Genomic DNA, 72,089 nt, shown 5'->3' with positions numbered 1-72,089 from the left:
AAAAAAAATAGCCCAGGAACATTTGCACTTTAAAAATAATATCAAAGTATTTTGAGCTGATGGTAGATTCATATGCACTTTCAGAAACAATATAGAAGGCATCTTGCGCGCCCTTTACCCAGTTTTCCACAGTGGTAGCAATTCCCAGAACTATGGTAGTGTCCTAACCAGGATACTGGCATTGAGCAGATCCACTGGTGGTACTTAGATTTCTTTGGTTTTACTTGTATTCATGTGTGTATGTATTTAGTTTTATTCAGTTTTAACATATGTGTGGGTCCATAGCCACCACCACAGTCAGGTAGGGAACTATTTCAACACACAGGATCCCTCTTGTTGCCTTTCTGAAGTCACACCTGGGGGAGAGACGGGCTGGTCACCACTAATCATTTTTCTTTAGCTTTGTCATTTCAGGAATGTCATGTATAATGGTATTATATACTAGTACCTTTTTGGACCAGTTTTATTCACTCAGCATAATTCCCTTAAAATTCATTCAAGTCATTGTATCAATAGGTCCTTCTTTTTATTTCAGGTCCTTCTTTTTATTGTGGGTTCTTCTTTTTATCTATGCCATGGAGCTACCATAATGGTAAACAGTTTGTTTAACCATTCATGTATTGAAGGGCATCTGGGTTGTTTCCAGATTTGCACTATTATAAATGAAACTTCTGTGAACATTTGCGTCTAGGATTTTGTGTGACAGTAGCTTCATTTCTCTGGGATAAATGCCCCAGAGGACAGATTTCTGGGTCATATGATCAGCACATTTTTAGTTTTGTAATAAACTGCCGTACTCTTTTCCAGAAGGCCTGTGCCAACAGCAGTATATGAATGATTCAGCTTCTCCTCATCTTCCACAGCATTTGGTGTTGTCACTGTTTTTTACTTTGGTGATTTTGATAAATGTATTAATATTTCACTGTGGTTTTAACTTGCATTTCTTTGATGGCTAATGATACTTACTATTTTTCATAGGCTGATTTGTTATCTCCATATCCTTTTTTGGTGATGTTTGTTCACACTTTTTGCCCATTTTCTTTTCTTTTTTTTTTTAAGTCTTTATTGAATTTCTTATAGTATTACTTCTGTTTTATGTTTTGGTTTTTCAGTTGTGAGGCATGTGGGATCTTAGTTCCTCGACCAGGGATTGAACCTGCACCCCCTGCACTGGAAGGCAAACTCTTAACTGGACCACCAGGGAAGTCCCTGCCCATTTTCTAATTAGAGGTGTTTTGTTTTTTTTCTGTTAATATTTCAGAGTTTTTTTTAAAAGCATATTATTGAGGTATGATTGACATACAAAAAAAACTGTACATATTTAATGTATACAAGTTGATGATTTTGGAGATAAATATATACCTGTGAAACTCTCAACCACAATCTGTGCCATAAACACATCCATCACATCTAAAGGTTTCTTCCCACCTTCTTTATTATGATTAGTTTGTTGTAAGAACACAACATAAGATCTACCCTCTTAGCAAATTTTTAAATATATAACCGAGGCATATGCTATTAACTATCAGCCCTATGCTATACAGTAGAGCTCTAGGGCTTATTCATCTTGCATAACTAAAACTTTATATCTATTGACTAATAACCCTCCATTTCCCTTCCTCCCAGGCCCTGGTAAGCACCATTACACCCTCTACTTCTCTGAGTTTGACTCGTTTAGATTCCGCATGTAAGTTGAGTAGTCCTGTAGTACTTGTCCTTCTGTCTGGCTTTTACTAAGGATAATATCCTTTAGGTTCATCCATGTTGTCACAAGGGCCAGGATTTCCTTCTTTTTTAAGGCTGAATAATATTCCGTATGTACCATATCTTTTTATGCATTCATCCATTGATGAACACTTGGCTTGTTTCCATGTGTTGGCTATGTGAAAAATGCTGCATTGAACATAAGATTGCAGAATATTTCAGTTCCTAAAGATATACCCCAAGTGGGATTGATGAATTAGAAGGTAGTTCTACTTTTTTATTTTTTATTTTTGTAGGAACCACCATGCTATTTTCAACAGTAGGTGTATCAATTTGCATTCCCAACCACAGTGTACAATGCTTCCCTTTTATCCATATCCTGGTTAATACTTACTTTTTTTTTTTTTTTAATAACAGCCATCCTTAAAGGTGTGAGGTGATAGCTCATTGTAGCTTTGATTTTCATTTTCCTGATGGTTAATGACATTGAGCATCTTTTCATTTACCTGTTTCTTATTTTCATGCCTTATTTTCAGAATGTCTGTTCACTTCCTTTGCTCATTTTAAAAATTGGGTTATTTGGGTTTCTGTTTGTTTTTTGCTATTGAGTTATAGGAATTTCATATATGATTTAGATACTAACCCTTTATCAGATACATGTTTTGTGAGGATTTTCTCCCATTCTGTAGGTTTTCATTTTGTAGATTGTTTATAGTACAGATGCCCTTTAGTCTGATGTCCTCCCACTTGTTTATTTTTGCTTTTATTACCCAGGCTTTTGGTGTTATATCCAAGAAGTCATTGCCAAGATCAATGTCAAGAAGTTCTTCCCCTATATTTTCTTTTAGGAATTTTATGGCTTCAGGTCTTCTGTTTAACTTTTTGATTTATGGTGTAAGGATCCAGTTTCATTTTTTGTGTGTGGATATCCAGTTTTCCCTACACCATTTATTAAAGAGACTATTCTTCCACCATTGTGTATTCTTCCCACCTTTGTCAAAAATCAGGTGAACATTTACGTGTGTGCTTATTTCTGGTCTCTCTAATCTGTTCTGTTGCTCTATATATCTGCTTTAATACAAGTACCAATACTATTTTTTGTTACTGTAGCTTTGTAATGTATTTTGAAATAAGGAAGTATGATGCCTCTGAATTGCTCAAAACTGCTTTGGTATCAGTGTGGTGCTGCCCTCATGAAGTGAGTTTCCCTCATTTTCTATTTTTGGGGAAGAGTTTTTAAAAGATTGGTATTTAATTCTGCTTTAAAAGTTTGGTAGAATTGACCTGTGAAATCTGGTCTGGACTGTTCTTTGTTGGGGGGCTTCCCAGATGGCTCAGTGGTAAAGAATCCACCTACCAATTCAGGAGATGAAGAAGACGTGAGTTTGATCCCTGGGTCAGGAGGATCCCCTGCAGGAGGAAATGGCAACCCACTCAAGCATTCTTGCCTGGAAAAATCCCATGAATAAGGAGACTGGTGGCCTACAGTCCATGAAGTCACAAAGAGTCGGACGCGACAGAGCATGCACACACGCAGGCATGTGGGCGTTCTTTGTTAGGTTTTTGATTACTGATTCAATCTCTTTACTATATCTAGTCAGGCTTTCTATTTCTTCTTGATTCAGGCTTGGTAGGTTGTATGTCTCTAGGAATTTATCCATTTCTTTTAGGTTGTCCAATTTATTGGTGTTTTTCATCCTCTTCACGAGCTTTTACAAACAAAAGTTTCTCATTTTGAGAGATATAATTTATCATTCTTTCATTTTGTGGATCTTGCCTTTGTTATCAAGTCTAAGAACATTTGCCTGGCCCTAATTTTCAGTAGGTTTTTTCCTCCAACTTTTAAATAAATTTTATAGGTTTACATTTAAATTTAAGCATTTCTATGAAGTGTGAAGTTTCAGTTGAGGTGTCTCTTGTCTATGGTCCCAAGTTGTTCTAGCACCATTTGTTGGAAAAGCTATCATTTCTTCATTGACTTACTTTTGCACATTTATGAAAGGTTGGTTGGCATATATGTGTGGGTCTATTTTTGTGTTCTCTATTCAGTTCAATTGATCTATGTAGCTATAAGTTGACCAATACCACACCATACTGATTTCTGTGCTGCTGTGCTTAGTCACTCACTCATGTACGGCCCTTTGCTTTGTGACCCCATGGACTATACCCCACCGTGCTCCTCTGTCCATGGGGATTCTCCAGGCAAGAATACTGGAGTGGGTTCCCTTGCCCTCCTCCAGGGGATCTTCCTGACCCAGAGATCAAAGCCAGGTCTCTCTCATTGCAGGTAGATTCTTCACCAACTGAGCCACCAGGGAAGCCTGTTGATATGTGTAGCCATGTATTAAGCTTTAATATCAAGTAAAGTGATTCCTTTTACTTTATGATTCTTATTTATGTATTTTTGGCTGTGCTAGGTCTTTATTGCTGCATGGGTGCTTTCTCTAGTTGTGGCAAGTGGGGGCTACTCTTTGTCGTGGTGTGTGAACTTCTCATTTGTGGTGGCTTCTCTTTTACAGAGCGCAGGCTCTAGCGCGTGCTGGTCTCGGTAGTTGTGGTGGACAGGCTTAGTTGCCCCGAGGCATGTGGAATCTTTCTGCACCGGGGGTAGAATGGGTTTTCTATATCTATTAAAAAAGAAAAAAAAACAAACACCCTTGATGTGACTTTGATAGTGATTCTTTTAAGTCTGTAGATCCTTTTGGGGAGAATATTGACATCTTTCCTATGTTGAATCTTCTAATCCATGAACATGGTGTATCTATTCCTTTATTTAGGTCTTCACTGATCTCTTTCATCAACATTTTGCAATTTCCAGTATATAAATCCTGTTCATGTTTTATTAGATTTATACCTAAAGGTTTCGTTTTTGGATCAATTGTAAGTGATATTGTACTTTTAATTTTGGTTTTCACATGAGCATTGTTAATATAGAAATGCAAGTAATAATTTCTTTAATGGTTCTAGGACATTTCAGATGATCCATCTCATCTTTGCTGAGTTTTGGTGGTTTAGGATTCTAAACAGTGGAAACACTGTCAGACTTTATTTTTGGGGGCTCCAAAATCACTGCAGATGGTGATTGCAGCCATGAAATTAAAAGACGCTTACTCCTTGGAAGAAAAGTTATGACCAACCTAGATAGCATATTCAAAAGCAGAGACATTACTTTGCCAACAAAGGTCCATCTAGTCAAGGCTATGGTTTTTCCACTGGTCATGTATGGATGTGAGAGTTGGACTGTGAAGAAGGCTGAGCACCGAAGAATTGATGCTTTTGAACTGTGGTATTGGAGAAGATTCTTACGAGTCCCTTGGACTACAAGGAGATCCAACCAGTCCATTCAGAAGGAGATCAGCCCTGGGATTTCTTTGGAGGGAATGATGCTGAAGCTGAAACTCCAGTACTTTGGCCACCTCATGCGAAAAGCTGACTCATTGGAAAAGACTCTGATGCTGGGAGGGATTGAGGGCAGGAGGAGAAGGGGACGCCAGAGGATGAGATAGCTGGATGGCATCACTGACTTGGACTTGAGTCTGGGTGAACTCTGGGAGTTTGTGATGGACAGGGAAGCCTGGCATGCTGCGATTCATGGGGTTGCAAAGAGCCGGACACGACTGAGCAACAACTGAACTGAACTGAACTGAGGGTTTTCAAGAATTTGATTCATTTCTTCTAAGTTTTTGCATTTCTTCTAATAAGTTAAGCATGAAGTTGTTCATGGTATTTCCTATTTTCCTTTTAATGATTACAATATAGTGATATCCTTAGTCTCATTCCTGATAAAGGTGATTTGTTTCTTTTCTCTTTTTATTTTTGTAAATCTTGCTGGGTGTTATCAATTTTATTGATTTTGTTGAAGAACCAGCTTTTTGTTTCATTGATCATTCCCTATTGTGTACTAATTTTCAATTTCATTTATTTTTGTTCTTCTCTTTATTTCCCCTTCCTTGTTTTTGCTTTGGGTTTATTTTTCTTTCCTTTTCTAGCTTTTTGAGACAGGAAGTTATGTTACTCATTTGAGATCTTCCCTGTTTTCTAGTGTAAGCATTTAGTGCTATTAATTTCTCTCTTGGAACTGCTTCAGTTGTGTCTCACAAAGTTTGACATATATTTTCATTCTTACTCAGTTTTTTAATAAATATTTAAAATTTATTTTGGAGATTCCTCTTTGATCCATGAGGGTTTATTTTAGAAATGTGTTATTTAAATTCCAAGTGTATAAAGCTTTTTCTGTTATCTTTCTGTTATTGATTTCTGGTTTGATTTGATTAATGGTCAAAGAATACACTCATATGCTTCAATGTTTTTAAGTTTGTTGAGATTTGCATTATGAGGAAAGATATGGCCTATGTATCATGGGCTCTTCTTGAAAAACTTGTATTCTGCTGTTGTTTGTTGGAGTTTTTCATTAATGTCAATTAGATTCTCTACTATTCTATTCTATTCTATGTCACTTTACTTTGATTAGATGCAGTTGAGTTCTACTATGTCCTTAATAATTCTCTGGCTAGTAGCTTTTAGCATTTACTGAGAACACAATATTAAAAGTCCCCAACTTTAACTGTGGATTTGTCTATTTCTCCTGTAAACTCTATCATTTTTTGCTTCATATATTTTAAGGCTCTATGGTTTGCTGCATATACATTTAAGATTGTTATGTCTTCCTGGTAGATTGATCCTTTTCATTACATAATTTTCTTCTTTGTCTCTAATAATTTTCTTTTAAAAAAAAGCCACACTTGCTTTTTTTTTTAAAGTAATATTTAAATGATATATATTTTTTTCATTCTTTTAAATTTCAACCTTCCTCTATCATATAATTTGAACATTCATGCACTTTTTCAAAGTTCTTTTTTTGGATGGCAGTTGGTGAAATTCTAAAAGTCATTTTGTCCAATAAAAAGCTTATGGTTTCATGACATTGGATTTGGCAATGATTTTTTGGTTATAATACCAAAAGCATTTGGAATAAAAGAGAAAATAGATCAATTTATCAAAATTTAAATTTTTATGCATCATGAGATACTATCAAGAAGGTGGAAAGACAACCCACAGAATGGGAGAATATATTTACAAATCACATATGTGATAAGGGATTATATAAAGAACTCCTTCAACTGAACAACAAGAAAACAAAGAACCCAATTCAAAAATTTGCAAAGGATTTGACTAGATATTTCTTTGAAGAAGACAAACAAATGCCAATAAGCACATGAAAAGACGCTCAACATCCCTAGTTATTCAGTTCAGTTCAGTTCAGTCTCTCAGTCGTGTCCGACTCTTTGCAACCCCATGAATCGCAGCATGCCAGGCCTCCCTGTCCATCACCAGCTCCTGGAGTTTACTCAAACTCATGTCCATCGAGTTGGTGATGCCATCCAGCCATCTCATCCTCTGTTGTCCCCTTCTCCTTCTGCCCCCAATCCCTCCCAGCATCAGGGTCTTTTCCAATGAGTCAGCCCTTTGCATGAGGTGGCCAAAGTATTGGAGTTTTAGCTTTAGCATCAGTCCTTCCAATAAACACCCAGGACTGATATCCTTTAGAATGGACTGGTTGGACCTCCTTGCAGTCCAAGGGACTCTCAAGAGTCTTCTCCAATACCACAGTTCAAAAGCATCAATTCTTCGGTGCTCAGCTTTCTTCACAGTCCAACTCTCACATCCATACATGACCACAGGAAAAACCATAGCCTTGACTAGATGGACCTTTCTTGGCAAAGTAATGTCTCTGCTTTTCAATATACTATCTAGGTTGGTCATAACTTTCCTTCCAAGGAGTAAGCGTCTTTTAATTTCATGGCTGCAATCACCATCTGCAGTGATTTTGGAGCCCAAAAAGATAAAGTCTGACACTGTTTCCACTGTTTCCCCATCTATTTCCCATGAAGTGATGGGACCCTAGTTATTAGGAAAATGCAAATCAAAATCATAATGGGCTATCATTTCATACCCATTAAGACAGGGATTATAAAAAACAAAACAAAACAGAAAATAATAAGTGCTTCTAAGGATATGAAGAAATTGGACCCTGTACATTGCTGGTGGGAATGCAAAATGGTACAGCTGCTATGGAACACAATTTGGTGGTTCCTAAAATGTTAAACTTAGAATTACCATATGATGTAGCAATTCTATTTCTAGGTACATAACCAAAAGAATTGAAAGCAGGGGCTCAAACAGATATTGCACATTGGTATGCAGAGAAGTATTATTCACAATAGTAAAAATATAGAAACAACTCAAATGTCTATCAACAGATTGATAAACAAAATGTGATATATTCATAAGTGGAACATTATTCAGCCTTAAAAAGGAACGCAATTCTGACACATGCTACAACTGAACTTTGAAAATATTATGCTAAGTCAGAGAAGCCAGATACACAAAGACAAGTATTATGTAATTCCACTTAAATGAGATACTGAGAACAGGCAAATTTATGGAGACAGAAAGTAGAATAGAGATTATCATGGGCTGGGGCAAGAAGGGTGTAGGGAGTTATTGTTTCATAGGTAAGGAGTTTCTGTTTGAGGTGATGAAAATGTTCTGGAGATGGATAGTGGTGACGTGTGCACAACACTGTGAATGTACTTAACGCCCCTGAATGGGACACCTAACAATAGCTAAAATGGTAAGACTTATATTGTGTATATTTTACGGCAATATAAATGATCCAAAAAAGCTAATGGTTTGATTTGTCAGAAATATTTACCTGCACTACAGAGGTGTTTCTATGCAACTTGCAAAGGCTCACTGTCAAGAGGTTCCCTCCACGCCCCACCCCCCTCCAGTTTTGTTATTGTTTACTTTAGAGACCTGCATCTGTTTCACCCAGGTTTCCTGCTGCATCAATTAGAGAGTCTTTTTTTTTTTCAATCCTACAATGACAGGAATGAAAATAGCCAAGACATATCGATGCTGCTGGCTCAGGAAGTATCTTCTCCTCTGTCTCCCCACTTATGTGGTCACTGAAAACAACACTGACCTTGACCAACAGCCACCTTGCCAGTCCCATCGACTTGCCTCTTCAAAGACAAATATGAGGACTAAGTGAAACCTGCCTGAACTCTTAATTTTCCTTCATTTTTTTTTTCTTTCTGAGTCTATTTAACTTTCATTATTATTATGGCTATAGCATCACAAATATAAAATGCCTGTCTCACTCCTATCAAAAGGCTTAATGTTTTAGAGATAAAAAAAAAAAAACAGGGATTGTTCTTTGCCCCCTAGAATTTGCTATATATTTGTAGGGTCCAGTGAAAAATGAAAATGCAGGCTCCTTGATCAAAAATTAAGAATCTCCATCAGGAGAAACCAGTTACTTAAACCAAGTTCAGAGCCCTTTTGCGCATAGGTCACAGGCTGTCTGTCCATACATCAAAAGTCAACCCACCACCACTGGACTGCTGATAAAATGTTTAAGTCAACTGAGCACCCTTAGCACATTGAGACCACATGTGTGGTTGCATTTTTATATACAAATAACACAAACAGGACACAAATCTTCCAATTGGCCATGTTGTTAGTCCCTCAAAATTAGAGTGTGCTAATGAGTGGTCCCTGCTGAGCTGAGAGGCAACACAATAAAGTGAAAAGTCTATAAAAGTGGCCATATAAAAAAAAAAAGGTCTTCATTTTAATAAATATTTATCAAGCACTGACTAATGAACTTGGCCCTGAGCTAAGTGTTCTATAAGGGCAGATAGATCTGTCACCCTGGGCATTTCAGTCCATCTTTGATACCTTGGTTCCCTGGGTTGTTCAATGGGTACAAAAGTATTGTTCACCCAAGAATCTTTAGAAAGTAAGATGACTCCAGAGGTTTAAGTTGAAATAACAGTTGTAGTTCTGTTTTGAAAATTTTTAATAATGATATTTGTTAAAAGGGACATTATAAAAAATACCAGAATGAAGCTAGATTATAGGGTCTCAGAGTAGACTATGATTTTTCTTTCTTAGCTTTCTTTCATCTGAACAACTCCGTAGGAGATTCTATTCCCAGAAACCACACCCAGGTCCTCTAATATCTTCTATGAATTTATAGAATTTCATCCTTAAACTTCAAAGACCCAAAAACCAATAACAAGGAACTTTCTGACATACCTGGCTTTCAACAATTGATGCAGTCCTTTAAAAAAAAAAAAAAAAAAGAGTCAACTGAATTGTTAGAAACTGAATTATATTTGAAATATACTAGAGAACTTGGATATTAAAAGAAAACCTGCATTGGATCCTTTTGTACAACACAGAATAATTTTTATAAAGTAAAAAATTACCCCAAATTTGCTTGATGTGAACACTCAGGCTTAAGCACAGACAGTTTTGTGACTGTAGAAATAGGAGCCCATTTAGATTACACAATGGTTCCCTGTCTTCCTTTTCAGCTCCATCCAAGGATGTGCAGGTGTAAGGAAGAGGAGGAAAGGGTGGGAGGATGTCACCATACTTTGTCAATGTTCATAAGCCATTTCCCACCTGAGAGAAAAGTGTTTTCCTAAGCTCTAGAAGACAATAGGACCCAGAGGCTTCGACGAGATCAGCAGTGAAGTGACAATGGGAGCACTTTTCAAGAAATACCCTGTGAAGGATAGCAACAAACATCAATTAAACCCAGAATTTTAGTTAGGGTGAGGTGGTGGGGTGTTCGGGTTCACAGGTCATCAGGCCCTTGGTTTTCAAACTGGAGCAGCCAAGTAGCTATCAAGAGATACACAGATTCTGAGATTCTACCCCATTCCAGAAGGAACAGGGACTAAAGCCATATTTCTCTGTGGTCAAAGGGATGCTCACTGGAGGTAATAAAGCCAAGCGGCCTTTGGCCTAGAAGCTTTGGAAGGGTTGGAAGGAAAAGAAACCATGTTGAAGGCATAAAGAGAGAGAGTAGGCAAAGAAAATATGATTTCCCTCCCTTGGTGGGTACACACACTATATAGCCCTCTCCTCTTGACTGTGAACACAATTTATGAACATGATGGAATATCAGTCCCATGATTAGCTTCTGCAATATAGCAAGGATGTAATTTAGGTCCCTAAGCAGTTGATTTTGAGTTATCCAAAAAGGAGAGTCTCTTGGGTAGACTGATCTAGTCATGTAACTCCTTTAAATCTAGGGCTAGAATCTGAGAGAGAAGTCAGAAAGATTAAAGCTAACAAGCACTGGGCTTTCTGCTGGCCTCAAAGAATATGGAAGCCATCATGAATTCTATCACTGTATGAAACGGAATCCTGCCGACAAGCTAAGTGAGCCAGGAAAATGACATCAAGCTCCAGATGGGACTATAAGCCTGGCCAACTCCTTGATTCCACACCTGGAACACAGGATTCAGTAGAATGGTATCTGGGCTCTGACCCCCAGGAAATGTTGAGTTTATATTGTTTAAGCCACAAGTTTGTTGTAATTCATTAAACAAGGGAAAACTAATACACTAAGACTCTTCTGTTTGGAATGAGGGAATTTTAGAACAAAAGAGGGGTATACAGGGTGTATACCTCCCATGGGGTGTATACAAGTATATACCAAGACTGCTGAGGCTGACAGTGTTTGTGAGCACTGGTGTTTAGCTAGTCTACTACCCAAAACACATCAACCAATATCCTCTTTCAAAAGAGAATTAAGGCATGCCTGGGGCTGCCTCTGAAACAAATTACTTCCCTTGGAGCACATGGGTGCTACAATCTGGTGAGTCAGAATTAAGGACACGTGACGTCCAAAAAGAACACTGCTCCTCCATCTTCAGGAATTTCAGGAATAATTATATATATTTCACCATCATTATTCAGTTAAGTCATAGAAGCATGCTTAGAACAAGAAAATGATTTGATTACTTGTTCTGATAACCTTCTATTCACCGTGATGGTGAAGGAGATTTCCTGCTCTAAGGAGTACAAGGCCACTGAACGCCAGTGTCTAACACCGGAGAAGGCGATGGTACCCACTCCAGTACTCTTGCCTGGAAAATCCCATGGACGGAGGAGCCTGGTAGGCTTCAGTCCATGGGGTTGCTGAGTCGGACACGACTGAGCGACTTCACTTTCACTTTTCACTTTCATGCATTGGAGAAGGAAATGGCAACTCACTCCAGTGTTCTTGCCTGGAGAATCCCAGGGACGGGGAGCCTGGTGGGCTGCCGTCTATGGGGTCGCACAGAGTCGGACACGACTGAAGCGACTTAGCAGCAGCAGCAGCAGTGCCTAACACCGATACATGAGACTGGCAGCAGTTTATTAGTCACGGAAACTCAGCACAGGGAGAAGGACAACACACACCATGTAGGGCCACACAAAGGCACCATAGGAGAGCAACTGAGCCAGCAGTGGAGGTGGGAGGCAGGCTCTCCAGTCACGGGAGGTTGCGGGTGCTGCCAGGTTCTTGCTGAAGGATGTGATTGGTTTGTTTGAATAATTCCACAAACTGACAGGGAAGTGAACCCCATGAGACTGAGGATTCCACAGGGTGCAGCTGGTCTGGCTGATAGAGGAACTAACCCAGAGGGAAGCCTCTCCTGCTGGGTGAGGGTGCGTATCCAGAGGGAACAGGGGAACTCACAGAACCCTCCGAAGCTCTGAGATGTCAGGCAGTATTTGAACTCTGAGGTCTTACAAAACATTACTAAAGCTTTCTAAACCTAAATTTAATTTAAAATGAGATCTGGAAAAATTAACCTAACAGATATGGGTAAGTGTGCGTATCTTTCTACTTTAATCTAGTGAATACTGATGTCAGTTCCAAGGAAGTGAAATAAAATTGTTCATTATTTTTCTATTTTTGCCACAAACAACTAAAATTATATATGAATATCAGAAGTTAGTTTTCCATTTATTTTACTTACAATGTCTATTTCAAAATTTATTCAATTTAATAAGAGGGTACAGCATTTTTTTTTCTTTTCTTTTTTTTTTTTTAACTAATTGTGGTGCTGGAAAAGACTCTTGAGAGTCCCTTGGACTGTAAGGAGATTAAACCAGTCAGTTCTAAAGGAAATCAACCCTGAATATTCTTTGGAAGGGCTGATGCTGAAGCTCTAATACTTTGGCCACATGATGGGAACAGCCAGCTTATTGGAAAAGACGCTGATGCTGGGAAAGATGGAGGGCAAGAGGAGAAAAGGGTGGCAGAGGATGAGATGATTGGATGGCATCACCAACTCAATGGACGTGAGTTTGAGTAAACTCCAGAAGATAGTGGACAACGGGGAAGCCTGGCATGCTGCAGTCCATGGGGTCACAGAGTCGGACATGACTTAGCAACTGAACAACAAGAGTCGCACATGACTTAAAAAGTGACAGCAAAATTTCCCAGATAGAATAGGAGCAAAAATTATCAATAGCTTTCCTTCAAACCAGCAATAACAAATTAAACAATGAAACAGGAAAAAACCACAGTTACAATAGCAATATATAAAATAAAATGTTTTAGTTTGGGACAAAATATTCACAAATGATGTGACTGACAAGGGATTAGTCTCCAAATTTTACAAACAGCTCATGAGACTTAATATCACCAAAACAAACAGTCCAATCAAAAATGAGCAGAAGATCTAAATAGACACTTCTCCGAAGAAGACATACATATGGCTAAGAGGCACATGAAAAGATGTTCAATATCATTAATTATTAGAGAAATGCAAATCAAAACTACAATGAGACAGTTTCACCTTACACTAGTGAAAATAACCATCATCAAAAAATCCACAAACAATAAATGCTGGAGAGGGTGTGGAGAGAAGGGAATCCTTCTACTCTGTTGGTGGGAATGTAAATTGGTAACACCACTATGGAGAACAGTATGGAGGTTCCTTAAAAAACTAAAACAAGAGCTGCCATATGACCCTGCAATCCCACTCCTGGGCAGATATCAGGAGAAAAACATGGTCCAAAAGGGTATTTGCACCCCGATGTTCATTGCAGCACTGTTTACAAAAGCCAAGACATGGAAGCAACCAAAATGTCCATCGACAGAGGAGTGGATAAAGATGTGGTACATATATACAATGGAATATTACTCAGTCACAAAAAGAATGAAATAATGCCATTTGCAGCAATACGGATGAACCTAGAGATTGTTAAGCTGAGTGAAGTAAAACAGATAAAGGTAAGTATCATATGACATTGCCTATATGCAGAATCTAAAAAGAAATGATACAAATGAACTTATTTAAAAAAACAGAAACAAACTCACAGACTTAGAGAATGAACTTGTTACCAGGGGAAATGGTGGGGTGAAAGGATAGTTAGGGAGTTTGAGATCCACAGGTACCCACTGCTTTATTTCAAATGGATAACCAACAAGGACTTACTGTTTAGCACAAGGAACTCTGCTCAATGCTATGTGGCAGCCTGGATGGGAGAGGAGTTGGGGAAGAATGGGTATATGTATATGTATAGCTGAGTCACTCTGCTGCACACCTGAAACTATCACAACATTGTTAATTGGCTATACTCTAATATAAAATAAAAAGTTTAAAATGTAAAAATAAATAAAATGCTTTGAAATTAATCTAAGAGATGTATAAAATCAGTATGTAGATGATCATAAAACTTCATTGCTATATTTAAAGGATGTGAATTAATGAAGAAACATACTGTGTTCTTGAATAGGATACCTAAGTATAATGCAGATATTTCTTTCAATGAATTAGTCTGTAAGTTTTATATAGGCTCAAACAAAAGCCTAACAGGATTTGTCCTGAAATTTAACAAGCTGATTCTAAAATTAATCTGCAATGGAAAATGAATAAAATAGTCAGACATATCTTTTAAAAAGAAAAATAATGAAGGATCCCAAATACAAAAGATACTGTAAAGCTATAGTAACTAAAATTGTGACACTGGCCTTGAAATAAACTAACTAATGAAACAGAGGTGTTCAGATACAAATTCATACATGTAATTTTGTACAAAAGAAATCAAGGATGTTTAACTCAGTGAGGAAAGTATGGATTACTAATGGTTAAGAAAATTTTCTAGTCATTTGGAGAGAAATAAACTCAGGTTTTATCTCTTGTCATAATGAAAATATTTCAGGTAAATTACAGAGTAATTCTTAGATAAATATGGAGCCATGAATTAGAAAGTTTACAGCTTTGGGAGTAAATTTAGCACTGTTAAACAAGATACAAAATATAAAATACTGAAAAATTGTCCATATTTTTAAAAATCGCATGCTATTTTCCTGAAAAAATTTGCAATATATATTTATAAATGAATTGATGTCTAAGTACATAAAAGTTATGAATTAAAGAAGAAAGTCAACACAGTCCAATTAAAAATGTGAATAAACAATTCACAGAAAAAGGAAAAACAAGTGGCCAGTAAATATGTGACAATGCTCAATCTCATTTGATTGTAATATTGGAATTACAATAATTTGGAAAATAAAAATTAAAACAATGAATTATCAGTTCTAACCCATCCAATTATTTATATGTTAATAAATATCCTGACTTGAAGAAGATAAGGGAGAAACATATACTCTTTACATTGCTTACTCCTTGGAAGGAAAGTTATGACCAACATAGACAGCATATTAAAAAGCAGAGACATTACTTTGAGAACAAAGGTCCATCTAGTCAAGGCTATGGTTTTTCCAGTAGTCATGTATGGATACGAGAGTTGGACTATAAACAAAGCTGAGCACCGAAGAATTGATGCTTTTGAACTGTGGTGTTGGAGAAGACTCTTGAGAGTCCCTTGGACTACATGGAGATCCAACCAGTCCATCCTAAAGGAAATCAGTCCTGGATATTCATTGGAAGGACTGATGCTGAAGCTGAAACTCCAATACTTTGGCCACTTGATGCAAAGAACTGACTCATTTGAAAAGACCCTGATACTGGGAAAGATTGAAGGCAGGAGGAGAAGGGGATGACAGAGGATAAGATGGTTGGATGGCATCACTGACTCAATGGACATGAGTTTAGGTAAACTCCGGGAGTTGGTGATGGACCGGGAGGCTTGGCTTGCTGCAGTCCATGGGGTCGCAAAGAGTTGGACACAACTGAGTGACTAAATTGAACTGAACTCTACTTTGCTGTTGGGAGTGAATATTGATAGTTTTCTTCTTTTTGGAAGTCCATATGGTATTATGTTTTAAAATTTAGAAGAAATTAATGAAATAGAAACTGGCAAAGAATAGAATAACTTAACATAGCTAATGACTTCCCTGGTGGCTCAGATGGTAAAGCATCTGTCTACAATCCGGGATACCCAGGTTCTATCCCAGGGTCGGAAAGATCCTCTGGAGAAGGAAATGGCAACCTACTCCAGTCCTCTTGCCTCGAAAACCCCATGGATGGAGGAGTCTGGTGGGCTACAGTCCATGGGGCCGCAGAGAGTTGGACAACTGAGCAACTTCACTTCCACCTTCCAACAGAGCTAAAAGTTGGTTATCTTAAGAGATTAAAAAAAAAAATTGCAGCTAGACAGTTCAAGGAAAAAAAAACATGCAAGTTATCAGTATCATGAGTGAGAGAAAGGATATTGGTATAAGACCTAGAGGCATTAAAAGGATAATTTACAAATAAAAACAATTTTATGCCAATATAGTTAATAAATTAGTAAAATGAATAAATTCCTTGAGAAATACAAGTTACCAAAACAGAGACAAGGTGATAGAAAATATCTGAATAGTCACATAACTAAAAATAAATTGAATTAATCATTAAAAATAAACCTTTCCAGCACACAAAATTCTAGGCCTTGATGGTTTTACTGGGGCCCAGATGGTTTCATTGATGAGTTATATCAAATATGCAAGAAATAACACCATTTTATACAAACTCTTTCAAAAAATAGAGGAGATAATTCTTTTCAATTGACTTGATGAGTCTAATAGAATCCTAACACCAAAATCTCACATAGTTATTACTGAAAAAATTACAGGCCAATATCCTTTATGAATATAGATACAGATATTCTTAATAAAAAGTAAGCAAATTAGACCCAATGTCACATTAAAAGAATAACATGATCAAATAAAGCTTAAGGAATCCAAGATTTGTTTAAAGAAAATCAATCAAGGTAATTCATGGTATTAATAAAGGAGAAAGCTCATATGATCATCTGAATAGATAAAGATAAAGCATTTTACAATAGTCAATATCCATCCATAATAACTACAGCAAACATAACAACCCACAGCAAACTAGAATAGGAAGGTATCCCTTGACCTGATAAAATCAATCTATTGAAAACATGTAGCTAACATCATGTTTTATAGTAAAATTTTGAACATTTTTCTTCAAGACTAGGACTGAAACAAGGATGCCTACCTTCACCACCTCTATTCAACATTGTACTGGTGATGCTAGCCATTGCAATAAGTAAAGAAAAAGAAATAGAAGACACAAAGATTGGAAAGAAAAAAGTAAAACTATCCATATTCTCAGATAACATGATTTTTTGGTAGATAATTCTATGAATTTCATAAAATAATGATCAAACTCAGAAGTTAATTTAGTAAGGTCACAGGATACAAGGTTAACATATTAAAGTAAGTCGTATTTTTATGTATCAACAGCAAACAATTGAAAATAAAAAATTAATTCCATTGTTTTAAAAAAGTTATAATAAAATATTTAGGATAAAATGTAGCAAAAGCTATACAAGAAATTTAGACTAAAAACTGTAAAACATTTGGAGCTAAATTAAATAAAACCTAAATAAATGGAAAAATATATCATGTTAATTAATTGGAAAATCCACTGGTTTAAAATATTAACTATTTCTAAATTAACCTAAAGATTTATGTCCATCTCAATCTTAATCCTATCAGACTTTATAAAAAAGAAATTGACAAGTAGATTTTAAAATTTATGTAGTAATAAAATGATATTGAATATCCAAAGCAGTCCTAAAAAGGAACAACAAAGTCAGACAGTCTAGACTATCTGACTGTAAGACTTCCTTTCTTGCAGAATGGTGCTGGGATAAACATAAGCAAATAGATCAAAAGCACACAAGAGTGAACCCAGAAATACATCCTAGTTAATGCAAGCATTTAACTTTTAACAGAGGTGATAAAATAGTCCACCGCAGAAAGGAAATGTTTTTCAACAAATGGAGCAGGAATAAATGAATACTCATCTGGAGAAAATTAAATAATATTTCTACCTCACCCTATTGTGGGTTGTGTTGTGTATTAGTCGCTCAGTCATGTCGAACTCTTTGCAACCCCATGGACTGTAGCCTGCCAGGGTCCTTTGTCCATGGAATTCTCCAGGCAAGAATACTGGAATGGGTTGCCATCCCCTTCTCCAGGGGATCTTCCCAACCAAGGGATCGAATCTGGGTCTCCCACATTGCAGGCAGATTCTTTACTGTCTGAGCCACCAGGGAAGCCCACCTCACTCTGTGTTCCAAATTAATTTAAGATGGCTCTTAGAACTAAAAATAAAAGCTAAAACTATCAGTTGTTTACAAGAAAACTTGGAAGAATATCTTTGTGAATCAGGGTAAAAAAAAAGTTACTTAGGAAGGTCACAGAAAGCAATAATTATTTTAAAATTGATAAATTAGATTTAATCAAAATTGAAAACATCTGTTCATCAAAAAGCATCACCAAGGAAATAAATTGGCAAGCCACAGATGGAGAAAATATTCGCAAAACATAAAACTGACCAAAGCCCGGTATTCAGCACATACAAAGGATTTTGACAACAATTAAGAAATAAATACTTGAGAAAAATTGGCAAAAGTTTTGAACAAACACCTTCCAAAAGAAAATACTATGATTCCCCAGTAAGAACTTGCAAATGCTTGATTACAGGAGTTATCAGAGGCTTACAATTTAAAACCACAATAAGATACTACCACAGTACATGAACCATGAACTTCCAGATGTTCAAGCTGGATTTAGAAAAGGCAGAGGAGCCAGAGGTCAAATTGCCAACATCCGCTGGATCACTGAAAAAGCAAGAGAGTTCCAGAAAAACATCTGCTCTATTGAGTATGCCAAAGCCTTTGACTGTGTGGATCACAACAAACTGTGGAAAATTCTCAAAGAGATGGGAATACCAGACCACCTGACCTGCCTCCTGAGAAATCTGTATGCAGGTTAAGAAGCAACAGTTAGAACTGGACATGGACCAACAGACTGGTTCCAAATAGGAAAAGGAGTATGTCAAGGCTGTATATTGTCACCCTGCTTGTTTAACTTATATGCAGAGTACATCATGAGGAATGCTGGGCTGGATGAAGCACAAGCTGGAATCCCAGCTGATATTGCTGGGAGAAATATCAGTTACCTCAGATACGCAGATCACACCACCCTTGTGGCAGAAAATGAAGAAGGACTAAACATACACTTGATGAAAGTGAATGAGCCGAGTGAAAAAGTTGGCTTAAAACTCAACATTCAGAAAATTAAGATCATAGCATCTAGTCCCATCACTTCATGGCAAATAGATGGGCAAACAATGGAAACAGTGAGAGACTTTACCTTTTTGGGCTCCAAAACCATTGCAGATGGTGACTGCAGGCTTGAAATTAAAAGACGCTTGCTTCTTGGAAGAAAAGCTATGACCAACCTAGACGGCATATTAAAAAGCAGAGACGATACCTTGACAACAAAGGTCCATCTAGTCAAAGCTACGGTTTTTCCAGTAGTCACGTATAGATATGAGAGTTGGACTATAAAGAAAGCTGAGCACCGAAGAATTGATGCTTTTGAACTGTGGTGTTGGAGAACACTCTTGAGAGTCCCTTGGACTGCAAGGAGATCCAACCAGTCCATTCTGAAGGAGATCAGCCCTGGGATTTCTTTGGAAGGACTAATGCTGAAGCTGAAACTCCAGTACTTTGGCCACTTGATGTGAAGAACTGACTTATTGGAAAAGACCCTGATGCTGGGAAAGATTGAAGGCAGGAGGAGAAGGGGATGACAGAGGATGAGATAGTTAGATGGCATCACCAACGTGATGGACATGAGTTTGAGTAACCTCCGGGAGTTGGTGATGGACAGGGAGGCCTGGCATGCTGCAGTCCATGGGGTCACAAAGAGTTGGACACGACTGAGTGACTGAACTGAACTGAACTGAACTGACACACCTCTGGAATGGGCTCAAATGCGAAAGGAACAATACTAAATGTTGGTGAGGCTATGGAACAATGAAAATCCTTACAAAAAGAATATATACAATATGATTTCATTTGAAGTTCTAGAACAGGCAAAAGGATGGAAAAATGTCAGAAAAGTAGTTGATTCAGTGTGTATACAGGTAATAAAGGGCATGAGGAAAATTCCCTGGGTGATGTTTATGTTCTAATTTTGAAGGAATCCAGTGAGACATGGGCGTGCGTACAATCTGTCAAAACTCCATGAATGTTCATGTAAGGTCTGAACACTTTCTTGCACATAAATTCTACATCAAAAGAAATAAAAACTCTAAAAATAATTAACACTAGTCAACTATATGCAAGTTGAAATATTTAGGGGAAAGTGTACTGTATTTACTTGTAAAGACTTCAGAATATGAGATAGGTTAATGGATGGATAGAAGAATTGATAGATAAATGATAAAACAAGTATACAAAAATATTAATGGTAAAATGGTAGATAGTGACACACTGGTGTTCACTTAAATTTATTTAATCTTTGCTGTTTGTTTGAAAGTTTCATAATAAAGTGGAGGAAAATAGGCATACCCTTTGACTCAATCCATTTATGTCTAGGTACTTATCCTAGAGAAATACACTTCAGATATGTACCAAGAGGCATATAGGAGGGTAGTCATTGTGATATTGTTTTTAACAGCAGGAAATACAAAAAACAAAAAAAGGTGGGTTGGGTGGTGGGGCATGGTAAATCCATAAAATAGAAAACTGCAAAAGTTTTTTTAAAAAAAGAATGAGGTAGACCTATATGTACCGATATAGAAAGATCTCCAAGGTATATTTTAAAGCAGAAAAATAAATTATTGAATAATATATATGATATGTTCCCTTTCATGTAAAATTTTAAAAATCAACAGTTAACATGTCATATTGGTAAATATATATGTATATAAATGATTAGAAAATGGTCTAGAACAAGAGCTGGTATATTTCTATAAAGGACCAGAGAGTAAATAGTTTAGGCGCTACCACTTCTACTGCAACTTCTTACTTCTGCCACTGTAGTGTGAAGGTAGCCATAGACAGTACATAAAGGAACGAGCTTGGCTGTGTCCCAATAAAACTTGATTTACAAAATCAGGTAGGTTGGATTCAACCTATGGTCCATAGCTTGCCACCTAGTAGTGGGACTGATTGCCAGGTTGCTCCCGCTTCTTCACCCCATCCTGTGTCTATACGCATTGCTCTTTGTCTTTGTTTCACCCTCTCCTCCCAACTCTGAACTCAGCCGTGTGATTTGCTTTGGATCAATGGGATGCTATAAGTGGGACACAAATGTAAGCTTGAGAGACACTGGTACCTGGGACTACCTTGCTCTTGTGCCTTCTCCATCACTTAGAGAAGATGCCTGCGCTGGCCTGCTAGAAGACAAGAGACACATGGAGGAGAGTCCAGTCTCCATGGTTGTCCCAGCCGAGGCCACCCTAGATTGCTTGATAGTTGACCCTCAGACTTGTGGGCAGACCCAGCCCAAATGAACAGAGCTGCCGAAAAGACCATACCAGACACGCAATCAATAAATGCCTATTATTGTAAAGTAATTAGCCTCCAACTAAAATAAATTTTTTAAAAAAAGCCTATTGTTGTGTGTTGCACAATGTATTCTGTGTGGTTACGAAACTTTATCTAACTACTACAGAAACAAAACACACCCAACTCATAACACTTGATTCTCTATGAGAAAGGGAGAGGAATAGGGATGGCTTTTGCAACTGAAAAAAAATTTAACAAAGAGAAATTGGGTAGTGATATTCTAGAATTTAGAAAATCTAAGTTTCGGTGAAAGTTCTTTGGAAGGTCAGGCAGAGGGACAGACACAAGTAAAGGACCAAGGTCTATTGGCCATTTCTTTTCTTCTATCTTTAAAATCTTTTTTTTTTATCCTCTGCCTATAAATATGTTCAAGAGCTTTCTATGCTAAAAAGCCCTCTCCTGCCATTGTAACCTTGGTTAACTTTAATCTAGCTTTCTTCTTTCCTTTTCAAATTTAATTTTATAAATAACACACATACCAATAAAAATTCAGACAGTACAGAAAACCCAATATAAAAATAAAAGCCTTCTTTCCGGCCCAACACCTTTCCACTTGTACTGCTCCTTGAGACCAACAGTTTTCAAATGATACTGCTTCTACTTTTTTCCTGGTAGTTATCCACATTTAAAAAAAAGTACTGCTTATACCTCTATTTTTTGACATGTATATTTTGGTTTCTCTGTATGAAAGATACAGCTTTTAGCTGATGTATTCTACCTCTCTGCCCTCACCCTGCATTCACACAAATTGTGTTTCTTGAAATTTTTAGTTCTTCTGTTTTTATATGTGTTATAGCTTTAAATGATATGCTAAAACATCTAGCTTCCTTATTCATAATGACTTTTACATTTTTATAAAAGTAATAGGATCACCTAGTTAAAAGCAATAGCCTAGTCCTTCCCACCTTCTAGTCTCCACCTTAACTCCTCCAAGAGGCAACCACTTCTAAATGCCTAATGTGTACACAAAGAACCTAGGGATCTACTGAAATGCAGACCCGAATTGGAGGTCTATAGGTGGGACCAAGTCTGCATTTCTGACAAACTCACAGGTGATGCTGATGCTGCTAGACCATGGACCGCACTTTGAGTAAGGATGTGCAGATGCTGGCAAAGAATCCTCTTAGTCATATGTACTTGGGTTCTGAGGCAGAATTTTAATTCCTTTGGGGACTGAGTTTTCAGATGAGAAATTTGAGGCCCCCATCCTGTTTCTGGGAGGCGGCCAGCCTAACAGGGAAGCAGTGGGGCAGCCTATGTCCTACCCAAGCCTGGCTCTTTATCTGGCCCAACAGTCCCAAAATCTTCATTTAACTCAACTCCTGTATCATTACACAAATACCTTCCTGGTGACCTGGTTAACCAACTAGAATTTCCTAGGTAGAGAGTAAGTTCCAAGGCAACCCTTGCAATCTAAGGAAAACATAGAAATGCTATTTAGAGGGCAGTTCTTCTAGTGTACCAGAAATCTCTTTCCTCTCCATTAATCTAATCCCCAGCTTCTACCATTAGTTGGTACATAATTGTAGCATATCAAAAATTCAAATACTTGGCACTCTCCCTTATGGCCATCTTCCATAAAAGAAAGTAAATAAGGGCCCTGAACAGGCCATACTAGAAGTCATACGTTTGTCTCAGTTCAGTTTCCCCAAAAACAGACTCTAAGATAGGGACTCAAGTGACATGGAAATGACAGTGTCAGTTGCTCAGTCATGTCAGACTCTTTGCCACCCCATGGACTGTAGCCCGCCAGCCTCCTCTATCCATGGGATTTTCTAGGCAAGAATACTGGACTGGTTTGACATTCCCTTCTCCAGGGGACCTTCCTGATCGAAACCCAGTCTCCTGCATTGCAGGCAGCCTCTTTACCATCTAAGCCACCATGGAAGCCCAAGGACTCAAGTACTGATAGTCTATTTGAGAGTTGGTCCCAAGAAACTCCCGGAGGGGAGTGGTGAAGGGAGACAGGAAAGGGAAGTCAGTCAGTAAAGGATGTGGAATCAGCAGGTTATCACCATGGACACCTGGAACATAGTCTCTTTGAGAAACTCTAGAAATAAATGTAAAACGCGCACCTTGGATCTGTCCCACCTGACGGCAAAGGAGCTGTGTTTATGCAACAACCCCTCCGGGTAAGCCTTGCTCCTGGGAGAAGGGGAGTCCCTGGCACTCAGGGTCTGCTGTGTAGAGAGAGAACTCCCAGGAAAAGTCATGTGGGATAGGTGCAGGCAGCTGGAAGTCAGTCCACAACCTTCTACTATTTCAAACAGCTCCCTCCAGAGTGGGGGACCCCCCTCAGACCAGTATCTGAAGCCTGTCAACTCCTCCTTGACCCTATCTACAGAGAAGATGCTGCATAGTAACAACTCCAGGGCTGGACTTCTGTTAAGTCTGCCCCTGATGGTTGATCAGCTGTCTTTCACTAGGACAAGGGCAGATGTGATCCAGGTGACCTGCAACCAGAGGCTGGAGAGCAACCCCAAATGAATTGCAGGGACCCCTGGCCCTGGCCCAGCATCTCTGGGGTTTTACACAGTGGAACACTCATATCTGTTCCTCCCCCTGTACAATCTTCCCTGCACCCGATCATCGGCTTTGTTTCCCCAGGAATATATGTCAAGGAGATAGATCTGTGGAGAAAAGCCATCTGGAGGGGCTATTTTCAAAGGAACTATTTTAAGGCTGTCCTTCCCGTCCACCACATCCTGACATTTGGTATATTTAGCATTATCCATAGACAGGGCTAATGGATTTTTCGTTGCAAATCATTATGATTCAAACCACTGCAGTCTTTATTCTTTTTTAATTGCAACTAAGTCATGCACACATACACACATATACAACACACACATTTATAGCTACCTTATATTTATACACGAAAAATACTTCCAATCAAAGCAACTCTAGTTTAACTTACAAGCCTTTGCTACTGAACCCTTTTATAAGGGAGGGGGAGGGACGAACGCTGCAGGTTAGCGGGTATTGCCTTCACACTGCGCCTGAAATGCACATATATTTGATCAAAGAAAAGAATGCACAAAAGGTGTTTAAAATTGACAGCCCAAGACAGGAGTAATTTAACATGCCATTCTTTGCCTCCTGCTCCTGTAGGTGCAGAGCACTGCTGATTTGCCTCATTGAATACAAATTTATATCATCTCTGCCATTAATATGGTTTCCTTTCATCCCATGAATTAATCTCCTTCTGCCAGCAGAATAATGGCTGTGAAGAAATAAGTTCCAATGTCAGGAATCAAAACTGCAGTAGACTCGTGCTTTCTCAGGCAGCTCCCACGGGCTGTGTTCATTATCTGCAGATAAAACAGGAATTACACAAGCAAGAGCAGTGTCCACAGTTCACCTCTGCCCTGGGGCCACCAGGCCAAGGCTTGACTTCTACTTCCTCTGATGACGGATCTGGTGATTTTCTGAGATACTAACCCAGACATCAAACTTGTTACTGTTTTTATTTTGATTTAAAAACAAGTTTTTTGGTTTTTTTTTTTTTTTTTTTTTTTCTGGCTGCACTGCACAGCCAGTGGGATATTAGTTCCCCAACCAGGGATCGAAACTGCACCCCCCTGCATTGGGAGAACAGTCTTAAGCAGTGGACCGCCAGGTAAGTCCCTCTACTGTGTTTAAAATCAGCTGCCTGGTATCATGGTTTGGGGCTGGTCTCAAATGTTCTACCCTAGGCTGGACCCATATTTTCCAAAAGCAGATGTTTGGTCTTATAGGTCTCCGTATGCCTACAGCCTCTTGTACAATACCTGACACATGGATACTCAGAAAAGGCTGGAGTGGATAGACCCTATATGTGCATCCACTACGCACCATAGCAGGCAGATATGTGAGTAGACTACAGAGCAGAGTAGCCACACTGGGACTCAGCTCCCTGGGGCAGGCAACTTGCCCTGGGACAGGCCCTACCATCTTGATAAGATGGATCCATTCGACAAACATCTTCAACAGGATCATGACAGGGGCTCCGATTACTGAGCACTGACAAAACATTACAGGTGTGGTTCCCATAGGCGGTGCATGGACCAACCACAATGTTACAGGATACTGGTTAGCGATGCCAATTTCAGGGCCTGGTCCAGACCCTGGAAGCTCTGAGAGGTGGAGCCCAGCGATCTGGGTTTAATCATCCTCTGGGTGATTCCCAGGCAAGATTCAGATAGAGAATTGCTGTACTCAGATAAAGAATTCAGGCTCTGGAGGGACTTCCTTGGTGGTCCAGTGGTTAAGAACCCACCTTGGAATGCAGGGGATGTGGGATCAATCCCTGGTCAGAGAACTAAGATCCACACGCCTCCTAGCAACTAGGCCCTTGAGCTGCAGCTACCGAGCCTGCGTGCCGCAGCGAAAGATCCCGGATGCGGGAGCACAACTCGGACCTGACCTGGCTGAATAAATACAGACTAAAATAAAAAAGGACTCAAGCTCTGAGCCAGAATGCCTGGGCTCCAATCACAGCCATTTCACCTCGAATACACCCTTCAAGGCCTCCGTGCCTCAGTTTCCTCATCTGGAAAATGGAGGAGTGCTAGTTTGTGTTTTTCCCAAAGCAGACCTGCAGTCAACTATTTGGACAAAAGCAGTCTGTTTGCGAGGCTTCCCAGGTGGCGCTAATGGTAAGAACCTGCCTGCCGATGCAGCAGACATAAGAGATGGGGGTTCGATCCCTGGATAGACGAGATCCCTTGGAGGAGAGCATGGCAACCCACTCCAGTATTTTTGCCTGGGAAATCCCATGGGCAGGGGGAGCGTGGTGGGCTACAGTCTATAGGGTCGCAAAGAGTCAGACACGACTGAAGCAACATAGCATGCATGCATGCAGTCTGTTTGCAAGGTAATCCTAGGAAGAGGGACCAGGATGAGTGAAATAGGAAAAGAGTACAAAACAGTTCCTGGGGGACAACTGGAGTAAATTTCACTGGGCTCTTCACAAAAGAGTGGGGGACAAAAGATCATAGCCCAGCATTGATCACTATCACTAGCCCATCAGACTCTGATTGGTGTTCTACCAACTCCCCTCCTGCACTGATGAAGGGTCACTCCTGGGGTGTTAACATCCTGGCACCTCTAGGGTGTAATAGAGTGAAACTGACAAACGTAAATGCCTCCTTTCAAACCTTACACAGAAGTGATGAGGCCTGGGTGAGCCGAGGAGCACATGGTCTAAGAGCTGGGTGATCTGCTTCTACTTAGCCGACTTTGGCAAGCACATCCACTTCGTGCAATGATCCACTTTGGTAGCAAAATGGCAAATGCATTGGCATTATTCTGAATTCGATTCCCCTAGAGGCAGACCTTGAGACAAAAATTCACGTGCAAGTGGTTAATTTGGGACAAAAGCTCAGGAAGCTCCTGGAGGGCAGTGGGGAAGGGAGGGAGGTCCAAGCAGGACACTTTTTAGAGCAGGTCTCCACCACGGGCAGCTGGGGCCAGTCCTACTGGGGTCTGGCACTCACCCCACAGCTGTCCCACTGTAGCCAACAAGGAAGCGGGCACAGTTATCCACCAACTCCCCTTATCTTCAGCCCAGGACTGCTTCCAGTACTACCGGCTCTCTTCCTAGCCTTTCCTGTGTGTGCACGGCAAGCTCTCATGACCATAAAATACACCCGGGCAGAGTTGTGTTTATCCAGCAACTTGCCTGTGGGGTGAGTGCCCTGCCACAGCGGTGGGTGCCAGTCAGGTTCCCTGCTGGGACATCTGGTGCTGCATGCAAATAGGAAAAGCTGCAGGTGTTGCCAGGATCCTGGTGCAGTCGTGGGTGATTCTGTGAGAATGAACTTAGAGGGAGAGAAGCAGCACTGAAGCTGGAGTGGGGGCGCCTTGGCTGGTGGGGCGGTTCCCTTTCCTCAGCTCAGAATGGAGAAGCTGCAGGGGGCAGGGCAGGATATACTCTCTTCTGTCTCTTATCTCGTTCTCTTAGCAGTGGAGACACTGGGGAGACTCTGTACCCCACCCACCACCAGCCCCTCAAGGAACCAGAAGCTTTTAGTTGCAAAGGACGAAGGAGTGGGCCACCTGCATGATATGGATATGACCATTTCATAGGTGGAGAGGCCGAGGCCATGGATCACTGCTACCACTAAAGTTCCTCTTAGGGCACCATGGGGCTTAGGCATATACAGCCAGGTTATTGTTGTTCAGTCGCTAAGTCGTATCTGACTCTTTGTGTCCCCATGGACTGTCGCACAGCAGGATTCCCTGTTCCCCACCATCTCCCGGAGTCTGCTCAAACTCATGTCCATTGAGTCGGTGATGCCATCCAACCATCTCGTCCTCTGTTATCCCCTTCTCCTTTTGCCGTCGATCTTTCCCAGCATCAGGGTCTTTTCCGATGAGATGCTCCTTGCATCAGGACTGGCTCCTTAAAGGGATGGAGGGAAGAAAGATGCAGAGAAAATATGGAGTCCCTTATTCAAAAATTATGAAGAATTTCAAGATGGTGGCAGCAGGATATTACATCACGTGCAAAAGCACGTGGGGTCTGGCACCTGTGAGGCGGGTCCTGAGTGCGATCCTTATAGAAGTAGCTGCAGGGAGCAGGTGAGGCCCCCCAGGGCAGACAGAAGCACCAGAGCACCCCCAGGTCGCCATGCTCATCACACAAGGAGGGATTTGCTTTTGCTCTGAGGGCAGAGGAAGGTGCCTCCATGCTTGTATCTTGAGGAGGGTCTATTAAAACACTCAGCAACAGACAGAGATGGAGCCACTCAGAGGCAAACCCAGTGGCATGGAGGAAGTGGGACTCAGGCATCTATACAAATACAACGGGGGAGGGCTTGGGCCTTCCAAAGGACTGGGGGGGAAGCATGTGCTCAGCTCTCTTGCACGAAGTGGGAGGTTCTGGGGTGCCTGTCAGAGTGGCAGTGGGTGGACCCGCTGGGGTGTCCATCTCCTCTCCTCCTACTTTAACCCAAGCAGCTGTCTGATACGGGGTTCCACTTGGAACTCACAGGCTACAGGTCATGCCACTCAAACTCCAGGCAGCGGGTGGCTGTGGGTGGAGGACTGTCCCCTGCGCCCCCTCCACAGGCATGAAGCAATTGCCTGGGTGAGGGAGTGGGCAGAGTCCTGGCTCAGCTGAAGCTGGCTTCCTGAATCATCCTGGCCTCATGGAGAAACAGAGCCTCCGTGGCCAGTCTTGCTTCCTTTAGTTTGTATCCAGTGGCAGGTAGAACAAAAAGGGCCCCCGCCCCTCTCTGGAGTGATGTGGACCACTCCTTCCAAGATCTGCAAAGTTCACTGAACCTCGGGACTTCCTGTGTGAAGCTTTTAACTCACTTACGGGAATTGTCTTAAAGGCTTTGGGCAAACCAGCTCATAACTGATGTGCTCTAAACAGTTTGGCCTAAACAGTTTTTTTTTAAAATTTAGACACAGTATTTAAAAATCAGTGATTTCATATAAAATTTTGAATTTCTGGCTCCTCTTGAACAAAAGTGTCTTTTGGCAGCTCTGGCCATGATTCTACATGCGGCTGCACTTACACAAACCAGTGAATCCTAAAGGAAATCAGTCCTGAATATTCACTGGAAGGACTGATGCTGAAGCTCCAATACTTTGGCCACCTGATGTGAAGAGCCAACTCTTTGGAAAAGACCCTGATGCTGGGAAAGTTTGAAGGCAGGAGGAGAAGGGGACGACAGAAGATGAGATGGTTGGATGGCACCACTGACTTCTGATGGCAAGCTTCCTGATGGCAAGCTCCGGGAGTTGGTGATGGACAGGGAAGCCTGGCATGCTGCAGTCCATGAGGTCACAAAGAGTCCGACATGACTGAGTGACTGAAATGAACTGAACACTTACCTGGGGTAATCGGCAGGTGCCTTCTTAACTGGCCCAGGTTCCTCACTCAGCACGGTCCCCACTCAGCCCACGGCACTCACTTTATCACGTGCCTGGATCCTGTGAATATTTGCACTTGCGCTGTGGCGTCATGCTGTGAACACACCTGGAGTCCCCAAATGTCTCCCATGGAGTTATTGGGCCTCAGATGTCATTTAGCACACGCCTCATCTCAGAGCATGAGTCTCTGGCCAGGGCTTAGAGGTCTCTGAGTTTAATTTTAGAGTCCAATATTTAATCTGTTTTTGTTTTTTTTTTTGGCCTGGGAGAGATTTTGGTGACACAAGTGTGTGCTGGGAGTGTAGGAAGTTCAGTCTGGCTTCCTGCTGGGTCAGAAGGCTTACACTTCACTCACACTTTTCACCAATCTTCCCAAGGGCTCTCTGAGCCCATTCCTGGAGTTTTGAATCTTTGGGTCCCATTCTGTCTCTCTGGCGCTCTCTGTCTCCACACTGCACCCCTCCCCTGCAAAATGAATACTGCACGAGACTTGTGTAGCCAATTGCCTCATTAGCAGAGCCCTCGCAGGAGAAGAGTGGATGGATGCTAAGCATGTCGGTAATTACGTCCTTGGTTTGAGGCCAGAGCCCCCTCAGCCTCCTCGGCCGTTTGCCAGCTCTAGGAAGAGACCACAGGCTTCCGCAGCCCCACCCGGAGAGCTTGGAGCCTGCCACTCTGGAGACGTGAAGCTATTTCTGTGTGTGTATGTGGGAAGGGTGGGAAGACGGAAAGAAAAGTGAGAAAATGTATGTAAGCAAATATTTCAAAGAAAAGAGGGGGAAGCTCATTTTTAAACAGCATCATAAAAGAATCGACAGGCTCCTGCCAGACCCCCAAATGAACAGCAGGCCCCGTGTCCCTTTGTCCCCCTGGGGAGGCGCTCATGATTGCCAGTTGCAGGCTGAGTGCAGCCCAGAAGTCCTCGGGAAAATGAAACCAAGGTGGCCTTCCCGCCTGCCTGCAAATGATCAGCGGGCCCTGAAGCTGCACTTGGAACCAAGTCACAGAAGATGACTCTGCTCCATTCCACTGCAGCTTCCGGGACGATGCCTAGAGTTGAACACGCGGCCAATGCCCACATGACTTCATTAGGATTTACTTATGGGAACAAAGGATGAAGAGAAGAGAGGCAGGCAGGGTGGACATGAAGCTGAGTGAGTTTTGTTCCTTAATACGTGGGGAAAACAAGTAGGAAAGTTTGCTGCAGTTTGCAGCCGCTTCTTCCCAGGGACGCTTCCTGTCTACACCTTCGGCAGATTCTAAAATAGCTTCCTCCCCGCCCTTCCTCCTCCACCTCCAAGGGGAATATTGTGAAAGGTAAAGGAGGAGATGGTGAGTGAATAGGACTGACGTGGGTCCCTCATGACAGAACCAGACCAACTGCTCACTTGGGGAACAAATGTCCACGAGTGACTCAGACCCAATACAACTGCACCACAAATAACTTTCAGTTTTGAGGCAGTTTTGACATCCAGGCTTTTCTTTGTTTCAGTTATTTCAGAAAGTATAGCTTCTGATTTCTCTTTCTGATTCATGTTCCAGTTCAAAGATTTGTATTTGATTCTATTTGGATTTAGAAAAGTAGTGGTTTTTTTTGTTTGTTTTGTTTTTTTCTGGGTCTGGTTCTCAGTGGGTTAAGTTTAAGGCCCAGGCGCACAGAAGCACTGACTGAGAAACATACATTTCAACATGGAGAGCGCAATGGAGTCAAATAGTCTAGTTATTGATTAGAATAATTAAAATATCAAAATCAGATGGATGGGAAGTACCTAGAAGAGTGTATATGTACCCACAGGGAACTGAGATCAGGCAGCAGAGAACCCATCTTTTATGACAAGCTGGGAACCGGTAGTGTTACTGCCAAGGACCGCACAATAAATCCTACGACTTTAGATATGCTTTTTGGTGTCAGCTATTCATGGGGATACAGACAGGCTAAAGTTTGGTACTTCCTCCCATGGTGGATGCTTCTGGCACCCCATGCAGATCCCATCACAGCACAAACACACCTGACCTCTGGCTGCAGTAAGCAGTAGATGCGAATCGCTCGCAGCTGCCTCCTCCCCATGCTGGCCTCAGCCTGAGGGATATGAGCCACTCCCCCCAAGGTTACAAGTCACTCTGGCCCCCACAAACCTGAGCAATGACTAAAAGACATGGCATGACAAAGGTACCCCCCTGCCTCATGCTGCGGCAGCTCTCATACGATTCATGCTCCAGAGCTCCCGGAGGGATCAGGCTAAGAGGGTACCCAGAAGAAATCACATCCTCATTGGCTCCTCCCTCGCCCCCGCTCCATCCTGCTTCTCTGAGAGCACCCCCAAAGAAGAAGCCTTCTCTCAGGCTCTCTTTCTTCCGCATACTATTTAGCTAGGATGCCTGTGTCTTCCAAAGTTCTGTGCAGTTTAGATGTGCTCCGTTGAGCCTCTGTCCAGCCTCTCAATACTAAGTTCCAGTGACCCGAGCATGTTTTTAGTTGACAAAACCAACCCTGCTCTCTGAGATTAGCCCCTCTTCACCCACTGCAGGCTGATCTTCCCTGTCTAGGGCCTGCCAGGTGAATAGCTGTTTCCAGTTACTAACAAGAATAATACAGTCAAAGCAACACTAGATTTTCTTCTAAGAGCTAAAAAGAGTTCCTTTTCAAGCAACACTTGCACCCCCCCTCTCTTGCATTCTAAAATGCAAAAGACAAACAAAACAATAGAAGATGCCTCAACCCAGCAATTCTAGTATCAGTTCTTAGACAGCTCTTTCTCCCTCCCTCCCCCATCCCAAATTGGTCTTTATCTCCCCCTTATGTATTCTCTACACAGCTGGAAAGACCACTGAATCTCGGAAGAAAATCGGCAAAACCATCCAGCTTCGTTGCAACAAAATGGCACTTCCTCCCTGGACATCCACGTGTCAGCTCTTTTGCCATTTCTAAGAGATTGCTCAGGCTGTGACTCCCTGCTGGACACTCCATCCTGTTCTTGGAATCTTGATGTGGGTGGGAAGGACCTCGTGATCGTAGGGACCAGACTTTCAATCTGCTCAGCAGAACAGAATCCTATAATTTGGGAGCATGGAGCTACACCAGGAAAATATCACTGGCTTAGACCACCTGGGTCACAGTGAGAGATGCAATGATCGCTCAGGGGGAAACGGGAGGATGACTCTATGCCCACCCACTCTAAGCATGCAGTGGGCAAAGCACATCGCTTCTGATAGCAAATAAGAGAATAACTGTTGACCATCTCAATGAAAGCAATGTGCCTGGGTCGGAATGAGCTTGGTAAGATCTTTTCTCTCCAAAGCCCAAGATTACTGATGACTCCGTCTTCCGATGAGTTTACATTTGTAGCAGATGTTGCTGAGGACCTGCCTAAGGGCTTTTTCCCACACCACAGGAAATCATTCAGCTGCAAGCAGGGGAAACCGGAAATGCAGGGGCGTAGTACAGTCACACCAACTGATGGGGCTGGGAAGAGATAAACAAAGGCCTGGCTCTCTAGTCTGCTGTGAGAACCCCTGAACCATGCTCAAGAAGTTCCTGCTCAGGGAGTCCCCATTGGGTGGGATAAAGCTCCCAGGCTCCCAACAAGGCAACCTGCTCATCTGTGCACCCTTTATTGATTCATTTACTTTCCCAGATTATTACTGCTTCCTGAGATCACCTATAGAGAAACTGCTTGCATCCAAATCTTCACATTGGGTCTGAGTTGCAGGAACCCAAATGAATGATCTATCCATTTTATCCACCCAGCCCCTATCCATCCACCCATGCTATTCAATTCCCTTTTAGGTCCCAGTTACTGTACTTGCATGGGTTGCAGAGGGGGCAATCAGGCAAGTACAAAGCTAAATAAGATACTCTTCCTCCCCCCAGGGATCTCTCAGTCTACCTGAAATAGACAATCACACGATGGGGCACTGCTAGAACAGACAGAGACAAATTGCTATATGAACACAGGGAAGAGAAGAGCTAACTAAGCTAGGGCATCAAGGGAAGCCTCAGTGGGGAGACAGAGTGTCTACCAGCTGTGTAGGATCAGTAGTACCCTGGAAAGATGCCTTACTGGAAGAGGGAGGGTCCAGGGTTGGCTTAAAAGGTAAACACTTACATACGTGATACCAGAATCTCTCAGCATCATTGGCAGTGTCTAAAATTTTCTCCCTTTCAGGAAGACAACTTTTATCAACTAAATTCTTACATGATATGAGCTCCCTGATATTATCCAGTCAACAAAGAAGAGGCAAGGATTTCCAGGTGGAGAGAAGAGAAGGTGAAAGGCATGGAGACACAGACTCGTACGGCAGTTAGTTAGATTTCTGGGTGTAGAGTAAGTGGTGCTGATTTAAGCAGGTGAAGGCCAGATTGTTAGCCCCACTAAAAGCCATTCTCAGGAGCTTTCACTTTTTCCTACGGGCTTATGGCAGTCACAGAGCTTGCTGAACACAGGAGTGATGGCTCTAGAATGATCTTTCAAAACACTTAAATTGGGCTTCTTGCACACAACATATATAATTGGATCTTCTTTTTATTTTAACCCCCTGCCAGTGGAGAAAACTCTCGTTTTAATTGGTGTATTTAGATGAGTCACATTTAAAGTGATTATTGACATTAGTTGGAATAATGACCCTCATTTTTATAACTTTTTCCTATCTGTTGTTCTTAATTCTTGGTGCTTAAAAAAAAAAAAAACTTCCCTTCTTTTTCTGTCTTCTCGGATTTTAATTCAGCATTTTGTATGACTCCATTTTATCTCATCTCTTAGCATATTAATTACATTTCTTTTTGGTTTGTTTTTAATTTCATTTCTTTTTTTTAAAATATTTTTTATTTTATTTTATTTTTAAACCTGAAACACTGTATTAGTTTTGCCAAACATCAAAACGAATCTGCCACAGGTATACATGTGCTCCCCATTTAATTTCATTTCTTTAAAAAATTTTTTTGTGTGTGATTGCTCTAGAGTTTACAATCTGCATTTACAACTAACTCAACGAAGACCCTTTTTCCTAAAAGGCAACTCTTTTAAACAACACTATAATACTTCACAGATAGGATGGGTACCTTATAACAGAGTGTTCCCAATGCCTCACTCCCAGCCCATGGAACACTGTTGTAATTCACTTAATCTTTCAAACTGTGAGGCTGAACCAGTGTAGATGATGAACTTCAGTCAGACAGAAATAATCTGACAGAACTTTAAAATCTTGGAGGCAAGAGCTGATAAGCAGGAGACAGTTTGCAAAAACGGCTAACATCATTCTATTCATCCCAGCACAGAGACCCTTTTACAACGTGACTTTGCCACTTCCCATCAAGAAAGGATTTACTTCTCCACTCTTGGAATATGGGCTCAGCCACATGGTGCTTTCATGGATGGGACACTGACCAACGTGCTCCAGGCAAGGACTTGCAAAATACCCCCGCACTGAGACTGGGCCTCTAATGAAAGTGTTAGTTGCTCAGTCGTGTCTGACTCTTTGCCACCCCGTGGACTGCAGCCACCTGCCAGGCTTCTCTGCCCATGGGATTCTCCAGGCAAGAATACTGGAGTGGGTTGACATTTCCTTCTCCAGGGGATCTTCCGGATCCAGGGATCAAACCTTGTTCTCCTGCACTGCAGGCAGATTCTTTACCATCTGAGCCACCAGGTGCTTAAAAGCTGAGTATCATTGTTATTTAAAGGCCAAGCTTAGTTCAGTAACAAACAAGAAACCTTCCCTTTAGTGCTGTGGGTTGTGGTCTGATCTTCCCAGACGTCCAGCTGCCAGCACATCAGCCTCATCCATCACAGAGTCTTTAGCTACTGTGTCCACTTTCTGGAGGCTGCCAGCGGACAGCCCAGCCCTCCATTCACTGGCCTTTTTAATAACATTAGGAAAACCTTGGCTCCAATCACCCTCTGGTTCTTGATATTTGGGAACACTCACCAGCCTATCTATTTTATTAAAGAACAGTCGGGACACAGTGCACCCTGCCCCCACATGCACACCTTAAATGGAAAGAGGGCAGGACCAGAAGATTTATGACTGGTGATTTGGCATGCAGTGAGCCCAAAGGAGCACAGTGATGTCCTTGTTGTTCAGGCTGGGCGGAAGTTGGCTCATCAGGTACCGCCTGCATCCTCTCACCCCCTTCGTGGGACGCACCTCCTTTCCAGCTTCCCGTAAGCCGCTAGTCCCAGCAACACTTCATCATCACATTGCCACGGATGAAAATTTAAGGAGTCTGTTGTCTCCAAGAAATGAATCTCAGATTACTTTTCAATATTTCTGCTCCCATTTTTGTTCTTTCTCCCTTCTCTGTCATCAAGCCTTATTTCTCCAAGGAGACGCTGCTGGAACATGCTCTGAAGAAAGCTTCAGGTGGGGCATAGGTAGTGCTGAGAGCTCCAGAGCTGGGACAGTTGTGGCTGCCCAGGTGCTGGGCTGGGCTTCCCTGATAGCTCAGTTGGTAAAGAATCTGCCTGCAAAGCGGGAGACCTGGGTTCAATCCCTGGGTTGGGAAGATCCCATGGAAGGGAAAGGCTACCCACTCCAGTATTCTGGCCTGGAGAATTTCATGGACTGCATAGTCCATGGGGTCACAAAGAGCCAAACTGAGCGACTTTCTCTTTCAGGTGCTGGGCCCACCTTGCCCTTTTGAGGAGCTGCAGGTTGCCTGCATGAAGGGACTCTGGCCCTTCAAAGGCACTCGTGATCCTGGGCAGGGCTTCCCAGAGGTTTGCTTAAGGTACCTGCGGAGCAGCAGGCAGGCTTCATGGGACAGTTTGAAGGGTGAGGGGAGCCTGATCCTCCCCTCACCCATCTCAGTGCCCTGTTCTCAGCCAGGCCTGCTGCTGCATTGGAACCTGTCCAGCTCAGGGTCAAGGAAGGGCAGATGTTCTGAACTGCCCCTCAGAGCAGCGAATCTCTGAGGGCACACGGGGCTCAGTTTCCCTGGTTTTCATTGGTGAGAGTCAAAGCCAACATTTGTGCTAGGGCCTTAGCACTGAAATAACTGGTGGCCACATACGGCAGACCAGGAGGCGATGTGCAGGCATGGTGCCAGAAACTTGGCCCCGGGGGCAGACATGCTGGACTGTTCGCTTTGTGGCCTTGGTCAAGTTACCTGGCCTTACTGGGGCTTAGTCTGCTCATCTGTAAAATGGAGATCATTGTCAGGACTAAAAGGAATACTAAGAGTAAAGCAGTTGTCATATATAAAACAGATAATCAACAAGGACCCACTGGATAACACAGGGGACTCTACTCAGATCAGATCAGATCAGATCAGTCGCTCAGTCATGTCTGACTTTTTGCGACCCCATGAATCGCAGGGATCATGCAATAACCTGTATGGGAAAAGAATCTGAAAAAGAATAGATATCTGTATAACTATATGTATATGTGTATAATAGATATATGAATCACTTTGCTGTATACCCAAAACTAACACAACATTGAAAACCAACAAACCAACTATAATCTTAAATTAAATTAAAAAAAAAAAGGCAAAGTAATTGTCACATTAAACACTCAGCCAAAGAAAGCAAAACCAGTTGATAGTGTTGATATAATGCTTATAATATACTACTACTACTATTATTAATGCTGGAAACACCAGATCTGATGGGACAAGCGTGTAAGCCTCAGTCCAACAGGGCAGGGCCAGGATGCCGGAGCTAGGGAGGGGCCAGTCTGGACAGGGTGGGGACAGGATCTCCATCTTGCCCCCACCTGATTGTCACCCCCTTCTGTTCCTTTCCTATGCGGGAACCCCATTCCCAGATTCTTGGCAAGTTCTCAGTCATTTGCCTCAGTTTCCTTGCTCATGTGTTTAACAGAGAATGCACCTAGCTATGGGAGGCTGGCTGTGCTACACGGTCCATGGATGACCTGAGGTGGGATAACTCTTGTTGACTCTCCACGGTGTCTTTGTGTGTCTTGGTCTTAGAGTGTCCAGCCTCTCATGTCTACCAGGGTGGAGCTCTTAACCTCTGAGTGCAGTGGGTACCACCATTGTGCACAGCATCCTAATAAAGGGGAAAAAAAAAAAAAAAAACAATAAACCAAATCAAACAGCCATTCCCAGAATTGCTGGGGCAGGACGAGGCACAGGCTCCATTCATTAGCAAAACCAGTCCTGGTGATTATCTTTAATACATGGGCTGTGTCTTTATTGCATTTTAATCTACTCCATTCACTCTTTGCTGGCCCATGATTTGATTCAGAAATCAGGTCAACAATTTCAGGATTGCAATTTGTTGAAAAAGTAACGGTTTTTAAAATGCTCCCTTGTTCTTATTCTGGCCCAGCGGAAAAAGTGTTCCGTGTCAAAGTCTACAGATCCGAGTTTGAATTCTGATGTAGCTACTAACTATCTGGGTGATCATAGGGAGGGCATTCAAAGGTGACTTCATTTGGGTTCTCCAAAAACTGACTCTGGGATGAGAACATTGGTGCAGGGAGTTGCTCAGGGTAAGTGGAAGTCATTCAGTCATGTCCGACTCTTTGCGATCCCATGGACTATACAGTCCATGGAATTCTCCAGGGGATGTTCCCAACCCAGGGATCGAACCCAGGTCTCCTGCATTGCAGGTGGATTCTTTATCAGCTGAGCCACAAGGGAAGGGTGTGAGGAAAATGAGAGGGGAGTGGAGAAAAGACAGCAGTGGGTGTGGCAAGGTGGGGCTCCATGCCACTGGGGTCTGCTGAGGAGCCACGCTGAACACCCTCAAAATTCTCCTTTGAGGGCTGGGAGCCCGGGGCACAAGACCACACTGCCTGTTGGGTGCCCTCTTCTGAAAGTTGCTCCAGCATATTAACTTCTCTGAAGTTCATTTGTGCTGCCTGTGCTGGAGGTCCTCATGGTGAAAGTCCGGAGAAAATCTCAAGTGGAGAGAAGAAGGCATGGAATCACCAGAGGTGGCCGCTGTCACGCAGGAACTGTCCCCTACAGCTGCAGGTGAACTCAGGAGGGTGGAGGGGATGGGCCCGCTGCAGGATGAGGGGACATGGGAGTGGGTTAAATAGCGGTTTATAGCCCAGAACACACATAGGATCTATTTTACATTCTCTAAGCACCTTTGGCTCAGCGTCCGCAATTGAAAGGTGATCCCCAAGTTTGCTGCAGCCCAGGTGGCCAGTTGAAAAACATCCATTTCCCTTGTTCCTCAGTAATAGGATGTCTAGCTGGTTACGTGGTCACGCAGAAACCAGACTACATTTCCCACCCGCTCCTGAAGATGGGCGTGGTCACCGGACTACATTCCCCAGCCTCTCCTGAAGATGGGTGTGGCCACGAGATTCAGATCAGCCAATAGGATTGAAGTGGAGTTGTGGCCATTTCCAGGAATCTTCAATCAAAATAGCTGGTGGTGCCCTTTGTCCTTTTCCCTTTCCTCTTTGTCCCATCCTCCATCCTGCAGCTGGGCTGGAGGTTGAGGGTCAATACCCTGGGTGGCACTGGGGGAGCTGAAAGGAGCCTGGGTCCCTGCACCCTTGGTCGGGGAGCTTGCCACATGAGCCACCAGCTGAAAAGCTCCAGCCTTTTGACAGAGGAATAACTTTTTATCTTGTCTAAGCCATGATGTTTTGAGTCTCTTGTTACTCACTAATGTCATCCTGGTGGATATAGTCCCTCACTGTTCTACTCTTTCCCCGTGAATCCTATGTTTCTTTTTATTTTTTTAAAAAGGAGTAAGAATGCTTGCTGGTCTCCCCCGCCCCTGTTTGGGGGGCTGCAGCCTATTTCCCATGCATGGCTGGACTTACATGCAGGCCCTGCCCCTCCAGCCTTCTTAAACGCCTGCACTTCTGGCCTCCACCTGGGCCTATACCTTCGCCTGTCACTGAGGGCCACCAGCCTCCAGATCTTTGCTGTTTGGAGGGATCATGATCTTTATGTTCCATATGCTGTTGAGACCACCTTCCTCCAGAGCTCTAGGTAGGTATAGGAGAAGCTTCAAGTCCCCTTCCTCCCCCACCTTCCTTGGAGTTCACTTGCTGCAGGGGGCAGTCCCCACGTGTGACAGCTGCCACTCCTCGAGCCTGTGTGCTCCACCCTGCCCAAAGCCTTCTCTGGCTGCACAAGAGTTGCTCAGCCTGGGCACAGCAGCCTGCCATGCTTCAGGGTTCACACCCTAGGGGCATCTCCCATCTCAACTAAGGAGCTCTAGGTAAAGCCACTTTCTTTCCTCCTGGTACAGTCCTAAAGTGTGTTCTACACACTTCATCATCTACATGCTTTGTCCCTGGGATCACCTCTGCAAGCAAACCATGTACACCCAAGTCCTTATCTCAAAGGGTGCTCTGGGGGAATTGGACTCCCCAAACTCCACAGCCTACACAACTCCACTTCATGGCAAATAAAAGGGGAAAAATAGGAAACCGTGACAGACCATATTTTCTTGGGCTCCAAAATCACTGTGGACAGTGACTGTCACCATGAAATTAAAAGAGACTTGCTCTTTGGAAGGAAAGCTGTGACAAACCTAGATAGTGTATTAAAAAGCAGAGACATCCCTTTGCCGACAAAGGTCCATCTAGTCAAAGCTATGGTTTTTCCAGTAGTCATGTTCAGATGTGAGAGTTGGACCATAAAGAAGGTTAAGCGTTGAAGAATTGATGCTTTCGATCTGTGGTACTGGAGAAGACTCCTGAGAGTCCCTTGGACTGCAAGGAGATCAAACCAGTCAATCCTAAAGGAAATAAATATTCATCAGAATATTTATTGAATATTGAATATTGAATATATCTACTGAATATTCATCAGAAGGACTGATGCTGAAGCTGAAGCTCCAATACTTTGGCCACCTGATACAAAGAGCTGATTTATTGGAAAAGACCCTGATGCTGGGAAAGATTGAAGGCAGGAGGAGAAGGGGGCGGGAGAGGATGAGATGGTTGGATGGCATCACCAACACAATGGACATGAGTTTGAGCAAACTCCACGAGATAGTGAAGGACAGGGAACCCAGGTGAGCTGTAGTTCAGGGGGTCGTAATGAGTAGGACACCACTTAGCGACTGAATAACAACAACAAGAACTGCACAGCCTAGACAGATCCAAAGTCCTACCCAGAATCACATTAAGCCCTAGAGCAACCAGGTGTCCTTTGCTCGTGGCTCGCCACCCAAACCTGCCATCCTTATCTGTCCTTGCATCAGCCTGGTCACAAAACGCAGGACCCTCACAGACATCCACTCATGCTGAGTTATGTGGACTTCACTGCAGACTCTGGGCTACGGGCTTCTCTCTCTTCCAGTCACCTCTGCTTCCACCCCTCCACCCCCACCCCCCAGAATCACCCCCAGGAGCACTCAACTCTCCTCCATCCACTCTGCAGAGCAGTCCAGCCTGGACACTGTGCCTCCATACCTGAGGAGCCAAACCAAGCCTTTGAGGTTGTTGGCAGAACAACTGAATAAAACTCACTTTCCTTAGAAGTGGGTTTTCCCATACTTTACATGTCAGGAGACCAGACCCAGGGTCACGTGACTAGTAAGAAGGTAAATTAGAGGCTGTTGGAGCCCACCTGTGTCCTAACACTTATTTTTCCACAAAGCACCACCCTGAACTTTCTACCTAAGCGCCACCCCCCATCCCCATCCCCACAAGGCACAGAGGACAAGTTGAAGTGCCAGAGAGTTAATACCCTCAGCTGATGATGGAATGGTGTTGGTGGACATGTCCCTTGGCTCCCTCGCCTCTGGCCAGGAACAGCTCTGCAGCTCACTTCCTGTGATGCTAACTGCTGGATAACTTACTTTGTATCTTTGCCTTCCCTTGCTACTCCTCCCCAACTGGTGTGTCTTGGGGTTATCTCCCAAATTAACTACTTGCATCCAACTCCTCATCTTTAAGGCTATTGGTGGAGGGAGGAGGGTAGGTCTCAAAAGAAGACAGTAGCAGAGCTGGAATTTGAACCCATGTCTTAATGACCACCCCCAAACGATGCTCTTTCCAACATGCCATGGGTGGGCCCTGACCCGGTCTCCCAGGCGTTTCTGCCTGTTGCTTGGTTCCCAGCATCTCCTGATATCATGACGCTACTTAGTTCCTGACTCACTGTCCCCTTCTCCCAGGGTCCTGTCTAGTTTCCAGTGGCCCCCTACCCTGACTTTCTGGCCTTGCTTGGGAACCACATGCTGAGCTGGGAGCTCCTGTTCTAAGACCGTGGGAAATCTCCCCACTCTGAGACTGTGGGGGTGTAATTACTCGTGGCTGTGGTTTGCCTGTGGCCTGGAGTTTTCCAAGCTCTTTGCAATCATTTAGATGCAACCTGCCCAGCCCTTCTGTGATGTGGCCGGAGGAAATTGCCTCTTTGTTTTCTTGGCTGCCTCGATGCCTTTGAAATGGGCCACCCTGGCCCAGTTTACAGTCTGCATGGCTCATCTGTCTGCGGCTACTCAACCTTTTCCCCCTACTCTCCTCACGAGAAAAACTAATCAAAACTAGAACTTGGCATTCCTGAGAAGGGGAGTCAGTCATATTTTTGGCAGGTCCTGCGAGGGTCACCAGTGCAGCCAAATGGAGCATGGATCAGGGACACTGTGATGTCATGCATGGGGACTGAGGTTTGTCTCTGATTCACACACTGGCTGTGTGTGGTCCCTCTTGGGGGCTCTCTCTGCCACGGGACACTCTACACCCTCTCTGTCCCTCACTTTGCGGAAATCTGCTCCTGGGCCAGAGGAGGCGATAAGGTATCAGTGACGATAATGAAGAGACCCAAAGAGCTGGACACAGAGCTGACTTTGTAGTACACAGCCTTTGTAGGCCTTGCTCTGCAAACTCACTGAAGCTTTACCAGGAAGTTCTTTGAGCTTCTTCCATTTGTGACCTCTTCCTCCTGAGAAGGGTCCCAGTGAGAGACAATGACCACATGGGCCGGCCTGGGGACTCCTGGAGGCCAGGGCATTAGCACTGGCCCTTCCACGGGTGAGGAGCAAGGGGGAAGCCTGGAGAAGAACTTGGGTGTGGGATCAAGAGCTACATGCTATTTAGGGAATGAGGTGCTTCCTAACTGGATATGAAAGTTTCACCAGGTGGCTTAGCTGGCAGGGAACAGAGTGCATCAAAAGAGGAATTTGGTTGGGATATGATCACTGGTTATACAAATACAATAAAAATACCAGGCAGTCTAGCCAGAGCACCTCTGTGCTTGGTGCTAAACACAGAGGTCTGACAAGAGAGTCTATTAGAAAGTGGATTCTGGGTGCCTATAAATTCATCCTCACTGAAAATTTAATGGATTTCCTAGTTTCTCTAAAGCTTTCTGAAACCTCAAATCCTATTTTCACTTCAAGGGCCACTTCTTGAATAATGGATATCCTGCATACAAAGGAGACTCAGCAGCTACCTTGGCTCCTGTCCCTTCTCCTGACCAGACAGACTGTCCCTTATGTTCTTATTGAGTAGGTTACACTGGAGTAAATAACCTAGGCAGTTAAAAACATCATTCAGCATTGCTGGTAGGAATGTAAAATGATGCAGCCACTGTGAGAAACAGTATGGAGGTTGCTCAAAAACTTAAAAATAGAGTTTCTGTATGACACAGTCACTTCATTCCTAGACAGATACCTAACAGAAGTGAAAGCAGGGACTTGAATGGATCCTTGTGCACTAATGTTCACAGCAGCACTGTTCACAGTAGTCAAAAGGTGGAAATTACTCAAATGTCCACTGATGGATAAACGGATAAATGGAATGTGGTTTATACATACAACTGGAGTATTATTCAGCCCTCAAAAGGAATGAGGTTCCAAAATGGTTGAAACGTGAAAGTATTATGCTGAGTAACATAAGCCAGACAAAAAAGGATTCCACTTATAATATGATTCCACTTAAATGAAGTATCTAGAATAGTCAGATCCATTGAGCCATAGTGGTTACAAGGGCTGGGAGGGAAGAAGGGATTGAGGAATTACTGTTTGACGCATACAGAATTCCAGTTTGGGAGGATGAACTTCTGGAGATGGATAGCGGTAATGGTTGCACAACAATGTGAATGTACTTCATGTCACTGAACTATGTAACTTAAAAATGATTAAAGTGGTAAATCTTATGTATATTTTACCATAACAAAAAAATGTTTTAAAAAATCATTTAGTGAGAGTGCTTGTGATGTATCCTCTCGTTATATATACACAAATCCTTTTATGTGCTCATTCTAGTTTATCTGCCCACATTGCTCCAAAGCACTAAGCCTCGGCTTTGTGTCCTGACAGGCCTCTTTGCCAGGTGGATGCATTCGTTTGCACATGGTTTCTCCATTCTGACCTGATCATCAACTTTTCTTGGGTGGTATGGTGGGGCGGGGATGAGAGTGCTGTGGGTTCCTGAAGCTTATTTCTTTATTCTGTCAATGATCTGCCTTCCCAGAAGGAAAAAAAAAAGGTTGAAAGATGCTGACAAAGACTACAAAGATTGCCTAAGCATCTTGGGTAACAAATGGCTCATAAAAAGCTAGGGGGAAAAAGTGTACTTTGATGAGTAAGGTATACATGAATCAGAAGCTCAAGAAATAAATACATCTGAAATCTAGGTAGGTTTAAAAATGAAGGGGAAATGATGCTTAGCAAAGTGATTTGTGGTTTTTCAAACTCAGATCAAGAACAATAGAAAATGGTTCCAGATGTTCGGTGCAATCTGGAACGGAGCCAGATCCTCCCAACCCAGTGGTGTCTGAGCAAGGGAGATGGAGAGAAAGGAGGGAGGAAGAAGGAGGAAAGAAGGGCGGTGGGGTTGCTTCCCGTGTCTACATTTAACTGTGAAATCAAATACAAATGATAAAAGATGACAAGTTCTCTGTGCCAGCTACACGATGCATGCCAGGTCACCTGAGTTCCTGAATTTACAATTATAGGACAGAGGTTTGAATTGGCTCCCATGTTGGACACTTGGGGATCTTTCCTCTGAGGGAATTCAGGCTTAGAAAGAATCCTGTGAGTTGTATTGAATTCTTCCCCTTTAATGGCACTTGGATTACTTTCTGCTGTTCTTTATGTTTTGGTATTGTTCTCTGAATTGAAAGTCTTGTCATGTTAATTTATTTATAATCTAACAGAAGCTGAAGATGCACAGGCTGTTACTGATGAGCCACTGTAACTCATTCGCTGCCAAGGGCTGGGGCACACGCGAAAATGCTGTGGGTGAGTTCCTGGTAGTTTTCTGTAGTTGCCAGAAGACTGGGTTAAATCAGCTCGCTATGGTTCCTTTAGAACATGTCGCCTTGAAAAATTAACATGATTGTTCACTGTAAGCCACCTGGATATGTTTAAATAAAAAAAAGAAACCCCACTACCCAAGAATACAGAAAACTCCGCCAGCTGTCCGACACCAGGGGCTTGTTTTATGTGCGGAATCAACTGGATGGTTCATTCAACCCTTGCTATGTGCCAGCCTTGTGCTAAGTGCTGCCAAAGGGAGAGTCCTGCTCTTACAGCAGAAAGCCTAGTGGGGCTACAGACCCAAATCGCTCGTATACTTTCTTAAGTGTTGTGACAGAAGCTTGTACACAGTGCTACAGGAACCCAGGAGAACTAGCGAGCAGTTTTGTTTGTGTGTGTATGTGTGAGAGATCAGAGGAGGCTCCACGGAGAGACACTTGTCCTCTGTGTTGAAGACTGACTAGAATTTTGCAAGTTAAGGGTAGAGGCAATTACAGATAGAGGGAACTGCATGAATAAAATAGACGGTGGGACTTTCCTGGTGGTCCAGTGGGTAAGAATCCACCTGGCAATGCAGGGGACACAAGTTTGATCCCTGGTCAGGGAACTAAGGCCCCACATGCCCCGCAGCAATTAAGCCTTCGAGCTGCAACTACCGAGCCAGCACCCCACAGCTAGAGTCCATGCCTTGCAATGAAAGACTTCGCATGATGCGTCTAAGACCTGACACAGCTAAATAAATAGATATTAAAAAAAATAGATTGTGATTCAAGCCACAAAATATTTTTTGTGATGGAAACAGAGTTGATTAAAAACCAAAAAATGACTTGTCCTATTCCTTTTTCTCCTTTCACTTCCCACTTTTCTTCTCCTTTCTTCCTGTTTTCCCCTTACTTTCTAAACAATTTATTCTACAGCCTTTTGCTGGGGCAGAGCGAGTAGACAGCAATACCTGAGAAAGTCATGACAGCCCAGAGGAGCATCACAGCCCTGCCATGTCTGGGGAGGGCACATGGTGGGGGATGGTGGGGGGCGATTTAGAGATTCCTATTTTTCCACATCATTACCGACACTTACGTTGTCTGTCATTTTTATTATAGCCATCCTAGTGGGTATGAAATGTTATTTCACTGTGCTTTTGATTTGGTTTGATGCTCAAAAAGATGTTGATATACATATCTTTGTATATGTGTTTTTTATTGGGTATTTGTGTATCTTCTTCGTAGAAAAGTCTATTCAAATTACTTGTTCATGTCTAAAGTGCATTATTTATCTTTTGATTATCGAGTTGTAAGAATTCTTTGTGTATTGTGGATGTGAGTCCCTTTTTGATATATAATTTGCAATAATATTGTCCCATTCTAGGGGTGCCTTTTCAATTTCTTGAGGGTGTCCTCTGAAGCACAAACATTTTACATTTTGATGAAGTCAAAGTGATATAGTTTACTTTGGTTACTTGTGCTTTAAGTGTTACATCTAAGATATCCTGACCTAATCCAAGGTGATGAAGATTTATACCTGTTTTCTTCTTAGAGTTTATAGTTTTAGGTCTTAGATTCATTTGGGGTTAATTTTTGTATGCAATATAAGATATGGGTATGCGTTCATTCTTTTGCATGTAAATATCGAGTTGTCCTAGAACCCTTTGTTGAAAAGACTATTCTTTCCCATGTTGAATTGTCTTGGCATCTTGTTTGAAAATCAACTGACTAAAACATGAAAGGTTTTTTTTTTTTTTTCGGGATGCTTCATTCTGTTCCATCGAGCTGTCTGTCCTTCAGTCAATACCATACTGTCTTGATTACTGTAGCTTTGTAGTAAGTTTTGAAATCAGAAAGTACTTTACTAGCAACATCAGCAGCACTCTTGACCCCTCTTCTTCCTGGTGAAGCAAAGCAAAAGCATACAGCTCCCTCCTGGAAGAGCCTCCCCACAAAGCCTTCCTTTCTGAAATTTAATTAAATCAATAGGCCATCCACTTTCACTGTCTCATTTAACCCTGACAACATCCCTTTTTACTGATGAGGAAATGGAATATGCCAGATATGTTCCCATTGGCCCTCTAGACCCACACTCTGTGCTCAGGGGTCCTTGTATCCATAGACCCCTCATCCTCTGACTTCTGATTGAGTTTGGCAGGGGAGCCCCTGCAGGAGGTCAGAGGGTGGAGTGTATGAGTCTTAGGGCTTTTATTCAATGAGGGTGCTTGTGGCTGACCTTGGCCCTTCCTGAAGGTCATAGCTTCTCTCAGAGCAGCTTGCTTTACATGACTCTCTCCTTCCCAGTTCTAGAGACCTTCCCTTCCCCCAGGTCCCCACATGCATAGGAGTGGCAACGCTTCTGGGAATTTTGGCTTCCCCCTAAGTGGACTGATGGTCTTAGAGCATTGGCTTGAGTGAACCCCTTCTGAGTGGCGTTGGTTCAGCAGGCTCAGGAACGTGCACTCTTGAGAAAGGCCCAAGGGAAGATCCTCCTGATGTGCCAGTTTCCAGAAGCACTTACTCTGGGGTCCTTTGCCAAGATATGTAATATTAATGGTAGTAGTAGCTGGAGCAACTCCTTGGGATAAAGCTTGGGAAAATCTAATGGAACTTTCAGATGCAAAGTGCAAGGCCATGAGCTCGATGCTAAAGGCTGCCTTCAAAGGCCAATTGGACTTTGTCAAGTTTGGAAAACCACTTAGTCTTTCAAAGTAAACTGAGAAGGAGGGAAAGTCATTAAGTCAAATGTCAAAGCAACTTCTAGTAGAGGAGCCCATTAGCAATACTTCTGGGCCATGCAGGTATTCAGAATTGTGTGGCTGATTTTGAAATGATCTGGGCAGGATCCAAGGATCTGCATGGAGCTATGCTTTCTGGAGAAGGGGAGGGAAGACCCGTGCAGAGCTTAACAAGAATGGCTACCACTTTATCCTCTTACTACTGAGTACTCCAGTATGCCTACTGCATGAAAACAGCATATTTATTCAATGTAGAGCCTTTAAATGGAGAAGGCAATGGCACCCCACTCCAGTACTCTTGCCTGGAAAATCTCATGATGGAGGAGCCTGGTAGGCTGCAGTCCATGGGGTCGCTAAGTGTCAGAAACGACTGAGTGATTTCACTTTCACTTTTTACTTTCATGCATTGGAGAAGGAAATGGCAACCCACTCCAGTGTTCTTGCCTGGAGAATCCCAGGGACAGGGGAGCCTGGTGGGCTGCCGTCTATGGGGTCGCACAGAGTCAGACACGACTGAAGTGACTTAGCAGGGTTAGCAGCAGAGCCTTTAAAAAATTAAAACTTTTATTGAAGGGGAAAAAAGCCCTCAGACCTGCTGAGAAATTGCAAGAATATTGCCCTGGACTCTCATATTTTTCGTATAGTCGCCTGTTGTTCACATTTTTCCATTTTTCACTTTATTACTCTTTTCTCTCTTTCAGTTTATATGGTTGGGTGATATGAAATATATACACTATTTATTCCTTTCTTATTTTTGCTAAATATTTGAGAGTAAATCACAGAGACTCAAACCCTAAGCCCCTTAGTACTTTATATGTACCTCCTAAGTAAAAGGACATTCTCTTACATAACCACAACTCAAAAATAAAAATTTGAGCAATTAACATTTCTCTAACTGCCAATTGCCCCAATGCCACTTTTTTCTTCTTTAGCAGTGTTGACCCCCAACCGCCCATGCCAGTCCAGGATCCAAGCCATCACCACGCCTGGCACTTAGATGACAAGTTGAGAGACTTTTGTTGGGTGCTTGAGTTGTGTGGGATTTAGCATGAATTCAGGTCTCGGCTTATTGGTTCCATAGAACAGAGGAGCAGTTATTTCCCTCGAGATAAAGAAGCTTCCAGTGCTCTTGAGATACACCCTACAGTCCAGCACTCAGAGAAATCCCAGGGCCATGATGGCTCTCCTGAGAGGCTGACACAAAAACACCAGGAAGGAAGGGTCTTGCTCTGGGTCACCAGTCAGTGGCCCCACGATTCACAGTGCACATACAGATGTGTGACAAGACTTCCCAGCATCTCCTCTCCCCCTGACTTTGCTCAAGGAGAAGCCCACTGGACTAGGCAGTCGTGCAGTGCCCACCCTAGCACTTTGCCCAGGAAAGGTTCATGTGGGAGCCAAGAAGCAAAGCCAACAGTATTTGGTCAGAACCTGAAGGTTTGTCTTGGGAGGTTGGAGGATAGGCAGGAAAACCCACTGTCATGGAGCCTACCAGGGAATTTAACATGACCATGAGGACGGGGGTGACCCCAGAGAGAAGTTGCAGAAGCCCCCAGGGAGTATCCAGATGCTCCGAGTTGGGGAGTCTGGGCATATGTACTGAGTGAGGACTTTGATGAGTCTGCCTGGGGCTCTCCCTATTCCCCACTTTAACAGAGAGCTCAATTCAGTGCTCAGTGGTTTAATCTTCACATTCTGTGAGTCTGTGCTCCCTCCTAACAGATGTCTGGTGATGAGATAGAGAAGGAATGAGAGAGTGAGGGAGGAAAGGAAAGGCATGCAGGAGGAAGGGTTGGTTATTTCTGGGGGTATCAGGACAGAAGAGACTCCAGCATTTGCTATCTTGTATAGTAAAATGGCTGTCTGAGGAGGCCTTACAAATAGCTGTGAAAAGAAGAGAAGCCAAAAAGCAAAGGAGAAAGGAAAGATATACCCATTTGAATGCAGAGTTCCAAAGAAGAACAAGGAGAGATTAGAAAGCCTTCCTCAGTGATCAATGCAAAGAAATAGAGGAAAACAATAGAATGGGAAAGACTAGAGATCTCTTCAAGAAAATTAGAGATACCAAGGGAATATTTCATGCAAAGATGGGCACAATAAAGGACAGAAATTATATGGACCTGAAAGAAGCAGAAGATATTAAGAAGAGTTGGCAAGAATACACAGAAGAACTATACAAAAAAGATCTTCACGACCCAGATAATCACAATGGTGTGATCACTCACCTAGAGCCAGACATCCTGGAATGTGAAGTCAAGTGGGCCTTAGGAAGCATCACTACGAACAAAGCTAGTGGAGGTGATAGAATTCCAGTTGAGCTATTTCAAATCCTAAAAGATGATGCTGTGAAAGTGCTGCACTCAATATGCCAGCAAATTTGGAAAACTCAGCAGTGGCCACAGGACTGGAAAAGGTCAGTTTTCATTCCAATCCCAAAGAAAGGCAATGCCAAAGAATGCTCAAACTACCACACAATTGCACTCATCTCACACGCTAGTAAAGTAATGCTCAAAATTCTCCAAGCCAGGCTTCAGCAATATGTGAACCGTGAACTTCCTGATGTTCAAGCTGGTTTTAGAAAAGGCAGAGGAACCAGAGATCAAATTGCCAACATCCGCTGGATCATGGAAAAAGCAAGAGAGTTCCAGAAAAACATCTATTTCTGTTTTATTGACTATGCCAAAGCCTTTGACTGTGTGGATCACAATAAACTGTGGAAAATTCTTCAAGAGATGGGAATACCAGACCACCTGACCTGCCTCTTGAGAAATTTGTATGCAGGTCAGGAAGCAACTGTTAGAACTGGACGTGGAACAATGGACTGGTTTCAAATAGGAAACAGAGTACATCAAGGCTGTATATTGTCACCCTGCTTATTTAACTTATATGCAGAGTACATCATGAGAAACGCTGGGCTGGAAGAAGCACAAGCTGGAATCAAGATTGCCGGGAGAAATACCAATAACCTCAGATATGCAGATGACACCACCCTTATGGCAGAAAGTGAAGAATTAAAGAGCCTCTTGATGAAAATGAAACAGGAGAGTGAAAAAGTTGGCTTAAAGCCCAACATTCAGAAAACGAAGATCATGGCATCTGGTCCCATCACTTCATGGCAAATAGATGGAGAAACAGTGGCAGATTTTATATTTTTGGGCTTCAAAATCACTGCAGATGGTGACTGCAGCCTTGAAATTAAAAGATGCTTACTGTTTAGAAGAAAAGTTATGACCAACCTAGACAGCATATTAAAAAGCAAAGACATTACTTTGTCAGCAAAGGTCCACCTAGTCAGGGCTATGGTTTTTCCAGTAGTCATGTATGGATGTGAGGGTTGGACTATAAAGAAAGCTGAACGCCCAAGAATTGATGCTTTTGAACTGTGGTGTTGGAGAAGACTCTTGAGAGTCCCTTGGACTGCAAGGAGGTCCAACCAGTCCATCCTAAAGGACATCAGTCCTGAATGTTCATTGGAAAGACTGATGTTGAGGCTGAAACTCCAATACTTTGGCCACCGGATGCAAAGAGCTGACTCATTTGAAAAGACCCTGATGCTGGGAAAGATTGAAGGCGGGTGGAGAAGGGGATGACATGGGATGAAATGGTTGGATGGCATTACTGACTCAATGGACATGAGTTTGAGTAACCTCTGGGAGTTGGTGATGGACAGGGAGGCCTGACCTGCTGCACTCCATGGTGTTAAAAAGAGTTGGACACGACTGAGACACTGAACTGAACTGATAGCAAGAGATGGGGCTTCCCAGATGGCACTAGTGGTAAAGAACCTGCCTGCTAAAGCAGGAGACATAGAGACAAGGGTTCAATCCTTGGGTCGGGAAGATCCCCTGGAGGAGCGCACGGCAAACCCACTCTTGCCTGGAGAATCCTATGGACAGAGGAGCTTGGCGGGCTACAGTCCATGGGGTCGCAAAGAGTCAGACATAACTGAAGCGGTAAGCATGCACGTGTGCACATAGCAAGAGTAAGTGATAAATTGTGCCAGCAGGGCTCCCAAAGAGGCAGGAGAATGGACACTGGGGTGGAATGTCTTCCAGCCCATGAGAAAAACCAAGAGGCTCATGTTTCTGCTTCCTTCTCAGCAGTCTCTGCCTGCTGATTTAAAGCCTCGCATGGCGCTCTGCATTTTGGCTTCCGTATTCTTATTTGGGTTTCCTCTTGTTTGTTTTCCAGCTAGAGTGCCAATTCTATGCTCCTTAACTCCCTTTCAGCCTCTAGGATGGAGCCTGGCACACCGTGAGCTGTCAGCCTGTTCACTGATTGCGTTTGAGGGAAGATTTTCGTTGAGGTCTCTGCCTGTTTATATCGTTGACACCTTGCCCTTGTTAAGGCGTGTGACAGCGCCACGGGAAGCAGGTGCCAACAGTCAGTGTGCCCTTGGCATCCAAATATACACCTCCAGCCCACAGTGCCTCCACCTCTGGCTTCTAAATCCAGTGGCCCCCCTGCACTCAGCACCTCTGCTCTGATGGCTCAAAATATCTCACGCACGACACGTCAAGGATCAAATTCATGTTCTCCCTTCCCTTCCCCAAAAACCTTCCCCTAGTTTCCCCAAACGGCACCAATACTTAACTCTGGACATCTCCTTCACCCTCACCCTTCCTAATGCACCTCTTCCTAAAGCCCACTAATACTCACCCCCTAAATATCACTTCCCTCCATCTTCATCGCCAGTTTTGCCCACCCACTGGCTTTCTCACTTGGACCACTCAACTGTTACTTCTCGTTGGTGCTTGCTAGCTGCCAACCTTTCCTGCATTCAGAAACCCAAGATATTTTCACAAAACAACCAACAAACAAAAATGAGACCATGTTTCTCCTTTGCTATAAACCATTTCATGATCTGCTATCACTTTCCAAATAAAGATCAAAATCGCATTTGTGGCCTCAAGGATCTTTCTGGCCCTGGAGCATCAGTTTGCTTCAACTCATTCTTAAACAAGCTGGAAACTTTTGAAGAATAAGCCACAACTTTGCTTTGAGTTCTTCAAACACCCCCTCTTCTATCCCTCCCTCTGCTGCTTTTCTCCTGTCTAGAACACTCTCTTCCACTGCCTATTCCCTCACCCTTCCAGGAGTTCCTACTCAAACATCACATCTCAGTTTAAAGTTACTTACCCAAGGAAGCCTTCCCAATCCCCACAAAGCCAAAGTGGGCCCTCCTTTTACTGTGGTTTTCCTTATTACTTACCACAGTTACACAGGAAGACCTGGGACATACTGTGGATTTGATTCTAGATCATTGAAATAAAGTGACTGTCACGATAAAGAGAGTCACCTGAATTATGTGGCTTCCCATGCATATAAAAGTTATGTTTATACTATACTGTAGTCTACTAAATGTGCAGTAGCCTTAAGTCTAAAACAAAAACAAAAACTATGTGTATACCTTCATTAAAAAATCATTTGTTGCTAATGAAGGTTGACCATCATCTGAGCCTTCAGAGAGACATGATCTTTTTGCTAGTGGAGGGTTTCATCTCCATTTTTTAAAAAATTCTATTTATTCATTTTTATTTTTGGCTGCACTGGGTCTTTGTTGGTGTTACGCAGGCCTTCTTTAGTTATGGTGAGCCTGGGCTACTCTTTCTTGCAGTGCGTGGGCTATTCATTGTGGTAGCTTCTCTTGTTGCAGAGCACCGACCCTAGGTGCATGGGCTTCAGTAGTTATGGCTTGCAGGCCCTAGAGCTCGTGGGCTTCAGTAACTGCAGCACGAAGGCTCAGTAAGTGCAGCTCCCCGGCTCCAGAACACAGGCTCAGTAGTTGTGGCACACAGGCTTAGTTGCTCCATGGCATGTGGACTCTTCGCAAACCAAGGATTGAACCCATGCCCCCTGCACTGGCAGGTGGATTCTTGGATTCTTATCCACTGTGCCACCAGGGAATTCTCATCTCTATGTTGATGGCTGCTGACCAGTCAGGGTGGTGGTTCTGAAGGGTTAGGTGGCTGTGGTAATTTCTTAAAACAAGGTAATGAAGTTTGCTGTATCAACTGACTTTTTCTTTCACAAATGATTTTATTTATTTATTTATTTTTGTAGCATGCATTGCTGTTTGATAGCATTTTTCCCACAGTAGAACTTTCTTTAAAATTGGGATCAATCTTCTCAAATTCTGCAACTGCTTTATCAACTAAGTGTTTGTAGTATTTGAAATTCTTTGTTGTCACTTTGACAATCTTCACAGTGATTTTACTGGAAGTAGTTTCCATCTCAAGAAACCATTTCTTTGCTCATTCATGAGAAGTAACTCCTCATTCATTCAAGTTTTATCAGGAAGTTACAGAGATTCAGTCCCATCTTCAGGCTCCACTTCTAATTCTCTTGCTATTTCCCCACATCTGCTGTCACTTCCCCCACTGAAGTCCCCTCCCTACCTCAAAGTCATCCAAGAGAGTTGAAGTCCACTTCTTCCAAACTCCTGTTCATATTGATATTTTGACCTCTTCCCATGAATCACCAACGTTCTTAATGGCACCTAGAATAGTGAATCCTTTCCAGAGATTTTCAATGGACTTTTCCCAGACCCATCACAGGAATCACTCTCTGTGGCAATTATAGACTTGTGAAATGTATTTCTTAAATAGAAAGTTGAAATGACCCTTTGATGCATGGGCTGCAGAATGGATTTTGCATTAGCAGGCATGAAAACAACATTAATCTCATACATCTTCATCAGAGTTCTTGGTGCATTGTCAATGAATAGTCATAGTTTGAAAGGAATCTCTGTTTCTCTGAGCAATAGGTCTCAACAGAGGGTGTAATCAGTAAATGATGCTGTACACAGATGTGCTGTCATTCAGGCTTTGTTGTTCCATTTACAGAACACAGGCAGAGCAGATTCAGCATAATTCTTAAGGCCTCTAGGATTTTTAGATAGATAATGACACTGGCTTTAAGTCACTAGCTACAGTAGCCCCTAAGAAGAGTCAGCCTGTCCTTTGAAATTTTGAAGTCAGGCAGTAACTTCTTTTCTTGAGCTATGGAAGTTCTAAATAGCATCTTCTTCCACTAGAAGGCTGTTTGTCTATGTTGGAAATCTGTGGGTTAGTGTAGCCACCTTCAATTATCCAAGATAGACCTTCTGGACAACTTACTGCAGCTTCTACATCAGCACTTGCTGCTTCACCTTGCACTTTTATCTTACAGAGATGGTTCCTTTCCTTCAACCTCGTGAAGTAACCTCTCTTAGCTTTATACTTTTCTTCTGCAGCTTCCTCACCTCTCTCAGCCTTCATAGAATTGAAGAGAATTTGGGCCTGGCTCTGGGTTAGGCTTTAGCTTAAGAAAATGTTGTGACTGGTTTGATCTTCTATCCAGACCATTAAAACTATCCTCTACATCAGCAATAAGGCTGTTTTGCTTTCTTATCATCCCTGTGTTCACTGGAGTAGCACTTTAATTTCCTTCAAGAACTTTTCCTTTGTCTTCATAACATTGTGATCTCCCTGGTGATCAGTAGCTAAGACTCCACATTCCCAATGCAGGAGGCCTGGATTTGACCCCTGATCAGGGAACTAGATCCCACATGCTGCAAATAAGAGTGCATACCACAACTAAAGATCCTACATGTCATAGCTGGAGCAAAAAAGAAGATCTGCTTGCTGCAACTAAGACACGGCTCAGCCAAACATACATACATATATATATGCGTGTGTGTGTATATATATATATATATAATACATACAACATTTATCAACTAAGTTTAGCATCTTTTTATCTTGGAATATGACAGTTATGCCATTTTTTTGAGATCATATGTAAATGATATTTGTTATATCCTTTTTCATTATACACAATATAAGCATCTAAATTTAACATCTTAGATGGATGCAGTTTGTCACCCCCAAACAGGTACGATACTAATGTCACCCACAAGAGATGAGAGGTTTCTTTTCTAGAGAAAAAGATTCCCTTTAGACATTTCAGATTCAGGAGACATGGGCACAGTGGAGGTAGCAGAGAGGTATGGGCTCACAGTAAACATCTGTGTCCTGAGTGGATCCCTCTTTTGTTTTCTTAGCATGTCCCCAAATACAGGCATCTGGGCACCTCTACTATGAGCAAAAGATGGAAAGATTCTTCTCTAGAGAATCCCTAGAACCTAAAAAAAAAAAAAAATCCTGTTCCTGGTCACTGGGGGCAAGGCCAAGCCTGACCATGCAACCTGGACGCCTACCCCTGACACAGACCAGTCTGCAAGCCCTGCCTGTGCTCCAAGTGGAGAAAGATGCCTGGACCCTTCCCCCAACCACATGAATATTCCTACTCACTAGCTTAATCCTCTTAGGGAGAGAGAAGAAAATACATTTCAGCCCTGCCAGAAAGTAACAGACAAAGAAAAACAAGAACAGAATACTATGAAAGAGAAGCAACAGAGAGTGTAAACCAGCCCTGAAAATTTTAAATGTAACTAAAATTAAAAAACAATAACAGAAGTAGAAAATAAAGTATAGGAACTCCCCCAGAGGACAGAACAAAAAGGTAAATATGCCAGTGATAGGGCAAAGAAGATAATAAAATTATATAATCAGTCTGGAGTAACAGAAAGGAAAGGGCAGCGGGGGAGGAAGTTATTAAAGAAACATTACAAGAAAACTTTCCTGAAGTTGAGATGGCATAAATGTCATCCAGTTCAGGAATCTGAAGAGAGCTCGGTATCAAGGCACATCAGCAACAAAAAAAGAAAAGATTCTGAAAGCTTCCACAGAGGGGAATAAATGGGTCCCACACAAAAGGACTGGGCGACATAATGGCATTGGCTTTCTCAAAGCATAATGGAAGCAATCCATTTAAAAATACAAGCAAGGTCAGTTTTGAATCAAAGGGTTTATATTTTCAAGCTATCAATCAAATTTTAAAGCAAATATTTTTAGATGGGTACTGTTTCAAAAAGCTTGCTTCTCAAGCAAGCAATATTGGGAAGCTACTGGAGGATTTTACTTCAGTAAAATAACAGAAAAAACAGAAAGAAAAAGAGGAAAACTTTAAATCCATCAAGCCAGAAAAAGAACCCAGAAGGATGAGGGGAAATGTGGGATACAGTCTGCAATAAGTCCAGAATAAAGGAGAAAGATAGAGAGTTGTGGAAGGCAAGTCTTTAGGAAATCATAAAGCATCTGATATGGTTGCTCATTTAGAAAATGTATCTGTAGACACTTGACAGATCCATTAGGAGATACAGGGAAGACATAGAAACTGAAATGTAGAAAATGAAGTAAATGATAAAAACTGAGGCAAGGATAAACTCCAGGAAAACCAAAACTTGTACGAGAGATAAAAAGGTGAAAGTGTCTTTCTGCTTGAGCAGTGATCAATACTGACTAGGTTGTACTAATGTAAACGCTGACTACTGGTTTAATTCTGGAAGTAGCATATTAGGAGAAGGGGTGAAATGGAAACTTTTACAGAGTGATCTGTAAGAGTGCAAAATCTTAACTTAATTGAATATGAAGCCAATAGATCACTTCTAACACTAATAAATCAAGAAACTGCAGCATGGGCATGTTATTTAGAAACAGGAGAGTGAGTTCCAGGAGAAACGACTGAACTCAATGGTTGTCTCTGGGGAGTGGACCCCAAGTTTGTACCATGCAAGAAAGGAACCCATGCTTTTTATTGCCAGACTTGCAGTATTATTTCTCACACAAAAAAATTGAAAATCAATTACAAAACCATAAGGAGTTTCCTTTAGAAACGTGTGCTGTGAAACCAAGAATTGAAAGTTTCCACTCCCTTTCCCTGTGAGAAAAGTGACAATGGCATTCCTGGCTCCACAGGACTTTATCATCCTGGGATCAGTAAGTTCCCACCTAACCCTCTCCCCCAGTACACACACCTGCATTTGGGAAAACCTTTGTTGCTTTAGAGAAAAAAGAAAACAAGCCATGTGGAACTCAAAAATTCATAGCAACTGGAAAATTCACAGCCCAAAGCATATATTTATTTGCATCTCAGACAAACCCTCAGATTTGGTGGGAAAAACTTAAAATCATTAGTGTCTATGTTAGTGTCAAACGTGTTACCCACAGTGTTTTCCAGCAGAGCGGCACATGGTTCAGAAATAAGTGGGAGACCAAAAGGAAGGAGCCAGAAAGCCAGGAAGTGTGACTCAGACATTTGCTTTTAACTTTAATTAGCGAGCCCTGCCAAGTTACTTCTCAGAAGGGGAAGTGCATCTCCTACCTTCTTTCTTCTAAAGAGATTTCAAGTGAGTCTCGCCCAAGAAGTGAGCCATTTCGTTGCTGTTACATGTCTGATGAGGCCTGCTCACATGGTACTAGTTAGCATCCGAGCTGCACACCAGTCAGCAAAAATACATTGATCACTGTTTCTCTTTATCCTTACACCGTTTGGTTGGACTCCCTATTGCTGGGGATTTCTCAAAAAGAATCCAAGTCCCAGAAGTTTTCTCAAAGAAACGATGCTGTGTATTTGGCTCAGAAACAGAATTGCAAAGTGCTTTCCAGTTGGTAGACTTGTAGAGAAGATGCAGAGAAGAGGACATGCACAGAAGGGTAGTGTGAATTTGATTCAATAAATATTTATTGAGTGCCGACTGCATGCTGCTCTTCTGGGATATAGACATGACCAAGACCCAGGACTGGCTCTCAGTTACCTCCATATATGACCACAACTCTTGTTCTAAGCCCATCCATTCGGTCCCGTGGTTCTGGGTGAGTCCCACACTGCCCTCTGGGTGGGAGGGAAAAATGAAGGGAATCCAACGGTGTCTCCAGCTTGGGATTTCTGCTGTTAGAGAAATGGGGCAGAGTCCACCAGAAGTCAGTAATGTGTGTGTGTGTGTGTGTGTGTGTTGGGGGCAGGGGTTGTTGCCCCCCTTAAAATACCTCATCTGGGGGCTTCTCTGGTGGCTCCATGGTGAAGAATCTGCCTTCCAATGCAGGAGACACAGGTTTGATCCCTGATCTGGGAAGATTCCACATGCTGTAGAGCAACTAAGCCAGTACCCCACAACTACTGAGCCTGTGCTCTAGAGTCCAGAAGCCACAACTGTTGATGCCCCCGAGCCCTAAAGCCCGTGCTTATAACAAGAGAAGCCACCACAATGAGAAGTCTGAGAATCGCAACGAGAGACTAACTCCCACTTGCAGCAACTACAGAAAAGCCCACCCAAGAGCAAAGATCCAGCACAGCCAAAAATAAATAAATACAATTTAAAATTATTTTAAAAAATAATGAAATAACACTTTGGGGAGTTCCTTCGTGGTTAGGATTTGATATTTTCACTGGGGAGGCCTAGGATTGACCCCTGGCCAGGGAATCATCCTGCATGCCACATGGCATGGCCAAAATACTAAATCAATAAACAAACATCACATTAACTAACTAAATAAATAAAATACCACTTTGCTAGTTTTCTGTATTCTAAATACAAAGTGACTCCTGATGGTGTTTTAACCAGGAGGAATTCTGGTCTAAGCCCCGCAAGTCAAAGAGACCTGGAGGATTTGTTTAGCTAACTTTCCTTGTTAGGCATCTAGGCCTAACAAGGAAACATAAAAAACATCTAGTGTACCCCATGAATGTTCTTTCACTTCCCATTCTCACTGCTCAAACCTCAGCTTCACATTTTCTCAATAAGCCCTTGCTCTCCCCCACCCCCAGGACATACCTCCTCTCCCCGACTCCATAAAACGTCCCTGTAGCAGCTCCCAGCTCTCTCTCAGGCTTATTTCATTTGGATGCCAATGTCATTTCTTCTGTGCTGGCTTTTACTGGGTCTTGGGGTGGAGGTGGTGGGCTTCCTTACTACTGACAGCTGAACCCTGGGCACAGTTACTCAGACCCTTATGGCCTGAACGCTTCTATGTTCCAGGCAGTTATCACAGCAAGGATTTTTCCCATCTTAAAGAGCATTCAAAGCATGAGGGAGACAGGTTTCCAAACTCTCCAGTTAGGGTTTCCAACTTTTTGGAAGGGTGCTGAAATGTCAGTTACCAGAATGTTAAAATATGAAATATGCTGCATCTAGTCATCTGAACCATGATGGTACATCACTCATGGTGCAACCCAGACAATAGAAACCATCTAGGAATTTCAAAAAGAGGTAGTTTGATACAGAAGTTTGCTTACAAGGGATTGGAAGGGTTGGAGGAGTAATGGGGAAAAAGAGGGATCCTGAGAGATCAGAAAGTCCTCACACCACTAGGCTGGAAGTCATGAAACTGCAGCTGCTTCTGTGCCGGGAAGATGCTGAGTGTTCCTGGATCAGGGCTGGGACCTGCCCTGGCAAAGCTGCTCTCCTTGCCGTCAAGGAGCAGAGTGGGACAGCATCACTCTGCAGGGCAGCAGGAATTTGGGGCCTGAAGGCCTGGGGGCTCAGCATTTCTGCCGGAAGATGCATATAGGTTTTCTAGATATTTATTAAGGTGGCTGAGAAGCCAATCTAGACAGCTCCATTAAAAAAGACAAGCAGGAAAACCTATTTTATCTCTCTAAAAAAACTCTTTAGAGGAACAGTATAAAAGTATGAGCTTACTACAAAATTGGCTGTTTGTATGCCCCAAAAAAACATGTTTGTCCAGTTTGACTTTGTTACCCCAAACCAGCTCTCAGCCTTGGGGGAAATGTATTTCAGAAATACCTCTTTTCTGAAAGTCAGATGTAATATAAAAACATGAAAACACCACTGAAAATTTACTTTTATATAAAAGTACATATTAGTTTCATTGTGGGGGGTAATTTTAAGTTTTTTATATTCACCATTAGAAAATATTAAAAAAATAAAGAAAAAAACAAATTACTAGAAATAGATAAATTTTCTGGCATAAAAAGAAAATATACATAGCTCTCTTTTTAACAAATATTTTATAGATAAAACTAAATTATGTATGAATTACCTTGTAAATATTTTTCTGATTAACAAGATGTCATTACATCTACTTTTACAACATAATTTTTGAGTGGCTCTTTGTATTCTACCAAAAGGTTTGTATGATAATTTACTTAAACTATTTATAGGCTGACTATTAAATTATTTCCCATTTTTTGTTAATGCTATGATGAACATAGACAAATTTTTTTCATGACTTTGACTATCTCCATAGGAGCAATTCCCAGGGATAGAGTGCTGAGTCAGAGGTTATGAATCATTTTAAGGCCTTTGATGTACAGTGTCAAATATCTTCCAGATACATTGAACCAAGTTCCAGCCCTACAATCAGTGCACCAAAGTGGTTGCTTCCCTAAACTCTGGCCCATTCTGGGTTCTATCACTTAAGAAACAAATAAACAAACAAACAGAAACAATAGAATGCTCACAAAGACCATGTAAGGTATGTTTTTCACTTGTCCAAAAAGAATCTGTAACGTTAAATGCCACATTTTGCTGATTGTAAGATGTACCCTTTTTTACGCTCCTATTTTCACTTCTCTGAAATCACTGGGGAAGGTTCTATGAAGACCTATAAGACCTTTTAGAACTAACACCCAAAAAAGATGTCCTTTTCGTTATAGGGGACTGGAATGTAAAAGTAGGAAGTCAAGAAATAACTGGAGTAACAGGAAAATTTGGCCTTGGAATCTGGAATGAAGCAGGGCAAAGACTAATAGAGTTTTGCCAAGAAAATGCACTGGTCATAGCAAACATCCTCTTCCAACAACACAAGAGAAGACTCTACACATGGACATCACCAGATGGTCAACACCGAAATCAGATTGATTATATTCTTTGCAGCCAAAGATGGAGAAGCTCTATACAGTCAGCAAAAACAAGACTGGGAGCTGACTGTGGCTCAGATCATGAAGTCCTTATTGCCAAATTCAGACTTAAATTGAAGAAAGTAGGGAAAACCACTAGACCATTCAGGTATGACCTAAATCAAATCCCTTATGATTATACAGTGGAAGTGAGAAATAGATTTAAGGGACTAGATCTGATAGATAGAGTGCCTGATGAACTATGGAATGAGGTTCGTGACATTGTACAGGAGACAGGGATCAAGACCATCCCCATGGAAAAGAAATGCAAAAAAGCAAAATGGCTGTCTGGGGAGGCCTTACAAATAGCTGTGAAAAGAAGAGAAACAAAAAGCAAAGGAGAAAAGGAACGATATAAGCATCTGAATGCAGAGTTCCAAAGAATAGCAAGGAGAGACAAGAAAGCCTTCCTCAGCAATCAATGCAAAGAAATAGAGGAAAACAACAGAATGGGAAAGACTAGAGATCTCTTCAAGAAAATTAGAGATACCAAGGGAACATTTCATGCAAAGATGGGCTCGATAAAGGACAGAAAGGGTATGGACCTAAGAGAAGCAGAAGATATTAAGAAGAGGTGGCAAGAATACACAGAAGAACTGTACAGAAAAGATCTTCATGACCCTGATAATCACGATGGTGTGATCACTCATCTAGAGCCAGACATCCTGGAATGTGAAGTCAAGTGGGCCTTAGAAAGCATCACTACAAACAAAGCTAGTGGAGGTGATGGAATTCCAGTGGAGCTATTTCAAATCCTAAAAGATGATGCTGTGAAAGTGCTGCACTCAATATGCCAGCAAATTTGAAAAACTCAGCAGTGACCACAGGACTGGAAAAGGTCAGTTTTCATTCCAATCCCAAAGAAAGGCAATGCCAAAGAATGCTCAAACTACTGCACAATTGCACTCACCTCACATGCTAGTAAAGTAATGCTCAAAATTCTCCAAGCCAGGCTTCAGCAATATGTGAACCATGAACTTCCTGATGTTCAAGCTGGCTTTAGAAAAGGCAGAGGAACCAGAGATCAAATTGCCAACATCTGCTGGATCATGGAAAAAGCAAGAGAGTTCCAGAAAAGCATCTATTTCTGCTTTATTGACTATGCCAAAGTCTTTGACTGTGTGGATCACAATAAACTGTGGAAAATTCTGAAAGAGATGGGAATACCAGACCACCTGACCTGCCTCTTGAGAAATCTGTATGCAGGTCAGGAAGCAAAAGTTAGAACTGAACATGGAACAACAGACTGGTTCCAAATAGGAAAAGGAGTACATCAAGGCTGTATATTGTCACCCTGTTTATTTAACTTATATGCAGAGTACATCATGAGAAATGCTGGACTGGAAGAAGCACAAGCTGGAATCAAGATTGCTGGGAGAAATATCAATAACCTCAGATATGCAGATGACACCACCCTTATGGCAGAAAGTGAAGAGGAACTCAAAAAGCCTCTTGATGAAAATGAAACAGGAGAGTGAAAAAGTTTGCTTAAAGCTCAACATTCAGAAAACGAAGATCATGGCATCCAGTTCCATCACTTCATGGGAAATAGATGGGGAAACAGTGGAAACAGTGTCAGACTTTATTTTTTGGGGCTCCAAAATCACTGCAGATGGTGACTGTAGCCATGAAATTAAAAGACGCTTACTCCCTGGAAGGAAAGTTATGACCAACCTAGATAGCATATTCAAAAGCAGAGACATTACTTTGCCAAGAAAGGTCCGTCTAGTCAGGCTATGGTTTATCCGGTGGTCATGTATGGATGTGAGAGTTGGACTGTGAAGAAGGCTGAGTGCTGAAGAATTGATGCTTTTGAGCTGTGGTGTTGGAGAAGACTCTTGAGAGTCCCTTGGTGTGCCAGGAGATCCAACCAGTCCATTCTGAGGAGATCAGCCCTGGGATTTCTTTGGAGGGAATGATGCTAAAGCTGAAACTCCTATACTTTGGCCACCTCATGCGAAGAGTTGACTCATTGGAAAAGATTCTGATGCTGGGAGGGATTGGGGGCAGGAGGAGAAGGGGATGACAGAGGATGAGATGGCTGGATGGCATCACTGACTCGATGGACGTTGAGTCTGAATGAATTCCGGGAGTTGGTGATGGACAGGGAGGCCTGGCGTGCTGCGATTCATGGGGTCGCAGAGAGTCGGACACGACTGAGTGACTGAACTGAACTGAGCCCATACTCTGGTTTCTGCTTGTTGTCTTTGTATAATGCTTAACGGTGCTACCTCAACTTCTGAAGAGTTCTGGTTTAGATGATAGATGATCTGGTCATTCTAGTTATCCACTAACCACACAGGGTGGTTGGTTCTGATTTTGGACAGAACTGGGCAGCATTGTGGTGGAGGGGGGCCCTTTGGAAGAGACCCTAATCCTATCCTAGAGAACCAGATACAGCTAATCCAAGCCTGGAAGGATGAGAAGGGGCCAATCTGGTGGGGCTCATGGGAAGAAGGAAGGTCAAGTCCAGCAGTGAACCTCCCCAAGCCAAGGATTGGAGGTGACTGTGGCACCAGAGGGAGTGGCTAAGTCAGTAGAACAGTGTTTTTGGCTATGGGTCTGCTTTTCTGTGCCAACAACCACTGTGGATTTGATTTTGTGACTCTGACCTGAACTGGGATAAAGCTATTAACATATATATATATATATATATATATATATATATATATATATATATACATAGTACAAGGTAAAGGGGAGACTGCAATGAACTCTTGGTGGTGTTGTTTAGTCACTAAGTTGTGTTCAACTCTTTTTGACCCCATAGACTGTAGCCTGCCAGGCTCGTCTGTCTATGGGATTTCGCAGGCAAGAATACTGGAGTGGGTTGCCATTTCCTTCTCCAGGGGGTCTTCCTGATCCAGAGATCTAACCCGTATCTCCTGCATTGGCAGGCAGATTCCTTACCACCGAGCCACTTGGAAATGGCCAAAAAGGATGGCAGCACCCTCACTTCAGCCTGCAGGCAGTACCCAGGCCCTGAAGAAGGAGCAAAGTCACACTCCAGTCCATTCTGCAGGGCAGCTCCCAGCTCTGTGGTTAGTCAGACCCACATCCAGCAGCTCCCGAAAGTAATTTTTAATTCTTGAATCAACCTCATTAGAGAAACATGGTAGAGATATTGTTTATTGACCCTGGAGGTGTCCCACTTCTTTGATTTTTCTAGGATTTCTTTCATGGAGGAGGGTCATGTGTCCAACAGAGCAGAGTGCTCATCCCCCTGCAAGTCATCAGAAGTCTGGCACCATTCCCGTTCCCCCACTGACAAAGTAAACAGTTGGATTAAGTCACTTAGACTTTGTTCCCTGGGTAAAAGCACCAGTGAAGCACAAATTATATCCACATCACTGGCAAATAAACAAAAGAGATTACCCAGGAATGGACGCACACACACAGACGCACACCACAATCACACAGGAATAAATAAACAAATAAACAAACAGATCAACCATTCCTGCCATGTGTGATTATGCTGTGTCTGTATCATGGTGGAGGAGGAATATCAACTAGCATCTTTCGTGTTCCTCCTCACGGCATCACTGCACACATGCCCAGCATAGATGAGAGTTCTGGAGGCAGAGTCTGACTCTTTTTTTTTCTGGCTGCACTGCAGGCATGTGGGATCTCAGTTCCCTGACCAGGGATCTAATCTGATGGCTCTGAATTGGAAAGTGGATTCCCAAACACTGAACATCCAGGGAAGTCCTCAGACGTCTTTTACTGACCAGATGCATGGCCTTGAGTAAGCCTTGAAGCTTCTTTGAAACTGTTTCCCCAGCAGTAAAATAGAAATAATAGTATAGAGGCAGATGCTGCTCCCCACCTACTTTCAGTCCCCTTCATTTTTGCCAGTGGAACCGCAACCATGTCTGGGAGACATGCCCCAGATAAAGTGCTCCCCCTCTCCGGCTCGCTTGCACCCAGAGGTGATCATATAGCTGGTTTCCTGCCAATAAGAGGTGACCACAAGCCTGCTGGGGTGGCTCCCAAGAGATTCACTGCTGCTGCTAAGTCGCTTCAGTCGTGTCCGACTCTGTGTGACCCCACAGACGGCAGCCCCATCAGGCTCCTCTGTCCCTGGGATTCTCCAGGCAAGAACGCTGGAGTGGGTTGCCATTTCCTTCTCCAATGCATGAAAGTGAAAAGTGAAAGTGAAGTCGCTCAGTTGTGTCTGACTCTTAGCGACCCCATGGACTGCAGCCTACCAGGCTCCTCCGTCCATGGGATTTTCCAGGCAAGAGTACTGGAGTGGGGTGCCACTGCCTTCTCCAAAGAGAGATTCACTGCTTTCCTCATAAATATGAGCAGACTTAGCTGACACATGCCTTTTTCTCTCTGCCCTTCTTTTACTTCTTGCCTGGGACACAAATACTGTTGTTGGAGGAGGGGCAGCCATCTTATGACCATGAGGGTGGAAGCCACATACTCAGGGATAGTGGAGCAGGTTCTGGGGTTCCTAACCATGTCTCCAGCAGCTGGATCAGCTACTGCTGGCTGCTACTTCTCCAGACTTTTTGTCCCATGAGGGAAATAAGACCTTTATTTTGGTTAAACTGTCTCTGAGCCATATAGCTACCTACCTCACAAAGTGGCTGTGAGAAAGAAATATGAGACAAGGATAGAAATTGCTCATTTCATGGTCAAGAGGACTACTTACAGGGAGATGCTCCAGTTTACATCTGAGACATTGACAGATGAATGACTCAGATTTTCCTGGAACACGAAGGATGGGTCATTTCCAGCTCAGAATGAAATCTGCATCCAGAAACCCTATTCTGCTGGTCTGTGGCCCTCTGAGCCTCCATCTACCTGTCTTGGCTTTCCTACAGGTCGCACTGGCCCTATAGTGAGTGAAGATCTGCTGCCCGCCATTGTGCTCAGGTGCTCAGTCATGTCCGGAACTCTCCGTGAGCCCATGGACTGTAATCCGCCAGGCTCCTCGGTCCATGAGATTTCCCAGGCAAGAATACTGGAGTGGGTTGCCAATCCCTTCTCCAAGGGATCTTCCCAACCCAAGGATCAAACCTGTGTCTCCTGCATTGGCAGGAGGATTCTTTACCGCTGTAAACAAACGATGTTGCAGCCATTAAGCCATCATATTACAGTTGCCCGGACGGTGAGCCCTGAGGAGACTCAGAATGCTAAAAGCACAGGGTGCTGGGCCCAGGTGGGTGAGGTGCATGTCAAAGGAATAATTTCAGTGAATCCAAACCCTTGCATCTTCCCATACATAGAAAAGTGTCAAATTCCTTCACTTGAGCTATCTGATTTTTTAAAATTAACAATAATCTTTTGATGTTCCAACTACTTGGCTTCTTCCTCACCTGTTCAGACCAGTCTCTTCTGAACTAGCTAAGAGGCTATGTCCTGGGCTTAAGTCCTCAGTTTTGTCTGCTAAATAGAACATAATTCTCAATTTTTAGGTTATGCATTTTTTTTTTTTCAGCTGATACTATGTTGAAACAACTCGAAGGTTTTTGCAAAAATAGTAAGACTTAATTGGATGGAGAATTTGAAGAGAGTGTTAATGAGGTAGGAGTTAATCTGGGGGGTCTTCTGAGGCTAAATTAAAGGGTGGACCATTAGGGTCACTAATTAGAAGTGCAAGCAGTAAGAAGTGCTTAAATACACCTCAGAAAATGTGTTGGCTGTTGATTCAGGTTTCCAAACACGGCATTGTGTGTAACTGGTAAAATGTAAATTAGGCTTAGTTCTGGGGGAAAAAAATAAAAGAAAAAAGACTATCCTCAAATAGAAATAAAATACCCTCAGTCCAATTTATCTCTCTTGCGATTTGTGACAACTGACAAAAAGTCATTGCCAAGGAAGGCGGATCTGGAGCAGAAATATATGACCAAGACTGGCTGTACTGTGTATGCTTGTGAGTTACTTGTGTAACTTGTGTGTGCTTGTGACAAGTGCTTGTCAGTTACTTGTGAGAGGTGACATGCCAAGATCACTGACTGTAAGTCAGCTGACCAGAGCTGAACTGACTGGCTGCTGTTGCTGAAATTTTGGAACAGAAAAATGTATCATGGGAGAAACGTTTTATGATCCCAAGAGTTAAACCACTTAAAATGCTGCCAGGGGTTTTCTGGTCCAGAAGACTGCATGTAACTGGATGTGTGAAATTACTTTTATTTCAGATAGAAGAAGATACACGTTTATTAATAGAAAATTAATTTCTCAGAGCCTCTCCAAATTAAATGTTGGACAGATATTTTTAAAAAATATTATCTGACATCATGCCAAAATAATAGCCAAAATGCCCGGAAAGAACTTACTGAAGAGAATGACGATCACGACTGGCAGGGACCAGCCCTTACAGATGAACTGCCCTGCTCCAAGCCCTTCACGAAGGTTAGCTCGTTTAAACCTTGAGACCATTGATGAGGTACACTTATCATTCATTTATTACAGGAGGTATACAGCTGATAATAAAAAGGTTTTGCTCTTTCATCTTTAAATACAATCCTTAACAGGAAGTACATAGCAACACAGCAACACCGCAAAGTTAAAAATGCCAACCTATGGTTCAAGTAACAAATGTTTCCACTGTCTCTATTTTCTTTTTATTGATTTGCCTCCCTTTAACCTAGAATATATTTCTTCTACTTTAATACAACTCACACGTAGACTTAGAAAGAGCAAATTCACAAGTTGGTGGCAGAGAAAATGAAGCAGGAAGCAGTGGCAACTTTTCTTGGCTCTGGGGGGATTAATTGTCATGGATATTTAATTTTGGATTAATAACTGTTTTAACGGAGCCATTTAAAAATGTGCCAAGCCAGCAAGGAAGAAGGGAAATGAATTCGTGATCTGAAATTTGGGGAATAAAGCTTCTCTCATTAGCAAACAGCTTTCTCTTTGTAATGTGAATAAATCTAATGAGGGTCAATTATACGTTTTATTAAATTTTACAAAACGCAGCGTCACTGATCCCCCTCAGCTCTATGCTCCCCCTGCCTCCTGAATTTTTATTCTAATTGCTTAGGTTTTCTTCTGTTGGACTACTGGTGCCTTTCACTTCTGATCTTTACTTCCCATTAACCTTTTATTTTGGAGAGCTCTTGGATATGATTATCTGGAAAATCTAGACTCAAAGCAAATTTCAACAGTTGCTCATTTGGTCTTAAGAAACAAGCCCCTGTGTCATTTGTGGGTAGGGAGTGGGGAGAAGATGGGGAAGAAGAGGAATTATGAAAGAACCCGTGCTCCCTTTTACCCAGCCATAAGATCCTGCGCATGCGCCATGTGCTAAGCACAGCTCAGGCGCGCGAGAACCTGACTCACCCCTTGCCCTCCAGAAACTGCAGTCTCGCAAGGACTTATGGCAGGTTAATTTCCTTCAAAGAACAAGGATCAGGTAGTCATGGAATGGCTTGACGAATCCAGTCAAAGCCTCTGCCAGCTGGATAAACTAAAGACTAGATTGAAGGTAGTCAGCGGTGACATGACAACCACATAATTTTGCCTTTTTCTTGTGGATGGTCTGGAGAATCCTCAATGACGCTTACTTCCCTTTAGCAGTGGGTCCTTGACACTGTCAAATCTTCCCCAAGCAGGGGACTTCCCCAAGTAGGGCAGCATGCGGTGCCTACTTTCCAGCAGCTTTCACCTCCACTGTTTTTGCTGTAGGAAATTCTGAGTCTCACTTTTGCCAAGCCGGGGACTCAATCTGCAAAAGCCCTTCTCTCGAATACTATTAGCTTGATTTTTGCTTGAAAGAGGGGAAAGGCTGAAAATTCCACTCTGTTTGGCTCTGTGCCAAATGAACAGATCTGAAAATGCTACTAGGTATTTTGCACACCCCTCTGCAATTATTCACCTGTTGTCTTATTAAGAGACTCTCTCTTTCCCTAGATGTAACGAGAGCACCTCTGGATTCTCAGACCCTCACGCTTCATAAATATCCATTAGGAAGGAGCCACTGGCCCACAGTCAAGCAACTAAGTACCTTGAATGCAATTCAGTTATTCTGAAGGTCCTTCAGTATCTTCTTGGTCCAGTCAGCATTTCCCCTATCTTTGCAGCAATTATTTTCTTCATTATCATGATCTTTCCTTGTCTTTTGTTCTTAGCCAGGTAAGTAAAATAACATTCCTCTATCCTTTATTAGAATTTCCAGTTATGCTTTTAAGTCTCTTCTGGCTTGTCATCTATTTGGAAAACTCCTTTAAATGAATTACTGAATAACACGAAACAGTGATTAAAACAAAAGGAAACAAAATATGGAGCATCACGCACAGCAAAGACCTAGGTGAGCACATATGAGTTCAGTACCACTGTTCTTAGCCCTTCCTCCATGTCAAACTCTCAGTGTTGTATAATCTTCCTTCTGAGGCCACTTTGCATCCTCTGGTACAATTTCGTTGGCAGTATGGAGAGGAGAATTTTTGTTTCCTCTGACTATAGGCCTCAGCTTCTTGCAGGGACTTGGGAGAAAAAGAACTGGAAGCATGCCCTCCCTGATGACAAGGCATTTTCCGTGCGGCACTTGGAAGACAGTGTTGAGGTTTTCTGGCTCTTACCAGCATCACTGCGGGAGACAGACCTTCAAGACTGAAGACACTACACCAGAAGTCAGCTGTGGACTTACAAAAGTCACGGGGCTTTTCTTTGGGGACGGGGGCGGGGTGTGGAGAGCAGTGGCCAACACGTTCTTAGCCTGTGTCTGTTCTCATTATGACAGTTCTCGATATCATAATTTTCCACTTTTCCTCTCCATTAACATCATTTTTCCTGGGCACACGAAGGTGCTCAGAAATAATGGCAATAGGTTATTACTGTCATTAAGCTTCAGTAGGGCAAAACCCCGGAGAAGGCAATGGCACCCCACTCCAGTACTCTTGCCTGGAAAATCCCATGGATGGAGGAGCCTGGTGGGCTGCAGTCCATGCCGTCGCTAAGAGTCAGGCACGACTGAGCTTTCATTTTTCACTTTCATGCATTGGAGAAGGAAATGGCAACCCACTCCAGCGTTCTTGCCTGGAGAATCCCAGGGACAGAGGAGCCTGATGGGCTTCTGTCTATGGGGTCGCACAAGAGTTGGACACGACTGAAGCAACTTAGCAGCAGCAGCAGCAGCAGGGCAAAACCCAGATTTGTTTCATGATTTTGGAACCAACTCCAATTCATGTCTTATCAGATGCCTCTTGAGCCCTGCCTTACACCCACCCAGCCTTGACTGTGGTCTTAGCCACAGTGAGTAGTCCTGAGTGAGCTTCAAGTCCCCTTGCACTTTGGGCTTTTAGTATGACTCCATGAGCTGCATGTCCTCTACTTCCTTTTCTGCAGTTCTCCTGGTCTGGAGGAGAGGCATGCAGACAAGGCACCTACACAGGTTGTGGTCGGGCAGACTCCCCCTAAGCAGGGTAGCATGCAGGATGCTTATTAGGGAGTACTCATCAGCCCCTGAGGGAAGGGAGGTTATGGAGGTAGATGTGGACAGAGGAAGAAGTCATCCGTGATCAGCTCCTCGGGATGCTCTGAAGCTGGGATGGCCCTGCAGAGTTGCCCAATTTAGGGGGATGAGTCAGGCTTCTATATTCCAGTGATGGGCTTCTATATTCCAGAGTATGGGCTTCCCTGGAAGGAAATGTGTCCATCTCCAGGAGGGCTGATAGCTGAGGACCATCTTTGGGCAACACCTCCAGCAGCTGGAAGTATAACTCTTGTTTCTGCAGGGGAATCTGGGGGTCATCACATTGCAGCCACTATGTACAGCCCAAACGTGCAGGAGAGGTCCAGTCCATGGAGAGTGGGAGCTAATGGATAAATGTTTCTATCCATCAGGGACGATTGAGAGAAGCATCTTTTAAGCTCCCAAGAGTGTGCCAGTGGGGTCTTTAGTTGCTCATAGTGATGGCCTCAAGATGACAGTTTTCTACTGGCTTTTCTTCTCCCCTTGTTTCACTCTCTCTCACTCCTGCTCCCTGGCATCACCCAGATAAACCACCTGCACCCAAGTCTTCATCTCAGGGTCTCCTTTTGGAGGAGGGAGGGCCCAGGCTGTAACACATGTGCAGGTGGATGTTAATAAAGACTTAGCAATGACAGTGGTCCTGGCTCATGACCTTGTGAGAATGCCAAGCTGAGACTGACCATCAGAGAGATGATCACCAACTGTGGTATTTCCTGAGTGAAAATTTCCAACAAGCTGAAAAGGGAATGGTGGTGAGAAGTGGGCTGGAATGAGTATTGTGAGCGAGAATTGAGACTTGAAGGCAAATTGAACTTCATGGAAATTTAAAAAATTTTCTCATGGAAAGCCAGCAACAACAGAGTAAAAAGGCAATCCACAGAATGAGAGAGAATAGTTGCAAATCATAGCTGATAAGAAGGTAATATTCAGGCTGTATAGAGAATGCCTATAACTCAGCAACAACACGCTTAATTTTTAAAAGGGACAAAGAAATTAGACATTTTCCCAAAGAAGATATGTAAATGGTCACAAAGCACATGAAAAAAAAGCTCAATATCGCTAATCATTAGGCAAATGCAAATCAGAATTATGATGATATTTACAGAGTTATCTCACATCCATTATGGTGGCTACCATTAAAAAAAAAATCTTGAAATAACAAGTATTGGTGAAGATGTGGAAAAATTGGAATACTTATGCTTTGTTGGTGGGAATGTAAAATGGTACAGCTGCTGTGGAAAACAGTATGTTGGTTCCTCAAAAAATTAAAAATAGAACCACCATATGATCCAGCAATTACACTGGGTATATATCCAAAAGAATTGAAAGCAAGATCTGGAAGAGCTATTTGTATACCCATGTTCGTAGAAGCGTTATTTGCAATAGCTAAAACATGGAGGCAACCCAAATGTCCATTGACAGATAAATGCATAAGCAAAATGTGGTGCATCCATACAGTGAAACAGATATTGGCCTTAAAGGGAGGGAATTCTGCATTATGCTACAACACGAATGAAACTTAGAACATTATGCTGAGTGAAATAAGCCAGTAAGTGAAAACAACAAATACTAGTTAAAAAGAATAGCAATTATAAGGTGTCTTTTTAAATTGGCTTGTAAATTTAACATTTTCACAACTGTGTCTGCTACCCAGTAAGACCTGGATAAGTGCCAGATAGATATATAGATAAAATCAAAATGGATTTGTAGAGCCGGGGGAAAGAAAGAGACAAAGTTCTTCATTTATATGAAAAAATAAACCAAGCAAATTATGAAAAACAGCTACAGTAATTGAAAGTTTGATGCTAGCATAGATTGAGTTTAGGATGAAGAA

At 42.6% G+C, this 72,089-nt stretch overlaps 1 long non-coding RNA gene across 2 annotated transcripts; it reads left to right on the top strand.

Moving 5' to 3' along the window:
* The first annotated feature begins 37,516 nt into the window (after nucleotides 1-37,516).
* Nucleotides 37,517-58,283, top strand: LOC129635199 (uncharacterized). Of its 2 annotated transcripts, none has more exons than XR_008706146.1 (3): nucleotides 37,517-38,158; nucleotides 44,264-44,348; nucleotides 58,013-58,283. It is a non-coding gene; the product is annotated as an uncharacterized LOC129635199 (long non-coding RNA). The 2 variants fall into 2 exon arrangements; XR_008706147.1 differs by lacking the exon at nucleotides 58,013-58,283 and adding an exon at nucleotides 45,284-45,354.
* Nucleotides 58,284-72,089: the final 13,806 nt, after the last annotated feature.

Source organism: Bubalus kerabau, chromosome 20, assembly GCF_029407905.1.
Source record: "Bubalus kerabau isolate K-KA32 ecotype Philippines breed swamp buffalo chromosome 20, PCC_UOA_SB_1v2, whole genome shotgun sequence".
Lineage (NCBI taxonomy): Eukaryota > Metazoa > Chordata > Mammalia > Artiodactyla > Bovidae > Bubalus > Bubalus kerabau.
The sequence above is the reverse complement of the archived record's forward strand: the minus strand, read 5'-3'. Positions and strand labels throughout refer to the sequence as shown.